The 60,948-nt window shown below is 33.3% G+C and overlaps 5 protein-coding genes across 7 annotated transcripts in view; all 5 read right to left on the reverse strand.

Annotated features, from left to right (window-relative positions):
- Positions 1-2,813, reverse strand: part of LOC147383322 (bifunctional 3-dehydroquinate dehydratase/shikimate dehydrogenase, chloroplastic-like) — a 9,268-nt gene extending 6,455 nt beyond the window's left edge. Inside the window, exon 1 of one of the 2 annotated variants that reach the window (XM_086427370.1) lies at positions 2,540-2,813. In XM_086427370.1, coding sequence (XP_086283496.1) covers positions 2,540-2,739 — 200 coding nt within the window. In that variant the 5' untranslated portion in view covers positions 2,740-2,813. The remainder of the gene's footprint in view (positions 1-2,539) is intronic. The other variant, XM_086427369.1, reaches the window with a different exon arrangement.
- Positions 2,814-10,795: 7,982 nt separating this feature from the next.
- Positions 10,796-16,168, reverse strand: LOC147383323 (auxin response factor 2-like). Its single transcript, XM_086428327.1, has 14 exons — positions 15,665-16,168; positions 14,812-14,924; positions 14,601-14,696; positions 14,409-14,465; positions 14,174-14,326; positions 13,530-13,614; positions 13,202-13,292; positions 12,947-13,111; positions 12,728-12,847; positions 12,564-12,639; positions 12,289-12,463; positions 11,570-12,165; positions 11,279-11,469; positions 10,796-11,193 (listed from the first exon to the last, which is right to left on the reverse strand). Exons 1-14 carry the CDS (start codon positions 15,765-15,767, stop codon positions 11,115-11,117), a joined length of 2,100 nt encoding a protein of 699 aa, XP_086284453.1. The 5' UTR covers positions 15,768-16,168; the 3' UTR covers positions 10,796-11,114.
- Positions 16,169-40,128: 23,960 nt separating this feature from the next.
- On the reverse strand, positions 40,129-41,306 carry LOC147383324 (uncharacterized). Its single transcript, XM_086428232.1, has one exon. It carries the CDS (start codon positions 40,777-40,779, stop codon positions 40,366-40,368), a length of 414 nt encoding a protein of 137 aa, XP_086284358.1. The 5' UTR covers positions 40,780-41,306; the 3' UTR covers positions 40,129-40,365.
- A 1,131-nt stretch (positions 41,307-42,437) lies between these two features.
- On the reverse strand, positions 42,438-45,524 carry LOC147383325 (acyl carrier protein 4, chloroplastic-like). The gene is made up of 4 exons (XM_086428231.1): positions 45,293-45,524; positions 43,716-43,826; positions 42,972-43,094; positions 42,438-42,791 (listed from the first exon to the last, which is right to left on the reverse strand). Exons 1-4 carry the CDS (start codon positions 45,347-45,349, stop codon positions 42,663-42,665), a joined length of 420 nt encoding a protein of 139 aa, XP_086284357.1. The 5' UTR covers positions 45,350-45,524; the 3' UTR covers positions 42,438-42,662.
- Positions 45,525-52,746: 7,222 nt separating this feature from the next.
- Positions 52,747-60,417, reverse strand: LOC147383326 (sodium/hydrogen exchanger 1-like). Of its 2 annotated transcripts, none has more exons than XM_086427874.1 (15): positions 60,190-60,417; positions 59,655-59,839; positions 59,447-59,565; positions 57,941-58,038; positions 57,507-57,566; positions 57,354-57,400; positions 57,036-57,230; positions 56,896-56,942; positions 56,033-56,099; positions 55,846-55,946; positions 55,652-55,753; positions 55,289-55,427; positions 55,146-55,208; positions 54,243-54,326; positions 52,747-53,552 (listed from the first exon to the last, which is right to left on the reverse strand). In XM_086427874.1, exons 2-15 carry the CDS (start codon positions 59,829-59,831, stop codon positions 53,223-53,225), a joined length of 1,629 nt encoding a protein of 542 aa, XP_086284000.1. In that variant the 5' UTR covers positions 59,832-59,839; positions 60,190-60,417; the 3' UTR covers positions 52,747-53,222. The 2 variants fall into 2 exon arrangements, with proteins under 2 accessions (XP_086284000.1, XP_086283999.1); XM_086427873.1 differs by having other exon boundaries at positions 59,655-59,959; positions 60,190-60,416.
- Positions 60,418-60,948: the final 531 nt, after the last annotated feature.

Genomic DNA, 60,948 nt, shown 5'->3' on the forward strand with positions numbered 1-60,948 from the left:
TTTGAGTTTCACCCAATCATAGAATCCAGAACATGTGCAACATCCGCACATCACACACACCAGGCAACTAAGGGTGTATCCTCGCAACTAATCCCTAAGGATTAATACTCATATTAGGTATCAAACTCATGACTTCCAAACATTAATCATTTATCAATTTGAAATTATCACTGAGTCAATCCCTTAGAATTCAATCGAGGATTGTTATTATATAACACCATTCAATAGAATTAAGAGTAAATTTTTATAACATAATAAAAATATTAAATATACTTTATGAAATTAAATATTAATCAGATAAGAAGTATCATGTTAATAAATTAAATGGGACATAAATAGATATGTATGGAATAAACATTTCTTCCGGACAATTAGGGGAAAGACATTTATAGAACCACGACAGCTGTCCCAATAGAAATAGAACTTTTAACTTAATAATTGCGCCATATGGGATCACGTTTTAAGGGTGGACAACTAGGTCTACACTTACCTAATAAAATAGATTTATGGGCCCATTATTTTATCAAGAACGTGGTTACAGACGATGAACGAGTACATGCGACAAGTCATTGATAGAGACACAAATCGAACTCATGATTGCTTGGGCTGATCTCTAGGAAACTCATATTTTTCCTCGCATCTCAACTGCACGTCTATGTAAATAAATGAACCCGACTCTGTGTTGCTTATCGTTAGATTACTATTCAACGTCATGTCAAAATCAGATGGGCCCACTTAAGTGTACGGCGCTCTTTCTTGTGGCTCAAGGAACGATAAAGATGAGAAGATAATTCCCTAGGATTCTTTCCTGCTAAATCTCTAGGAAAAATACAATTATCTTCGCATTTCGTCCACGTGTCAATTTCGTGGTAGTTAAAAAATAAAAATATCTTCAAAGTACATTCACCAGACCTCCCTAGAGCTTCAGCTTACTCTGAAGATTCTTTACGCATCATTTTTGTCACGTTTGTGTCTCCGTTTTATTCATTCCAAACATTTTCATATAGTTGTGCTGGGGTGACACAGTTTTTTTCATTCCAAACATTTTCATATTCAAGTTGTGCTGGGGTGACACAAACTGAAGCACAAAGGTGATAAAAATGATGTGGTGACGCACACATAATCGTAGATGTTTTTTTACTCATATCGATTATGTGTATACCACTACATCATTTTTATCATCTTTGTGTTCTCATTTGTATCATTCCAACATTTTCCTATTTTTCAAATGCACAATGCGAGGAAAGACCTATGAAAAATGCGAAAATGACTGGTTTGGTCACTACGTTCAACACTACACTAGCATGGTAGTGAGTAGATCCATAAATGTTTTTCGTCGAGATACAAATTAAAAAAAGAATAATGATGAATGCAGACAGTTGTGGTGACATGGTAAGGTCACGGAATCGCACATCTTTTTCATGTATATCCCAATGAAAAAGATTTATGATTCTTTGCCCTCACCACATTAGTCAAGTATCCGATCGCGCACCTTCATCATGACTCTTTAAAAAAATCAATGATCTTATACACAATGTTTAACATGGTGTCTAAGGAAGTTATACAATGGCTCTTCTTGATTACATTTTTACCACTTCACTCTTCAATTTTTATTTTTTTTTTCATGACGGTTCGAATTTACTTCCATCCACGGGAATTATTTTTTGCTTGTAGTGAAGTCAAATTGAAATTTTACAAAGAATAATGCCGAAGTAACCTCAAGATTGCACCTCATATCGCACATCTTGACACGAAAGTGTGTAGGAATCATATATGCTTTTTCATTGAGATACATGTCAAAAAAGTATTTGAGGTACAATCTTGAGGTCACTCCAAGACTACTCTTTTACAAAATCTAAGATTGACCAATAGCTAAAAAACACGTGTAGTGAACTTTCCCCTCTTTTTACAAAGTACTATCAAATATTTAATATGTCACTCATTCACATAGATAAATAAACGTTTAATTCCCCCATAAATCTTCAAAAATAAAAATAAATAAACGTTTAATTTTTTATTTAAAAAAAATGTAAAATAACAAAATAGAATCCAAACTTAACACGGCAGAACGTTAAGGGGTCGATGCCCAAAATCACCAAATCGAAGGGGTTAAAGTGTAATTTACCTAGACTTCAATTACAAAACTTAAAATTAAAATTAAAATAAATTATGCATGCAGCAAAGGCGCACCGCTCTCCATAAAACCAACAGTTGAGATGAGAGAATACTCTTAGAGATTCCCAAGGACATATCTCTAACAAAACAGAACAAATCTGTTGTTCTTCTCATCTCAGCCGTATATTTAATGGAGAATCTCAACCGTTGATTGGCATCAGAAAAGTCCTTAAAGAAAACAAATGTGGATGCGTACATTGCGCCTTCTCCACACAAAAACAAGTCTTTAAACTGAATTATTGTCGAATAAAGGACAAATAAACCACATATTCTCACCTCAGAATTTACAATTTAATAATAAAAATTGAATTTTTTTAAAGAAGATTAGTGAAATTAGGCGAAAATGTGAGAGAAGAAGAAGTACCTGAAAGAAACAATAATCGGCAAAATCGGCTTTTTTATGAGTTTTTCGATTTCGGAAATATCAGTGAAAGACAGAGAATCGATCTGAAGCTCAACAATATCTGCACCTTCGATCTTAGCTTTCTCTATTGAGGACATCATTTCCTCTACTGTTTCACACTGTAAGGTCGTGCAGATTAACAAGCTGTTCTTCACCGCCATTAATGCCCAGAAGAAGAACAGAGAGAGAGAGAGAGATAGAGAGAGACAGAGAGAGAGCTTTGGTTAGTAGAGAAAGAAAAACTTGATTGGTGTTATATATAGTAAAGATGTGACGTCTTTATAAGGGCACTTTTACCAATAGAAGACGAACTTCAAGGTATTAGTGGATGATCATCCTTGTTGTGCCAAAAATCTCGAGGATGATCTAACGGTGAAAGTCAAGAATTTAGTCTACCTACTACTCAACGTCGGTATAGACTATAGAGCTTGTTCGAGTGATTGGATCTAGAAAGTTTTTATTACCGCACCAACTTTTACTTATAACATACTAATTTATGAAATTACAAACTATACAAAAATAGGGATTTCTAGAAAATATTAAGAATCTACATGAAATTGTATGAAAAATAGGCACAAAAATTTGATTTTCCTTGAAAAATGTGATATTCAAATGTATAACTTTTGATTTTTCCTGAAAAATGAATTCCAATCCAAAATGATTTCCTAACTAAGCTGAAAATGTTGTTCAACCCATCTTCCAGGAAAATGATTTTCCTACTTAATGGTATTCTCTCACGAATGCTCCGACCCTCAAAATGAAAAATTATTCCTACTTTTTTTTTAAGAAATTCATTGTCCCATGAACATACATTTTCCCATGGAATTTACATTCTCTTGAAAATGAGTCCCTTGCGACTATATTACTTTCCTTGATCCTAAAGATGAAAAAAAAATTTAAAATTATTTTCCTTGACAAATTTGATTTTTGGACGTTTTGTATATTTTCCCTTACATTCAATTTCCTACCTTGCAAGGAATATTGATTCCATCTCATTCTAGGAAAAAGTATTTTCCTACTTCCTAATGCAATTCTCTCCCAATTACCTCTTAAAAAGTCGTAATAGTCTGACTCGAAAAAAATGTACGTGGTTGACATGGCAAGTGCATAAAATCATAGATTTTTTTCTTCAGGATACACAAGGAAAAATATCTCCGGTTCTGTGCATTTATCACGTCAACCATGTATAGACCGCACATGTTTTAATGAATCATTTTATAATTAGTCAACAAAAAAATTATAGTTTTAAAACTCAACTTTGACTTAGATGTCCATAGAGTCAAGTCAGGTTGACAACTCATGAATAGATTTGAATAATTCAAATAAACATATATAAAATAATTTTTTTTTAATTAATATTTATCATAAATAAAACATATATTTTTTATTCTCCACAAAAAAAAAAAAAAAATACATATATATACATCATCATGTTCTTACTTGACTTTATTCTTCTTTTTTTTTAATTTGTTGAGCTGACTCAACAAGTTGGTTCTATTGAATTTCGATACTTTATTAGGTTCAATCACATTTGGAATTCATTTTATCATGGCCATTTTCACAAGTAATTCATATTCCCAAGAACACAAATTTCTTGAAAACTAATTTCTCTTTTCCAAGCTTTTTAGAGGGAAAAATAAACTTTTTAGAAATTAAGAAGAAATGGGAAGAGCGAAAAATCATACATTATGGTTTTTATTTAGAACATTGGTGTGTTAGAGTTAAAATCTGACGTGCTAATAGAATTTATCAAAAGATAACCTTGAAAAAATAAGGGCCTGTGTGGATTGATTTTTCTAAATGCTTCTAACTCTGATGGGGAGTCAGAAGTACTTTAAAGTTGTTTGGATAAATAACTCATAGAGAGAACTACTTTACTTTGGATTCATTTTAGTGTTTTTTCACAAAGTACTGATGGTGCTACTTCCTTAAATTACTCTTGTGCGAAGCCACAAAACACTGTCAAAATAACGGGATTGGAATAAGTATGGCCCTCATAAATTTTGAAAATTACAAACCTTCCCTCAAAAAGGCAATTGAAATAATATTATATTACTATCTATTAATGTGGTGGTAGCCTTTTGGTGTAGTATGCTCCTCATAAATTTTGAAAATTACAAACCTTCCCTCAAAAAGGCAATTGAAATAATATTATATTATCATCTATTGATGTGGTGATAGCCTTTTGGTGTTGCATTTGAGACAAGTATATCCCTCATAAATTTTGAAAATTACAAGCATACCCTCAAAAATGCAATTGAATAATATTTTATTAATATCCATTGATGTGGTAGCAGCCTTTTAGTGTAGCATTTGAATTTGGAGTTCTAACTCCCCCAATTATTAACTTAATAATTTATCCATGAAGGTTCCAACCATAGTTGAAAGTTTCTTATTGAAAAATTGATGTGAACAATTACACACAAATTTACTATCCATTGATTTGGTGAAAGCTTCTTCATATTTTTTAGTAGTTGTATATATTTGCTTACAAAATCTTCCATTTGTTTATAATTGTTGGGTGTTTATATAAGTTTTTATAGATAAAAACAATAACTTTTATTTCTTTTGAAACATAATTTGTTGAGTTATAATGTTAAAAATAGTGACTGATATTTATAAGGACATTCTGATCATTTTAACATAATCCATAATAGTTTCCAAACACAAAACTCTATTAAAAGCACTTTTGACAATACTTCTCAAAACCTACATCCAAACACACAACAATTATACACCTACTCCAGATAGTATTTCAAAAAATACTTATGTTCTAAATATTTTTAGCTCTTGTATCCACACGAGCCCTTGTTAAATTGTACAGAAATATTTAAGTATTAAAGTTGAGACATCTATTCTGTTTGACTATTGGATAGATTTAAGTTTTTACGATAAAAGTAGAATATTGCTATTACCACACCAACTTTTACTAATGCCATATCGATTCCTAAGTAAAGCACTAAAGAATTGCTCACAGTTACTGTTAAAAGTTGGTGGGGGCAATAGTAACTCTGTAAAAGTAGAGAGATCTCCGACTTTGAAGCGACCAACCCGATTCAAATTTCGAAGGAACCCTCTTCATTATAAGACACATGGCATTTTCTATTTATTTTACATCTTTCATTTTTGCCAAATTTTAAATACCTCCTTTGAAATGCCACATAGAATCCAATGATGAGTGTTTCTTGAAAGAATTGTGAAAAACTTAATTGACTGCTTGACGTGATAAGTTCGAGAATTGTACATCTACTTTCCTCAAGATACACAATTCTATTGAGATACACTTTTTTATGGGGGAAGTAAAACCATGTATCTCAAGGAATGATGATCTACGGTTCCCAAACTCGTCATGTTAGGATAGTCGAGTAAGTTTGCCACGCGAGGTAGTTAGATTATCACAACTCTTCTTCAAAATTTTGAAGCGGGCTAACCGCTTCAAAGTTTTGTTTCCGTAGGAAGGCTTATATTAGGAGTTGGAGAGAGATTTACTTGGTAGACCTATCTGTTTTATTCTTATTGTAAAAAGGTTTGTTAGAGTTCTAACAATTCCAAGGGAACCTTATTTTATTAAATTTGTTATCAATCAAACCTTACGTCATAAAATTTATATTTATGCAGTTAATTTGTTACTTAACATACATTGAAATAGATTCTAACCGCATCAATTTGTGACATCTAAAAACATGATTTGATGTCACATAGTTAGAAAAAAATTCTAAGAACTTCAAAAAAAAATTTGCACAAAAGGTAACATAAAATAATTTTTCATGAAATTTAGAAGTCAGTTGTTGGATTGCTAATTTGATAATCCATGTGAGACCAATGAACCCTAGTAAGATTTAAAATCTTACTAAGTTAGTCATGGTAGCGTAATTCATAAAGTAGTGAACAAAACTTGATAAAGTTTTCTAATAAAATTACAACAGTCTGCCCGGTAAATCTCTCTATATTAAAATCATGAACAAGGCACGTGTACGATAAGCTGTGATGTGACTTGATTGGTCATCCATGTTTCAATTTTATAACTGTATCTGCGACAATTGGGACCCGATATTAAATCATGACCTCATAAGTTGCCAATATCATCATATAGAAAAAACTTTGTAGCAGATACGAAACTTCAAAAAATTTTAAAAACGCTAACCTCTACTTGACACGTGTCCATCCTTTTTTTTTTTTTTTTAAAATTATTTTGGTGACTATTTGAGATATCTCAATATTTTCAAAATGGTATGAGTCATGATAATATGACCTCCCTTTTATACACGTCCCCATCACACAACCGTAGATCATTTGCCTCGAGAAAGATAAAAATTTATGATTATGCATATCCCGATGCAAGTGAATTATGATTCTATAATGGGGTGTCAGAAAATTATTAGTGGTTGGTATCATGTCACTTTAGCCTTACTTTGCACATGTCTTGTATATTCTTGAAAAATGATTTTAAAAATTTATAATTTATCTTCTTCAAAATCAGTCATCTTCAATCTCTTGGAAGGGATAAGCACGAGGTCAGATAATAACAAGGAAAATGATGATTGTGAGGACAAGATAATTAAAATAAGAATCGTGTTCGAGTAACATTGAAATTGACATCGTTTCATACATCGGTGTGCATAGAACCATAGATGCTTCTCACACGTATCTTGATGAAAAGCATCTATAATTTTGTACACACATCCACGCCAGTAATGTGTGAAAATATGTCAATTTCAATGTTACTTTAGCATTTTTTTTTAAATAATTTCTTGTCCAATCATCAAAACAGATCGAATGAGGTCATTATCATATGTTGTTTGGGTTAAGGATGCAAATTGGCTCAGTTTGGAACTAAATTGGAGCGTCAGTTCCACTAAATAAGAACTAGAATCGAAAGAAAATGACAATTAAACCAAACCAAACTAAGGTCGATTTGGTGCGTTATGTTTTATGGGTTGCCAATATTCTATAGACTTGCTTAGAAGTGGCAAAAAATTTAATTGATGAAAAAATAAATATATGATAAACATAAAATTTTATATAATAAATCATTATCCAATCCATAAAAAATTAGTTAATTTATCCATAAAGGTCATTGATCCATGTCCTAACACCTAAAATAATTCATAATAACTTAATATATATTTATTCATTTCATGAGGATTCGTTTCTCAATTTAGTTTGATTCTATACAAGTCTTAAACCCAAGAACTAAATTAATAGGTTTTCCATGTTCTTAACCCAGAATCAAACGGCAACTTGTTCCAAACCGATCTAAAGCTATCAATTTGGTTTGGTTCTTGATTTGAATCAAACCAAGATGCAACCCTAGTTTTACATTCATTTATATTGGTAGACATATTAGTGTCGTAAAAAAATCAAGGGAAAATTACTTAGAAAGGACCCTCATGGTAGGGTTTCTTTCTAAATAGTCCCTAAATTTTGCACGATAGCTTGGTAGGATATTTAGTAAACTTTTTCTTTGTTAATGGTCCCTTGTTATGACGAATTCACCACTTTTTTATTTACTGTCGAGTTCACCACTTTTTACTATTGTCGAACTCGACGCTTTTTTATTTAGTGTCGAGTTCATTACTTTTTATTTACTGTTGAACTCGATGCTTTTTATTTATTGTTGAGTTCACCACTTTAAATAAGAAGTGGTAAACTTCAGACTAGTAAAATCCACCCATTTTTTATTTTTGAGTTTTTTCAAGTAAAATATAAGGAAAGAAAGACTAAAAACTTGAGATAACGATTTGTTTTGATGATTTCAACCCAAAAAAATCATTCTTAATTGATTTTCATCCAAAAACTAAGAAAAAAAGTGAAAAAATCTTAGTTTTTTACATACATCTTCAAAATATTTGAAAAATTCCTTATTAACCCGACATTGGTAAAACCCATCCATTTTCAATTTTTGGATTTTTTCAACTAAAATATATGGAAAAAATGACTAAAAACTTGAGATAACGACTTGTTTAGATGATTTCCACCTAAAGGAACTATTCTTAAATTTTCATCTAAAAACTATGAAAAAAAAAAAGTGAAAAAACCTTAGTTTTTACATACATCTTCAAATGTTTCAAAAAAATCCTTGAAAGTGATTTCTTCTACTTTTTTAAATTGATTCCGACGGCATTGAGTTTCCAAAACTCGATTTAAGTGCCAAAAATCCAATTTTTTGGATGAAAAAATTGAGTTTGAACGGTTAGAACATTCAAACATGAGAAATATGGGAGATGAGATCCAAAGACTACTAAGAAAGAGAAAAATTTACTAAATGAACATTAAGAAACCACCCAAAACTTATGAACCATGCAGAAAAAGTCCCCCACAAGGATCCTTTAAATAAATTTCCCAAAAATTAAGAATAGGACCTTGTACACTTTATGAACGTGTTAAAACAATTGTTAACAATGCGGCAGTAAGATAATATATGCCAAATCTAGTACTATTAGAAAATTTTGGTTCGAACTGTATTTTTCAATTAAGGGATAGGCTTGAAATTAGGAAATTTAAATTTAAAAGAACTCGAGGAAGGAAATTTATGGGATATGTAATATTTGTAATGTTATCGACAAAATGATAATTAATTTGATCGTCAAAGTATTTTCTTAAGGACCTCTTGTGGGAGCATTAGTAGAGAGATTATTGAAAGAATAGTCGAAGGATGATGAGAAATTTATTCCCACAATGATGATAATGCAGGCATTGAGATCATTTGTCATCGATCTATAAGAAGAGACTAAGGTCAAGGGACATGTCACTAGTTTGGAAACACAATGAGGTATCCTAAGGAATTAATACTCATACTAGGTATCAAACTCACAACCTACGGGCTTTAATTGCTTATCGGTCTAAAATTGCCATTGAATTGCCCTCGGGATTTCTAATATTGTCCTTATGATCAAAACTGGATGGTTAAAGTAGAGGTAAGCTTTTAGAGTGTTGTGTGATTTGCGCATACCAATTAAATTAGGGACCGACTAGTTGCACACCAACCTTAAGAAATCCTTTATTTTATTTTATTTTTATAACCTTTATTTTAACCCTAATTTATTTTATATCAATTAGGGTTTAACCATTATTTTAAGTTGTAGCTTTGTATTCTATCGTGATCTCTTTGGCTCCAACCTAATTAAAGTCCCGATTTTCTAATCTCTATTTAAAATTAATATAAACTTGTGTATTTTAAAAGAATGTAATTTTGTAAACATGATTCCGAAATGATAAAATATTTCTTGCAAAAATTACCAAACCAAGAGTAATTTTTTTAGGATGACAAAAAAAAAATAAATAATAAATAAAAAATAAATAAAGAGTAAAAGATTTTTTTAAATTATTTTTACTGTAATCAACCAAATGGAGTGCAAAGGGGAATTTTTAAGTCATGGAGTGCAATTGGTAATGTGTGGTGTAATCAACATTTCAATAATTTTGATTTATTTTGATAAACCTTAGGAGTATTTGTTTTATCCTGAATAGTTGCATATCCAACTTGTACACATGGTTCTGTCTTGATCCATCACAGCTAACCCTGTTCCCAAACAGCCCTTGTAGGTCTTCCCTCTTAAAAACCTCCCTCTACAGACTGGATTGGATATTTTTTGGGATCTAAAAATTATGATTCAAACCCACCCAATCAGATAAAAATTGGATCAGTCCAGAGCTGATCAAATCTGATTTTATATAAAATATACATAAACTACAATATTTGAACAAAATATATAACATAATTTACATGGTTAATCCAAAACCAATTTGATATATAATCAAATCAAATCAAATCGAACCCTTTTAGGAGCCCAAATCCTTGATCCAGTTCCAAAGTTAACAGATTGAAATGGATTGGATTTCAAAAATGCTCACAAACCCCATTAATAATTCCATCAACACGTATCTCGGGGATTTCCAATCCTAATATATTTTTGCCCTTAGTCCCACACATGGTTTCAAAACTCGTCCAAGACCGACACATATCACCCAAGTCATCTCAGTATAAGAGATGGACAAGACCGACGGACAAGTCAAATTTTCAGACGAGATATATAACCCCACGTTCATTTTTCATTGTTTTGAACGAGACGTTGTCTCAAACATTTCGGAAAACTCATCCGAGATGACTCGGTATCTGGCATGGACGAGAAAAGACGTGAAACCTAGTTTTAAAACCATTGTACCACAACAGCTAGCTGTAGTTAAAATTACCTCTTCACATAACATAAAGAGAAATGAGAAACATAAACCTGCATTATGGTTACTGTATATGACATACAACAAGCTTATGAACATAACCACCACCAATCATTGAAACTACACCTTAAATTTATACTTGAACAAGTATTCCACACCTATTTATCTCTAACTATATGTTGAGTATACCCTTTGATTCCTAAATCACGTACTATTGTATAATAGTACGTATTCTTCGGTACACCTATATATATTCATCCTTTGTAACTATTTATACCAATATATCTTCTATATATGATTCTTTCGCTAACTGTGAATTTGAAACAGAAACCACGACCCGTTCTATGAGATAGAACATTTACTGCGATGAAAGATTCAGCTTCTCGACTTCTTCCTTTGGGCAAATGTACATTTTTTGCACCATGGACCGAAATTCCCTGCATTTACGTCACAATAGCTAACTCAGTAAAGTGGGGTTGAAATTATTAGTTTAAACAATTTAATGATTTATTGATACGTAACTGCCACGGGTAATCTCCAATCAGCATTATGTCGCCTTCATTGTCGGTGTAAATGACATTCCAGCCATTGTTATGGTCCATCAATGCTCCACCAAAATCAAACATCCGATCAAGCTCGTTTATAAGTTCATCATACCCGCTGAATCTCGTGAGGTCCACAGATCTCCCCAGTGCCATTCCATACTTGTGGACCTAAAATCAAGTATATATTATAGTTGTGAAAATTAATTCAAACCCTTAAAAGATTATATTAATAAGCTAAGGCAGATTGGTGAAGTTGAGTGTTAGTTACCTTGGTGCAACTTCGGGTGGTGACCAAACAATTCTTGCATAGTTTCTCCGAACCGCTCTTGTATGGCTCTGAAAGTTTTTCAGACTCCATGGTGTCTGATGTGGGCTCTAGTGGGCTTTTGACTAAATCAACACCGAAGATCATGCACGTGCCACTACCTTTGGGTTGAGTTATCGGTGGTGCATCAACTACTTCCCTTGGTCCCGAAGCCCCCAACTCCATAAACCCTAAACTGTTGGAATCCACAGTTGGAATAGAGACATTTTCACTTAATCCGAAGTCGCCATTTGTGCCACAAGTCGAAATGGGTGGCAGGCAATAGTTGCTATGCCCCAAATCATTGGGGGTTACACTTGGCATAGGTATCATGTTTCGAGGACTGGGATACAAAGAAAATGGGTTGTGCATCTGAAATTGAAGATGATTCTCCGACCCCATTTGTGTCTGACCCCAATGAATGATCGATGGAGGAACCCAATGTGCCTTTGGTGCATTTCCCAACTCTTGAGCACTTGAGGCACTGATTTCTTGACCTTGCAAGACCCCTGACGGTCCCTGAGGAGGTGGTGCAGGCTCACTCAAACTGTATAATAAGCCTAAGGAGTGAAACCCATAAAGGTAGATTAGTCATAAAATTATAGGACAAATTTTGAAACTAATTTAATTTAATCTTTGAAGAACATTTTAGTCTTATAATGAGGTAGAATTTGATTACTGACCATCATTGACCATAGATGATTCTGGAGACGATGATGTCTGACGGGTACAGGCCTTCTTGCGTCGGGGTAGAAGCGAAGGCTGTCGTCTAGTGTTTGTGAGCTCAAGTAGTTCAATCGTCCATGGAGAAACTCTGTCCGGGCGTACAATGGGGGCAGAAGTTTCATCCCATTGAACCTACAATGGGTTATTAATTAATAAAATAAAACAGTATTAAAGTGTCATTCTTAGTAGGCATTTTAAAAAAAAAAAACATGGACAGAAATGATTTTGTTACCAGCAGACATCTCCATTTTGAACCGGGCCATCTAACTGGATCAGCATCGTCGATACCAACTATAGTCCCTCCAAGTCTGGTTTACAGGAAACACTGAGTTTCATTAAAAGAAACAAGAGGTATAAGATGCATTTAAAAGACCAACATCTCTTTGATTTATTTACCTTTGTTCCGGACATTCTTCACCCTCAAACTTCATTCTGAACCTTATGCCAACCGAATAGTGGTTTTCAACCAACTTCATATAACGATCATATGGAACTATGAACTCAGAAGGACTTGTCCTGTGAAAATACATACAAAAATATATATATTCTAAGTTACAAAAACATATAAAAATTTGGGTCCAAGAAAACTAATACACTATGGCATCACACCCTCACCTAGGCCGATAATACACGCTGAACATGGTTCCAGTAGATATTGCATGAGAGGCGGTGGCAAGTACACCAAGTTGCATGCTGTGACTCGATATGACAGATGCCGGGACATTCTTTTGTAGCTTTAGAGCACGGCGGACCCCAACACGAAGTTCTCCATCTTCTCCTCTGCAAAAAACAAGCAATTCTCAAATGTTACGAGCGTACCAATGAGAATCACTCATAAAATCAGAAGTACATAACTTTGGGAATGTGTACCTGAGGAAAATAAAAGCATCCCCTGCAACCAGCTTTTTCGAGCTCACAAATGTACTCCAACCACTAGTAAGCAAGTGCCGCTTCGGCTGACCTACGATTTAGGAAGGAAAAATATACATTTAGAGAACTACAAAAAGGTGGAAATATGGAATCAACAAGAGTAATAAATAATCCATCTAAGAATATAGTGAGAAAAAAATAAAATAAAAAATTCTTTTTGATTTTATGGTGCCATAAATTATTAATATTAAGACAAAAATAAGCTCTCAAGACAATTTGATTGTTTGATTCCTTAAGTAAAAAGAATGAAAAGTTAGCTAAAACTTGCCACGATATATGTGGCGGAAGCGCCATGATACCCCATGTAAGTCCTTCGCCACCAGTTCCTGTGATGGGGGTTGTTGAGACATGTCCTACAATAGCAAAAAAATAAGATGTTCCATCTTTTTGAATTAACAAGAAATAGATAATAGATAAAGAAAAAAAAATACGATGACCTAGGTTCAAAAGCCGCCTTCACCAACTATTATAAACCGCTAATTCACTCTCTTAACAACAACAAAAAATGCTCCTAAAAGGAGACAGTAGGTATGAGATCACACACCAAGATTAACCAATTATGTGTCATATAAAGGCAACTATATGGTATCTAGCTAAGTACAAGGCCAATAACCGCACCACACATCATGATTCATGCACCTTCTTGCATGAGGAATACTAGCATGCATATTGAAGGACGAGAGAATCAAACCTCTCTTCATCTGCCATACATGTGGCTTTGAAATACGAAAGGGGATTGGAATTGGAATTCCTTCCACATATACCCAACATGTGAACGGCATGAGCGTGATGGATGGTTTAATCCTAACCTGACGCAAGTAATCCTACCCTTGAGTAACTAAACTTCAACATAGATTATAAATTTTTACGAAATCCAAGCCATTTACTTAATAAAAAACTGTAAACACCAACCAGAGGTGGAAGGCATTCATCAGCATGTCGCTTAAGAACTGAAAATCCACCATGCGTATTTGTATCAGACGCTGTAAGTGTCTTGCAAAAGGAGTATACACGTGTCTTTTGAGTTGAACGAAAACCACTCTTCTCCACACTACTCTCCTCTTGCTGCAAGTATCCAAAGCATAAATAATTTTAATGACCAAAATAAGTTACATTTTAAACAATTTCAACAAGCCAAAGAGCAAACCTTCGTTTCTGGAAGCAACGTCACTTGTGCAAACACCTCATCGGTATCCAATTCGGCCTAAAGACCACATCCAAGCAACAACAACAACCATCAAAATTTTAAATTGATAACAAAATTCAAAGATCATACCCACCAAGAATTGTTAATTCCTAAACATAACTCTAGAATCTAGAAAGCGACGAATATGTATACCTGAAGTTGAACACATACAACCCTGCAGAGGATCTTAGAAGGTAAGTTGTACTTTGGAATTTGTAAATTGTTTTCTTGATTACTGTACGCCTCCACCTAAACAAACCCAATTCAGATAACCATTAATCTAAATATACTAACACAATCATGATCATTTGGTGTAAAATGTTTGAATTGTATTCAATTTTCCAAAACAAGAACAGAACAGAACCTGTTCCAAGTGACCTTGGGGGAAATAGAAGACCATCTCCCCAACGCAAGGAACCGAAACGAGGGGACCAGCGCAAGCATGCCAAAGTTCAGCATATATACCATCCTTCTCATCTGAAGCAAAGCAGAAAATAGTGTTCTTAGCAGACACAGATTACATATACATGTAAATGTTTTTTATTTTGACAAGTAAAATAAATGCAACCAGATTCATTGATGAAAATATTAAAGAAAAATACTATTCAAAAAAAAAAAAAAAATTAAAGAAAAACTGAAACAACCCAGAAGGTAAATTCAATGGGAAATCTTAATTTTTGCTTTTAATTTGAGAAACAGAAGAAAATCCAGATATAAAAAAATAAAAATAAAAAACCAATGCAAATGCAACATTTGGTTCCCACCAAAAAATTTGAAAAAATAAATAAGTATTAGTTGAAAAAAAATTAGATAAAAAGATCCATTCTTAAGCTTAGAGGCAACCATATTCAATGAACACTTTAAAATCATAATAAAACCACACAAAATAAAAACTGAAACCACCCATAAATGTAATTCAATCGTCTTTTTTTTTTTTTTTTCAGAGAAGAAGAAGAAGAAAATCCAGACAAAAAAGCCCAATGCAACATAAATGCCCCCACTGTTCCCACCCAAAATTTTGGAAAAAAATAAAAGACCCATCCTTAAGCTTAAGTTCTCCACTAAGAAAATATATATAATATAAATATAAAGGAAATACCCATTTGCCTCCTAGCACAGAACACCTTCAAGCTTTCAAATAGAGTTAAAAAAATAACAAGGAACAAATAACAAGAAGAATGAACAGATATACATAGAAATGTATTACAGAAGGTTACCTTGGTTTGCACAAATCAAATCCTCCTCTATACAGCTATTGCCCTTCAAGTCAGAGCAAATACCCTCCAAGTTCATCCCCTCTTCTCCTCCAACTGAACCCATCTCTCTCTTTCTCTTAGAAACCAAGAGAATAATAAAATAATATATAAAATAATTTTAAAACCAAGGCAAGAAGACAATGTAGCAGAACTTGCTCAGAAAACAACCCTCTCTCTCTCTCTCTCGCTCTCTCTCTCTTTTACTCTATATAACAAGAACAGCAGAGAGACAAACAGACCCTTATTTAATCAGGTGCTCTACGGACTACAGAACTCTCAATGTGTGACTATCAACCTTCCTCCACCTCTTCCCCTCCCCTTTCCTCTCTCTCTCTCTCTCTCTCTCTTTTGTAACGTTTAACGCTTGTACACCTGCAGTCCTACCGCTGCTCCTGTGTGTCCACCACCGTACACACGTCTCTCTTAAACCACGAGTTAGTTTTCGACAACGCGCGAGGACGCTCAGCAATGCTACTTCGCACAAACAACCCCCTCTCTTTTTCTCTCTCTTATTAACTTAGCTTAACTATGGTTAATTGTTTGTAGTCAAGGCCGGCGATTCTATGATTTTTTCGCGATATTATCGACGCCTTAAATATATTTTGCTTTTGTTTTGTAGTGTACATCGCCGATCTTTTTATTTTCCATTTATGAGTTTTTTTGCCATATGTGTAAGAAGTATTGCTTGATACTTTGTTAGACTTGTGTATAATATTGATGTGTCAAGTTATAGAGACCGTTTGATCTTGATCGAAATCAGATGGGTGATGGGGCTAGTTTAAACATTGATGTTACTCAGATTGAAATGTTTGTATTTAATCAATGTGATTAAAATCATAGTGATCAGAAAATTTAGAAAAAAAAGTCAAGATCAGGTAAGGTGTCCCACTCCTATTCAGTAGGAAAGATGCTTACATGGTACATTTTGGTTGGAATTTAAAACGCATTGAGTATCTAACCATTTTCTACGGAAGTGGATCCTCTGTAGCACATGGTTCCTATAGCATCTTGTAACACAAATCCAACAATTGAAAGAGTGTCATATCAGTTATACACTTAGATCTCATACTTAAAATATTGGGTGTTCAGTAGTCGTTCATTTTCAAAGGCATGAATCTAGAGGAAATAAAAAATTGTTTCTTAATTTTTCTTTCAAATCAAATTAAAATCATGATCACAAGAGCTGAGATGATAATCTTGTTTTCCAAGATAGCTCTCACTCTCTCTTTCATCCGTTGAATCTGTGTTATAGGGTGCTACAGGAACCGTGTACTAACGAAGATCCACTTTCATTTTCTACATGACACGTGGGGCCGATGTATTTAATCTCCAATAAAAAAATGTATCACGTAGTCACCCTTATGTTGTTTTAAGAACAGGACACAGTTCTCAATCGCGACTCTAGAAAAAAATCGTTGAAAAGAGGGTATGATCAAAAAATCGTTGATTAATTAGTTGTTCGATAATAAATGGTGGATAATTGTATGTAAAAAAAACTGATAAGTTATTACCAAAAAAAATGGTTTTCTAATTAATCATTTTTCTAAAAATTAAATATTTTTCCATTTATCCATCCCTAGATAATTTTTCCCCCAATTGCCACACATTTCCAATCGAATAATTGCCAAATTAAAACTTGATTACTATAATTGTAATTGTAAAGAGTACTAATTATATGATTATCCAGACCATATACGTGTCCACGTTGGTTAAGTGGTATCATGTGTGAGTCAGCATTCTCAACACTGCCTAGCAACAGGGCAAACCAAGGTAAAGGATGTCCAACCATAGTTAGCAATTCGGTGAATAGGGAAAAAATAGTACGAAAATAAATCGGGTACCATTTGGAACAGTGCATCGGTTCGCTTGAAAATTCGACGAAAAAATGTAGGACGATAAAAATATAATACAGAAATAGTTCGAGAATGATTTGAATCCAACAATTTTTAAAATTTTCAAAAATTTGGATATATATATATAACATATGATATGACCTAAAAACATCCATAGAGCCTGCATTACACTTAGAAAAACTCTTTCGAACACATAAAATAGTAAATTAAAATTAAATAAATTGTTTCGCCAACTCTTACCAAATATGACAAAATTACGAAAACCCCCCTCATAGGGTCCACGACTGTAGACACCCCATTTTTGCATTTGCTTGATTAATCAACTCGTCAACCCGATCGCAACGGTTCCCAATGATGGATGTTTATTCCAATACTTTATTTTGTTACCAGATATGTTTAAGAAATCCGGATGAGGTATCTCGAATTGACAAAACCTTAGAAACCCCGCTACGCTAGGAAAATACGACCCCAGAAACATAAAAATCATTATCTTGCAGACTAAAAAGAAGTTTCACGATAAAAATCACTAAAAATGATCAAATTACCAAAATACCCCTAACATCAAAACAACCCTAGAGCCTACGTTACGCTTAGGAAAACTCATTCAAACACATAAAATAATAAATCGAAATCAAATAAATCATTTCGGTAATTTTCACAGAATTTCGATAAAATTACGAAAATGCCCCTCATAAAGTTCACGACCATTTCATACAAAAAATTTCATAAATGACAAAAACCAACATTCCCATTTAATTTCTTACGAAAAATTGATTTTCAAAACATCCTGGAACATTGAAAAATAATTTAAAATGCAAAAAGTTCTCTCCGAGGGCAAAACGATAATTTCACAATTTTAATAATTAAAAATTTTGAAATTAATAAATAAAAAATTAAATAATGTAAAGTGAAATATTAATCAAATTAATTTAAAATTTTGAACCAAAAAATCGATCAATCAAACTTTCAGGCAAAATTGTTGATGGTTGCCAGGATATTTATTCAAGGACCCCTCCATCTGGGGGCCCAAAGAATTAAAGATATAATAAAGGGGGTTCTCCAAAAATTAAATTCAATCAAGTGAGACTAAAATCAATTTTAAAGTCAATCAAGTAAAGACTAAAAGTCAACCAAGAAAGACTAAAGTCAAAGTATTAAAGTCAATCTCATAAGACTAAAGTCAAAATCCTAATCTAAACTAATTAAGTCAATCTCATAAGACTAAAGTCAAAACCCTAATCTAAATTAATCAAGTCAATCTCATAAGACTAAAGTCAAAATCCTAAATTAAAACCCTAAAGACTAAGTCAATCTCATAAGACTAAAGTCAAAATCCTAATTAAAACTCTAAAAGAAATCCTAATTCTTCTAAAAAACTTTATAAATAGGAGTCTCCACACCCTATTTTCGTATCAAAGGAAAAATCCTAAGAGAAGTAGGTCAAAAAGCTTCCTTAGCCTCCCACAAACCCTAATTTTGAAGTCTCAACTCCTTACCTAACACCCATACTTCGATTTTAGCCTGAAAAACACCTAGAAGCCCTTCAAAAACACCTAGAAGTCCTTCAAAAGCACCCTAAAATCGATAATAAAATTTGAAGAATCCAGATCTAAGGAAGAGATACATTGCCTCGAAGATTCGAAATCAGATCCGGAGACAGAACGAAGTAAGAAGTACGATACAAATACCAGTTTTATCAAATCTGAGGGAATAAAATCGTTGCGTTCGAAGGTAAAATCTCTTTTATTTTTTCTATCTAGGTTTTTGTTAGCAATGTAGTCTTATTTGGGATAAGTAGAGAGCGGCATTGGCCGGGCGGGGTTGGTGCCTAACACCTTCCAACCCCATAACATGATCCCCAGATTCAATTTTTCTTTAGTAGATTAGTTTTTTTATCCGTTTAGAGTCAGTATTCGATTCCTAGACCGTAATAACTCGGTGGCGACTCCCAAACCTCAAAGGTCAAAAGCGGATCCGCACACCCCGCAGATCGAGGGCGCTTTGAACGACCATTTCACGTCAAAAATCCATAATTGATACAAACCAATACTCCTATTAGATTTCTTACGAAAAATCAATTCCAAAACATCCCAAAACATTGAAAAACAACCTCAAAACGTAAAAGTCCTCTTCGGGGGCAAAACGATAATTTTTCAACCCTAAAAATTCAAAACTTCAATTAATAATTAAAATATTAATTAACGTAAAATAAAATCTTAATAAATTTAATTAAAATTTTTAAACAATTAAAACCAATTAATTAAGTCCACGAGCCAAATTTTGAGTAGTGACTTATTTAAGTGGGGGTCCACCTGACATTTATTAACAGACCCCTCCATCTGGAGGCCCAAACAATTAAAGATATAATTAGGGGGGTTCTCCAAAAAAACTTAAAAATATTCATTGTACGTAAAAATTAAAATCCTAATTTAAAATCATAATCCAAACCCTAATTCAAAACCTTGATTAAACCCTAATTTATCTTATCTAAAAAAAACCTAGTCAAACTAAAAAGTTTCAAAAAAAAAATTCTATAAATAAGAGTCTCCACAACCCAATCTCGCAGGTCAAGAAAAATCTTAGGAAATAAAAGGTTAAAAACTCCCCCTAACCTTTCCAAAATCCTAAATCTGAAGTCCCAAGTCTTTATCTAACATTCAAACCTCAGTTTTTTCTCAAAAAACACCCAAAAAATAAAAAAATACTTAGATTTAGGAGGGGAATATCTCATCTTGGAGATTGGAAGCGAATCTATTAATGAAAAAATAGTAGGAAAACTCACACGAAGACGCTCTCCTCAAATTCTGAGGGAACCAATTGTTGTAATCACCGAGTAAGGTAGGTATTTATTTTATTTCATTTTTTTAGGTCGTTTTTAGCAATGTAATTTTTGGAAAAATTAAAAACCCACATTTGTTGGACGGGATTGGTGCCTAACACTTTCTAATCCTATAACATGATCCTCGGACCTGTAGTTTCTTTTCGTAGATTAGTGTTATTTATTTGTTTAGAGTCATGATTCAATTTTTAGACCGTAAAACTAGGTGACGACTCCTAAACACCAAAAAAATAGATCCACAACCTGCGAATCGATGGCACTTTCAGTAAGAACGGGGAAATACGATGTATTTTAATAAAATACTTACAGAATATATGTACAAATCACAATTTAGTCGTTGGGATTCAAAGATCTGCGAATTAATCTGAATCTTTGAATCCAACAACAGTTCTAATCGGGAAGAATATTATACATCTAATTCACGAATCAATTATGAATTTACTAACTATATGTCCAACCTGGCAGATAGAACATGGTAGCATTAGCTTAAGCCTGGTAAGATAAGTCTAGCTCGGGAAGTTCCAGAATCTTGACTTATGCTTGTCAAGTCCAGAGATCTCCCTAGAATTTTAGACTCAATCTCAAAAATCTCAATTCCGTTTAGGGTCCTGGTAATTAGGGAATTCTCTAGGATCATATCATGTCGGAGGGGGAAACCCTGATTCAATGGAAGGATCTATAAATAGAGGAATTGACAGAGGATGGAGGGATCTTTTGACTGATTGAAGAAGAACAAGATTCTGCAGTCGTTATTATTATTATTTCTTTTACAAACTCTAACTTGAGCGTCGGAGAATTCTTGGCAGGTATCATATCGGTGCTTTCAAGAAAAAGGAATGAACAACTTTGAATCAGTAAGGCGGAGCCCATCAACGCCTTGTTGAATTTCGTGTCTACAGTAGTATATAGGATCATTGCAGGTACATGAAATAATGGTCACTTAAAGATCAATTCCAACTAAGGCAACCCAATAATGATAGTATTAAAATGTGTAAAGTAGGCCCAATCCTTGGAAATGCGATAATACATCTAAAAAATTATTCTAACGAAAGTACTCGCCCCTGGATTAAGGTAAATTGGCATAAACTAAAGTCTTGTCCAAGCAAAGGAACTGGCTTTGAAAACTCTTGACAAATGATGATTAAAGTAAGATTCAGTGTTCTTAGACCATGAAACACTACCAATTTGGACTTAATAGAGGGATGATTCCAAACCTGATTTAAGCTTATTATTTTCTATCAAAGTAATCAACCATTTAGTTGGTCATATAAAGAAAATAAAAACTTTGAACATTTAAAAAAAACAAGGTGTTTGTACCTCCTATTATTTTCATTCACATTTTAAGAGGCTTTCACTTGCTCTTTTTGAACCTTCAACTTTAATATTTATATACATATATTACAACTACTTTACATTTTTTTTAAATCGTTATTTTCTAATTATAGCTTAGTCTTTCTATTCTATCACAACATTCTCATCATGATACTTCTTAACCATCCAAATTTAGTTCCATGAAATCTAGTGAATTTTTTCTTTTAATGTTGTCCATAAGTGTCTATCTTAGTCCTACATTTATCAGCATGTGGCATGACCCTGATGATTAAACCGAGTTAAGGATCGGGGTTCATCAAAATTGTGAGGAATCATAATCGTCACCGACAACAAGAACAATTGTAATACAAAATTCAATATTTTTCCTTTTTTCTCCATTTGTTTAAAGTTTTGTTCTTGTCCTTCTCTTTTTGGTCTTTGATCAACAGGGTTTCTACACCAATGCAATAATTTGACTAGCGCAAAAGATTCTTAAGCATAATCTGCAACTTGTTCATAGCACGAGGAGATCAATCCCAATACGATTCTAGTATGATTTAACTCTTTGAAGAGGTATTTCCTTATTTAACTATGTTTCATTTATAACCATCTTTCATTAGAAGGTTTCATAGATCATGGGGAATGATATTCCCATATGCCATGAATCACGAGGGAATGTCCTTTTTTGGTATGTGAGGAATTATATAAAAGGGGAGATGACCTTTTATAAGACTTTTTATTTTTATTTTTTTTGGTGGGAGGTAATGAGGTCTATCACCTCAACTGGAGTATTAACAGAAGCGAACCCCAAGGGGTTGGCCTAGTGATAAGATGATCCCTGATAAGCTCTTTAGGAAAGGTAGGTCAAATGTTTGAAACTCCACGAAGCAGTGAATTTCTTGGGACCACCCTCTAGGGTTTGGTAGACCCTCGACTCAACTAGCTGCATGTAGGACTCTCTGAAAAGGTAGTGCATGTGATCATGGGATTAGTTTCACCAAAAAGGTGGGGATACCCATGAGGAAAAAAATAAAATACTAACTGAAGCATCAAAGAACTTTTGCAGGTACTACACTGATGCCTTAGTTCAGACAAACTGTAGAGAATCACCATTATTAAAACTTCAAGTTTTAGATGAATACAATCAACCAAAATAGACCCCTACAATAAATCTTATTGAACAATCCACGTTTTAAAATCAAATCATTCAAACATTGATAGTCATGTGAAAATATCAATTCAAATTCAATTACTTTTATGAGAATTACACTTTTATGAGGTCTATCTCCTCAACTAGGGTATTAACATAGGTGAACCCCAAGGGGTTGGCCTAGTGGAAAGATAAGCCTTGATAAGCTCCTTACGAAGGGTAGTTCAAGTGTTTGAAACCCCACGAAGCGATGAATTTCTTGGGACCACCCTCTAGGGTCCAATTGACCATTGACTCAATCAATTGCACGTAAGGCTTTCTAAAGGGACTGTTCTTGTGACCATGGGATTAGTCTTACCCAGAAGGTGGGGATACACTTTAGAAGAAAGAAATAAAAAAAATAGAATACTAACTGAGATATCGAAAAACTTTTACAAATACTACACTGATGTCCATCTCAAAGAAAGTGTGAAGGATCACCATTAAAGCTTCAAGTTTGAGATGAAATAGACCTCTGTAGTAAATCTTATAAAAAAATCCATGTTTTAAAATCAAATCATTCAAACATTGATAATCATAGAAAAAAACAATTAAATTTGAATTACTTTTATGTGAATTACACTTTCTAATTAGTTGCAAACAGTTCTATCTTAGACTTTCTAAATTCAAAAATAAATAAATATAGCTCAAATTACAAAAATTCCCTAGTGGGACGAGTTATTGAAGTATTTACTATAATCCGGCGATTAAATGAGGCGATTAGAGTTCATAAGCGACAAACTTCTGCGGTAAATAAGTACGAAGAAAAGGACACGTCATGAAACGTGCCGAAGCATTGATGGAAAAGGCGGCTACTCCGTTGTGGCTCAGCGTCGTTAAATCCGCCTTGCAAAACAAACAGCGACTGTAGAAGCGTCAGAGTAACGCCGTTACTTATCAACTGTCATCCGTTAGACTGGCAGATTGTTTGAAGAGACGTTTTCTTAGAATGCCACGTATGCAAAAGTATGGGCACGTGTCGTTAAGGGAGGTTTAGGAGTTTAAAAGAGAGCGGTTACGATTCCCGCTTGGACTGCTTTCTATAAGCCCACGCGAGGGTTGCTCTCCCTTCTTGTTTTCTTCTTCTAACTCGAGTGGATATCCGTTACAATTACAAACCGACGTTTTGTAACTCGTTTAAGCGGCTGAGTCAACTCAATTAAATTAAATTTAAAGTTAAATTTTATCTGAATCAACTCATCAATAGAATCAATCATAGTTTCAAAAATGGGCTTTTTTTTTTTTTTTTGAAATAAAAAGTTGTGATTAAATCATGATTTTAAGCATTGCCAATTAAATATAGTTTTTTTTTTTCAAAAAATGGTCAAGTTAAAAAAAATAATTCAAAAAATCATAATTAATTGTGATCTAATTGACGATATTTCTTAGAAAAATTACCAAGTATTTTTTTATTTTAACATTTTTAAGTATTATTTACGACAAGATGCCCGTACCCCATTTTGTATAATGGATCACTCCTTCCTATTTTGTTCATTTGAAATATGGATGCATTGCAGTTCCAGAGGGTTCAATTCTAACCAACATGTGTGGTGGGATGGGCGTCATATAGGTCTTCTATTTGCTTAATACATAAAATACATATTTTAACATTTTTATATTTATCTAATATTTTTTGACTTTATTAATTTTTTCCAAAGCTTTTTCTAGTCAAATTATTCTTAAACCCTAATTTTGTCACTATAGAATTAACTCAGAGATGTACTTGATTAGATAATAAGAAGACCTGAGTTATGCGATATTACTTTTTATGATAAAATTGATCATAAATTTAATTTTAAATTATTAGAAAAATTGATATTAAATAATTCAACCCCTATGGATTAAGTCAAAAATACCAAAACTTTGGGAAATAGTCTGTTGATGATGATGAATAAATTCGATAATTAATAATCTGACTTGCTTGAGTCGACTTTGAGTTATCAAGTTGAGTCAGAGTTTTTAGGTTGACTCGTTCTATGATTTAAGGATTATTTTGTAAAACTAAATAAATAAATAAAGCCTTTTTATTTTGGGGGAAAGTACTTATAACTATATAAGGATAAGGACGAATGACATATTGGGTGTATACACTTTTAGCATTTAATGATTATTATTTTTTTGAAAGGTAATTTAATTATTATTTTTTTTTTCCAAAATGAGTACTCATCATCTTGCTTTTTTATGAATTTTTTTTATAAAAATTTAATAAAATATAAATACAATAAACATTCTTTTTTTTTTTAAAATTAATACCAAAATGAAGGAGAATCGTGTTGGAATGACTTAAAATTGTACCTCGTATCACACATTGTGACGTGAAAGTGTGTATGAACCATAAATATTTTTGCTCATATCTCGAGAAAAAGTATTTATAATTTCTACACACTTTCACGTTAGGATGTTTGATATAAAATATTTTAGATAAAATTATTATAGAAATTCTCTAATAAATTTCTAACCATCTTTTTTTAGTACCTAAAAGCAACATAATTATTAAAGATGTTAAGGTATAATATATAGAAAAAATTTAAATTAAATATTACAACAATATCCATTTGTAGCTCTCTTTTGATTTTAATGAAAGATGATGCCTTAAAACCCTAGTTAAGCCTTTAAAAAGAAAATTTTTAATAAAACAACTTTTAAGAGATGATGGAAAGAAGATACACCATATGTATGGTTAGCTGAAGTAAGTCAACTCAATGATGGATATTTTAGAATCATTAAATTAGTGTTGATTCTTTTTGCACCCACCATTTCCATTCAGTGCCCCCCTTTGCCATTGGATATTCAACCCAAAAACATGTGCTCAAGTGGGTGCACTGAGGACAAAGCCAAAGGTATACCATCCACTGAAACACAGGGGGTATCTCAAATATTCACCAAAACCCAAAGGGGTAAGTCTAGATCATCCTAATTTACATCAAGCCCCTTAAACAAAACCTAAGTTTCCCATTTATTTCCCTACACAACCCAATCCTATCTGCTCTCTCCCCACCCCAGAAGGAGGTGTAGCTTTTCACAAGGTCTCCATTAGGGGTGCAACTTGGTTTGGTTTGGGCCAAATTGAAACCGAATTGACATAGGTCAATTCCACTAAATAAGAGTCATAATCAAATCAAATTGCCTATTGAACAAAATCAAACCAAATCAATTTGATTTTATGGGTTACCAATATACTATAAACCTACTTGGAAGCAACATCTTTATTAATATAATGAGAGAGGCGGAGTAGAAATAGTTCGACACCAAAATTTGGATTAAAAAAATGCCTATCTTAACATTAAGTTTGAGATAATCAAGGTCATTTTGACTAGAACAAATAAAATTGCAATCCCATGATCGTATAATCATGTTTGTTAATTTTTTAAAATTATAAAAATATCATTTTTTTTCTATATAATCTTGAAAACACCCTTTAATTAATATTTTAAATTTAAATTATAAATAAACCCTTCTGATACATGTGCATTTGCACATGCCACCTTCTAGCGTTAGATAAATCATTTGACTTTGTTTATATAACTATTTATATATATGGGTCAGGTTATTTTAACAAAATCCTAGACAACATTTTAGATAAAATTTTATCTTATATGACTAAAAAGTTTTGGAATGGATTGATTTTTTTTTTGTGAGGATGATCTCTATAGTGAGTAAATTATCCTCACAAAAAATCAGTCAATTCTGAAACTTCTAACCCCATGAAAAGTGGTTACAAACTAATTGTTTACAATTTTTCAACTTATAAATTAGGGTTAGAAATTTTAGAATTTGCTGATTTTTTTGTAGAATGATTTTTTCATCATAGAGATCATCCTCACAAAAAAATAACTCATTCCAAAACTTTTAGTCTATATAGGACAAAATACTTTTTCTAGAATTTTGTCAAGAGAACGCTAACCTATATATATATATATATGGTTAAATGATTATAAATTTTTAATATAAAAGAAGGTGGATTAAAATATGTTAAGTCAGATAATCATATTTTTATTTCGATTATAAATACTTAAATCATCAAAAACTTATAATAATAAAAAATACCAAAGACCAGTTTAATCTGCCAATGTTTGAATCATATCGACCTTGGACAAATCAATGTGAATGAAGATTCACATTGAAAATCTCATATTTTTAATGAAAAAAAGAAAAAGAGAACAGCAAATGATGAACATGAAATTACATATAATAAGTCATTAATCTACATCATAACTCTTAAAACATGATAAGTCATTAATGGTTTGATTCTCAATTTAGTTCGGTTTTATCTCAACGAAAAGCTTTTATGGTTCGTACACATCTCCACATCAGCTAAGTGTGAAATGAGGTTAATCTTTGAGGTCTCCTGATAGTTATTCTTTAGGATTTTCCCTTCGTAGACAAGAAAATCATTTTTTTGGGGGAGTGGTCGAGTTGAAAAAATATTTTTCATAAAACATAGGAAAATAAAATATTTTTTTCATACAGAAGATAATTTTCTCGTGAAATGCACGATCACACACCTGAAAATCAAATTTTCCTGAAAAGATCATTTACTTACCAATTTTCCGACTCATTCATTCATACCCCAAGAAAAACAGGTGAAACTCAATTCAATTAGATTTCAAGATGACTTGGTCAAACCCAAAGCTCGAGTCAAAACTTGAACAAGTTATTCGATTATATAAAACATTTTTGTAGAAAAAAAAAATTATTTTCCATTTTTTTATTTATAATATATTTTTATTTTACAATCCAATTTGACTTGTGATTTTTCAATTAGACTCGACTCAAGGCAGATCTAGTGGTTAGAAATCACCAATGCCACCAAATGTTTAAGTCAAGTGGTGATCCAAAAATGTGCCACGTGGATTTTTGTGGAAGTTATTCATGTAAAATATATGATTGTGATGGATCCACTCTTCTGTCCTATATAACTTAGATCAAAGGAGTTGTTTATTTCTTTGTTTGGAAATTAGTTTGGTCCCCCCCTATGGTCCCCTTCTCTTGCTTCCCATATTGTAGGCAAAGGTGGGGGCTCTTAATTGAATTTCTCTCTCTCCCTCTCCTTTTTGTAAGCTTGACTTGTATTCTTCTTTTTGGAGAAGCATCTTGATATGTATTTAAAATGGGGATCAGAGGATATAAATTAAATTTTAGAGTTGGGTCCAAATTTACTCCATCTTTATATCCCTACTTGATGGCCAACATAAATATCATATTAAATGATTAGGTCTTGTAGACTCTTTAAAATTTAATCCATTCTAACATTCTTAACTTTAAAATTTAAAATTTTAATTATTAATTTAGACAAATTCTTAACATGGTCCACGATTTAGCTTGACTTGGGGGAGTCGTGGTTTAGTAGCAGTAGGCGACAAAGTAGCTTTGTTATCTATTCCATTAGGAATCGTAGATATTTTTGGTATATCACATACATGCATTTATGATCCATGTGATGGTATTTCTTCCATGTTTCAACAGTAGCATATTGTTTCATGGAACTAAGGTCCACAATATAGAAGAAACAAGTGTTTCCACGACTCTACTGCTCGGTCAATTCTGTTCCACTTAATTGGACTTTGAAGGACGATATTGACTGTTCACTTTCTCAAAATTGACTTCGTATAGTTTGTACTGGAGTGATTCATCATTAAAAGAACTTTTTTTGGTTGTTGCATTTCAATTCATGTGATGTAAAAGATGGATTTCTCGTCTTGTTGGCAAGGGTGAGCTTTCTCATTATACAATTACCATTACGAACGAAGGACCAATAAAAGATCTTGGAGGAGGAGCTAATTCTCGGGGGATAGGAGATGGCCATCTCGAGGCACATCACAACCTACAGGCAAGACCGGTGAGACTTGAGAAGGCAATATTATTATACATGTCAATTATGTATAGGATTGGGATACAAAAATTTCAATTGTTAAATCAAGTGATCCAACTAGTGAATGCATATCTATAGAGGCATTTATTCACCATCTACCTCGAGATCTTGATTTAGATCAAGATCCAACAAATAAATCACATAAAAATAATAAAAGAAAGGGAAAAGAGAAGAAAAACACCAAATTTTTCGTGATTTACAAACATGTCTACATCCATAGTATTAGGGAGTCATTCCATTATTATAAATCTCTCTATTACACGATTTCTCTCATCTTTCTTCCTCTCTTCTTTCCTTCCTCCCAGGGGCAGAGCTAGGATTTTGCCCATGTGGGGGCAACCAACAGTAGAATTTTTTGTGTGAGACAGTTAATAGTGGAATTTCTTTCTTTTTTTTGTGGGGGCAATACTAATAGATTTTTTTTATCCACCGCTAAAATCTGTCGCTATAGCTCAGTAGTCCATAGATTTTGAAAATTCTTGTAACTCCACCCTTGCTTTCTCTTTTTTACAGTGGCCTTAATCCCCTTTAAATAGAAAATTTCTAATCTTAATTCTAATTAGATTAAAAATATCATTTTTACCCTTATCAAATAAATCAATTATATAAAAGGGGATAATCCTTCCTAATAACGTCGTGTTTCCACCTTGAGATGCGGGCCAAGTGAATGGTCCAAAAGAGATGTCGATTTTATCCTCTCACAATATACATAGTGATTTTTAATTTAATGGAATTTTATATTTTATGACATCTTTAATGAACCAACAAATCCCAATTCACATGTATGTTGTATATACAAAAATATATCGTAAAATGTAAACCATTTTTTTTTCTTACATTAATAATCTCATGAATTGACTTAAAATTAAAAAAAAAATCAAATATGTCCAACTCCAATATTAATTTAGATATTTTTTGTTGTTCAAAATTGACATAATTTTTATACAGCGAAGGTTGAACATCATATTTGTAGGTCTTTATTAGTGAAATAAGTTATTTATATGGGCTCCACAATGATTACAGATCTTTAGTATTATATAATAGAATCGTCATAATCTGACTAACCAACGTGACATACTCAATTAACTACCTGACATGACAAGTTGGGGGACCATAGATCTGCGTTCCTCAGGATACATGATTCTCTTAAGATAATTTTTTTATAAGGGAAGTGAAGCCTTGTATCTCGAGGAATGCAAATCTACGGTTCCCCAACTTGTCATATCAGGATAATCGATTGAGTTTGCCATGTGGGATAGTTAGATTTTCCTGAATTTATGACTCATATAATAAGAGAAGGGAGAGGTGCAAAGTAAGTAAAGTTCGACACCAAAATTTGAAAGGCCAAAAATGCCTCCATTAATACATTTAAACTAGACATAGTCAGGGTTATTTTCGTAAAAAAAAAAAATACAATTACAATTACAATTACAAGCCCGCCTCGTCCTAATTACATTAGGTAAGTTTTGAAATTATAAAAATATCAATTTTTTCATGTTATCTTCAAAATTCCTTTAGTCAATATTTTAAATTACAAAAAAATCCTTAACGTGTTCGTCTGCACATGATAGGTAGACAATAAGAGTAGTTAATTCTGTATCAAAATAGGGATTTAAAAAAAAACCGAAACAACGAGTCTCCAAAAGTTGATTAGCTTGCCAAAATATATATTATGGATTTGTATGATTGTAAAGGAAAAATAATTTTGCAGTAAATATGTGATTTGGAGGTGCAAGTTTAGCACATTTATTATAAATAATCATTTTTTTTTTGGAAAATTTGTTTGTAGGAAAAAATTCTCAATCCCAACTTCTAGGAAAAATGAAGTTTCTGTTGGGAACAAAAATTGTAATGCTGTTCTCTCACGAGTCACGACTCTCATAAAGCCCAAAACTAAAAGGCAACTCTCCTTTTTTTTAACTCCAAAACTAAAAGGCAACTCTTTTCTCTTTTTCAACACTTTCTAATAAAAGGAAACACTTAATTTAGCATTTTTCGCGCACTCTTTCCCACTTTTCTAAATAATTGATTTTTCCAGAATATGTTTTCTCCACAGTCATATCCCCTAAGATGTGCAGTTAATGACAATATAAACATTAATTCAGGCCACCCAAGAGGGCACCCTCACTTACCTGGGGTGTGTGCGGTGTACGTTCCCTAAGACTAGTCCTTGGACAAGACTATGGTCTATGGACTGGGCCAAGCCCAGATTCAGGCCCGGTCCTTTTATAGGAATACCCAGTTATCCAAAAAATAAATGAATAATTGTGACCATCTATTGGTTCTTGGACCAAATAATTTATTTAAATATCCGAAACTTAGGACACATTGAAGAGATGAACAAAATAATTAGATTAAAAGAACCACACCACTAGAAATGATTTTTATATCTGGATTCTATCCCAAGCCCAATATCTCAAATGTGGAAATAGGGTCTTACCAATTTATTTGGGCCTGAACTTGCATGAAACTAATTCTAATTTATACTTTGATTCGAATTATAGTCCATTTAATTTGGGTTTCAGGTTTTGCCTCATCAATTGTCATTAAACCAAGGCACTTAGAATCAAGGTGGTTCTAAGACTTAAGAGGGAAGTTCTTGAGGATTCAAAAATGATTTGATCATTAGTAGAATGCAAGCAACGATCGACGACGAAGGTATGTGAAGTGAAAAAGCACAAATCTATTAAACAAACCATACTACTTATGATATTAACATAGATTACTATTGTTCATTTGTTCTAAAAGAGTTGGCGACCATACCATGTGAAGCAAATTCATGATAGCAGATCATTCCTTCAAGCTAATAATGCCTGCGAAAATATAAAATTAATAAATAAAAATGAACAAATGTAAAGCACATTTGTGGCAAGACTGACTGGGTTTGCCCACCAGGTCATGACTTTGAAGCTTTATACGCCCCTCCACCAAAATGAAAACTATTTAATGTTGTACACGTACTGGGTAGGATGATATGTGCAGTCCACCAAAGTAAAAAAAAATTAAAAAAAAAAATTGCTTACCACAAGCAACCCTATCACCAGCATTTCCGGTGGTCTTGCTTAGTTCATGCCCCCCTATAAAAAAATCATTAAGTTCATTTTCAAACATTCTCATCATCAAAAATCATTTTCCAACAAAGCCAAACTAAGGTCGGTTTGGTTCTATGGGTTGTCAAAATATATATTATGAGTATGGTTGGAAGCAACATATATTTTAATGAAGAAAAAAAAAACATGAAATATTTCATAAAATAAGTTGTTAATTTATATCCCAACTCCTAAGCATAAAGCATGATAAAAAGAAAAGAAAAAAACAATCATTCTCTACCTTCCTTCATGCTCCAATTCGTAATAAATTAATATATATTTACTAATTTTATAAGATTTCAGTCCTTGGTTTGGTTCTAAACAAGCCTTGAACCCGGAACCGAATCGAATGGATTGGTTCTACATTTTCTTAACCCAGAACCGAACTGCAACTTGGTCCCAACCAAACCAATCCAAAGCTATCGGTTTGGTTCAGTTCTCAGTTGAATCAGACCAAGTTGCACCCCTATCTTAACAAGTACGATTGAAGTTTGAAAAATACATCTAATTAAATCATAGAAACTTTAAGATTACCCCTTCCAAGATCATTAGGATCAGCATGGACAACAATAGCTCTTCCAACAATGGAATGAGGTCCAAACAAAGGAATCTGCAAACATTGATCAGAATATTTAAATAAATGTGTCCCAAGTAGCACAAAAATCTACAATTTGTGCATTATATGTCAAAAAGGAGAAAACAAAAGACAAGAATTAGACATAAACTAATTACACCTCCCACTTGAATAAATCCATTCCACTCGCATTCCTCAGTGTTGTGAGATGTCTAGTATTCTTGATTAATTGGGCTTCATGAGGTTAAATCAAGAAAGAGACTGGTCTTTTCTGTGAAAAAAAATTTACTCATAGAAAAGTCAATCCGGTATTTAACAGAATTAAATTACAAAAAATACCCTCATTAGAATTTGTGCGATTGGTCATTGGGATTCTATGAAATCCCTAATTGACTTTTCTACAAGGAAAAAAATCTCTCATTTTCTGTGGATTTAAGCACACTGTTGAATCACATAAATCCTTGTGTTTTATGCGATTGTGTTATCTTTGCTATTTTGATTTTTTCAGAAACTAATAATTAAGAAACGTGAAGAAGCAACAAAAAAAGAATGTAGACCATCTTCACTAGGTGTAAGATTTCCGAGATCGCCAACATGACGGTTCTCATCTTAGGGAGTACCATGTTCTTTGCCAGTAGGATTAAAATGTGGTCCTGCATTTTAAAAGATCAATAATTATACCTAAAACTTTTCACACATTTTTTTTTTTAATAAGCCGTTTTTCACATATTTCTCTCCCATATTTCACTCCGAGGTTGGTTGAGTGATGCACAGTACCAGTTGATATACAACCATTTGTGGTGTCACCAAAAGAATGGACATGGAATCCATGAAGCCCAGGTTTAAGACTAGAGACGATCCTCGATACTATTGTGGGTCCTAAAACAAATGCAAAACCAATATAACGTGATTTGAAGTTAGAGAAAAAAAGTGATATTTTTTATTGAATCCATACCTCAATACATGCCACATAAACCACAATTCAAGAAAATTTTAAGAAGGAGATATTTTAGACATGAATTCCTCAGATTGTGGTTTACGTGGCATGTGTTGAGGTATGGGAGGAGAGTCTCCATCCTCCACTGTGGGTGCATCCAGACACAATTTTATTAAGCAAACGAGTTAGTGATTGGTAATTAGTCAGTGAAGGTGGGTTTTGAACCAATGTCGTGGTATAAATACTCATAGACTTTAAACAACTTAGCAAGTTGACACCTTCTTCTTATTTTGCTTTGTATAACAATTAAAGGGTAGAATAAGAGTTTAATGGACTTAGTAGCCTGGAAAGTACTGTTGGTGGCATTTTTGAAAGTTAAAACTCAAAATCTTGTAAGTTATAACTGATATAATTCTCAATTTTGCTTATATTTTTATAGATAAAAAAATGGTTCTAATATGTCCTTAAAACGGTAAATGAATCCACGATCGATCGATGTGGCAACAAACCTAGAAGCACGTGGAAGGATCGCCCGCTTTCTTTCAATCGGACCTTATTGAACTAAGTTTCTTTACGAAATCTGCAAATTTGTTTTTCCATTTTCATGATTTATTTTTCAAATTTATTGATCATCTCTTATTGCGTTTTTCATGAAAAAAGGTTATGGAGGCAACAAATTAAATACTTTGATGGCAGCATCAAATGGTGAAAGTTTTAGGTATCACTTAGGAGATTAAAATATATTAACATTAATATTAATATATGAAAATTAAATGCATATCAATTGAATCGTGATAATCTGACTACACCACACTCAATTGACTCTCCTGAGGTGACAAGCTTGGGAACCATAGATTTGTATACCTTGGGATACACTATTTTATGGTGAAGTGCAGTGGCATATCTCAAGGCGTACAGATCTGCAATTCCCGAACTTGTCACCAGGGCGTAGCTAGTAAGGAATTGGTGAGGGCAATTGCACACATAAAACTTTAAGACATCCAAATATTTTCAACTAATTACGTGTCTCATTTATCCCCACTCCCTCACCTCTCTCCCCATTTGCCCCCACACCCTCCCCTCCCTCCAATTCCCTCCCCCCCCCCCCCCCCTCTAATATTTTGCCGATGACATTGCCTCTTGACCAGGCCTTCTCATATTTAATTGGAAATGACCTAAATATCTTTTTCTTTAACTTCTAACAAAAAACCTATGAATTTCTCCTTAAAACCATTCATCTTCAAGTTCTTCAATTATACAACTAACAAGAAAATCCTGGCTCCACCCTTGTTTGTCACCTCAAGAGAGTCGATTGAGTGTGCCACATGGGATAGATTATCATGACTCGTATCGATTTTATATTGTGGGCAATTTAAAATCAATGAATGGTCGTGGTGGTGAATGATTATTGAATATTGATTCAATTGGATTTAAAGAAAAAGTAAATATTCGGTTTCCCAAATAATGGGCGAATATCATACTTGATTTTTCTATTTTTATTTAGAAGAAATGTATATGTTGTTTAAAATAAAACTATAAAGGGCAAGTAAATATTTGATTTCCCAGATAATGGGCAAATATCAAACTCGATTTCCCGATTTTAAAATAGATTTTTATTTTTTTTTTCTTTTAGGCCTTTTGGAGATTGGGTGCGAAAGAAGATGACCGATCGTGCAGAAGATCGTCACGAGCGATTGAATGACAAATTTCAGAAATCAGTTTGGTTTTATGAGTTGAAAATCAAATCAGTGAATCAAAGTTATCAGTTTTAAATATGATGAGGTACGTCAATCCCATTACAAATCATAACTAAAAGCCCAAACAATATAAAATTGATATATATTTATTAAATACTCGTGATCCAGTGTCCCATTCCTATAGCAAAATACAGTTTCTACATGATTAAATCACGATTAATTGTGATTTTTGAAATCAGAAACTTTGTGACTTATTAAAAAAAATAAAAAATAAAAAATAAATGCTTTATAGTTCTCGAGTTAACGAGTGACAAGATTCAATATCATTGTTTTCAGTCCGTTGAAGTTAACTACATTCCAAACGATCAGAAAATCAAGAAACGGAGATTAATATTGGTAAAACTCAGTTGAAAATCCAAATAGATTAATATTTAGTAAAAATTACTTAAAGGACCTTGGCAGACGGATTTCTTTTATTTTTTTCTAAATAATCCCTAAGTTTTGGGTAGTTTCTTGGTAGTTCATTTGGTAAAATTTTCTTTTTCTTAACAGTCCCTGGATCTCATCTCCCACATTTCACACTATTGTAAGAATGAGAGGGATGGGAGAAAGGGACATTAAAGATATAGGAAGTAAGAGGAAAGGGAGATTTGAAAATTTAAGAGTAGTATTTTTCAATTTTGAATTTTTTTCGAGTCAAAGACTTCCAATTAAGGAGCAAGACCTAAAATTGATTAGAAGGCAACAACGTGCTTACAAATGTTTGATACCGACAATTTTGTGGGTAGATAAGAAGAAGATATAAGATGAAATACACGATATAATAAAAAGAATGATTATAATTTGACGCTCTTTGACTTGGTCCTTTATAGAATCATAAATCTTTGTCCTATGTATCTTGAAGCAATGGATTTGCAGTTCTGTGAAGAGAGTGTACAAAAAAGGACGTCAAATTTTCACGACTCAAATAAAAATTATCCATTTTAGTAAACTATATCTCTCTTTCCTTTTTTGGGAAAAGAGAGTTTATATTGGCACTACAACTTTTACTTATTACATCCCAATTATTAGAATTACTTATCACATCTCAAATAAAGATTAAAGCACACCATCTAAATTGATAATTAATAACATTTTGCTCGAGGCGTGAATTTGTTATTTTTTTTTATAAATACAAAACATTTGATGCATTTCCTCTCGAATGCTTTGTTGCACACTTAATTGGGTCAAATTATCTCTTCTTAGAGTTATTATATTATAAGTAAATAAAAAGTCCATATCGAATATATACAACAAGAATCGTGATAATCTGACACCCCCCCTCCCACTCTAACATACGGGCTATGCCCCCATCATAGAATAGTAGATCATTTGTCTCGAGATAAATAAGAAAAAGAATTATGATTTTGTGTATCCCGAGACAAATGATCTATCGTTCTATGATTGGGTGTATGTTAGAGGGGGCATCGAAAATCATTATTCATACAATAATTAAGAATCAACAATGAATGGTTAGATCCATTTATAGGATTAGTGGGCCCAACATCTATTGTTCAAGAAATTGTAACTTCAAGCTTTTTTGTGACGCAAACTAACTTCGTTCTCCTCCCTTTCATATGAAAGCCACTCAATATGGGTAAAGTAACATGACACAGTAGACACAAACAATCTTGAAAATGACAGGACTATCCCTCGTTGTCGCAAATCACGGGTGAGATAAGAGTCGAATAAATGGGGAATCACGGGACAGAATAATTTATTACCGATCTTTAATTTATAATTATTCGGTGTAAAGGTTGGGCCCACCCCATGTGAACTTGCAAAGCCACTGATTGGTGATTGCTACGAAGAATATGAAATTATTCAGAAAACATCAAATCCATTGGTTAGAGATTGATTTAAAATGATTGAATCCAACGGCTAGAAGTGATTTTTATTGAATTATTATCTTTCCAAGCTGATTGCTAGCTATAAATAAGGCTTTCGATGGGTAGGTCCTTGGTTGAACCCTAACCCGACCCTAAAGAGATGGGTTGTACCTTTGATTAGTCATATGTGACTAACCCTTATTGGGTCTAAATTGGCTAAGGGGCCATTTGCACTCCAAAAAGAAAATAAAGTTGCACTCCTTTAAGCCTTCTTCTTCTTCTTCCCTTCGACAAAAAAGGAGAGAGAGAGAGAAAGAGAAAGAGAGTGTTTCTACTTTTTCTTTGTGTTCTTTATTCTTCAAGAGAGTAGGGTGCAATTAGGAGGAATTTGAAAATGCTTGAAAACATAATATTTATGATTGGAGTGTAAGTGGTAACTTGTGATATGCAAGTAATGGTACCCTTTGTAACACACATACTAAAAATACTCTATCTACTCATCTGATAATAAAATGTATATAAAAAGTATATAAAAATAAAATTATATTTTTACCCTTTTCTAAAATTCTCAATGTAGACACCCTAACATATTGAACACTTCTTCTTCTTAATCTTCCCTATCGTGACCAGCACTGTCATCGTCAATTGCCGCCATCAGTCACCTACCCTACTCTCTCTTTCTCTCTCTCTTCGTATTCATCACCATTTGAGTTTTGAGAAAGATTAAATCAATGGAGGTTAGACTTTAAGGTTTCTTTTTCAAGTTATCTTATTTTTTTGAAATTTATTTTATTTTTGACATTTAATCATAAAGAAAGATGAAAAAACCACTAATAAAACCTTCAAAACGATGATTTTAGATCAAAGTATTCAGAGATTTTTTCAGTAAGATCATATTGAACTTGTTTTAAAAAATTTGGTACATATTACTAAACAGATTAGGTAAATACCTAACAAACATTAAAAAACAAATTCGATGGATACCTACAGAACAAAACTTTCTCATGTAAATGACTTCGACTCTCGATCAGAGGTGTTAGGGTACAAAAAAACAAATAAGATCAAAACATAAAATTATCCTTAAAATATTTTTAGATGTAAAGAAGAAGAAATGAGAGAGATTGATTTAGTGAGTGTGTGCATCCAGAATAACTTTTATTTCATTCGGTAGTTCAATGGGTGTGTGTACTGAGTAAGTGGATACGTATAGTACTTTTGGTGTACGCAAATAGAAGCCCCTATGCTCCCTACTTAGATACTGTTGTTAAGTGAGGGTATCAATCTGTTAAGATCTCAAGCTTGTACCTCGTATCGCTCGTCCCTGACGGGGAAATGTGAGAGCCATAAATGCTTTTCATCGAGATACGAGTAGAAAGTATCTATGATTCCTGTACGCTTCTCCGTCAGGGATGTGGGATGTGAGGCATATTCCTGAGGTAACTATAGTACGACTCATCCGTTAAATCAACAGGTATTACATCAACGGAAAGCTGCCACGTGTCTATCAAAAAATAAAGCTGGAAACGTGAGGAAATAATGTGAAGACGTGTCAGATTGTTGTCGAATGAACAGCTCAATGTCCTTGTTTGTAAATAGCAAATCGCTACTCCCAAAATCAACATTTATTCCAAAATTCACATCTGTTTTCAACCACTGATCGCTGCGGTTCCCACCCTCACATGCAAATGGACATAAATATGATGAATTGACAAAAAGGTCCATTGACTTCATGCACCCCATGATTTGCGTGAGGACATTAATGTCATTTTAAACTCGAGAAAGACGAATGGTTTCATTTGTGGCTGTCAGATCACTATTAAACAGCAATGATATGTGGGTGCTTTTAGACTTATGTCATTGGTCTTGAACATTGTTAGATTATGATTTTAGATTGTTAGAATTAGATTATGAAAATTAATTTTCTTGATCTAGAATTTAATATTCCTTGACACTTTTGTACGGAAACACTCAATTATCGTAAATAAGATTCAATCACACAAGCATCCATGGACGAGATAATTAATGATTTCTATTGATGAAGAGTCACCAAGTAATTATATAATTTTAGGATTTTTCAAAAAAGAAATATAAATAGTGCTTAAGGTTTTCAATGCATTTTTACCATCGAAAATACTCCCAACAGTTGTATCAGAACCTTGGCCCCCATAAACATATCCAGGTCTAACGCACCTCTAAAGATATAATCCAAAGTTAGGATCGTAAATAACAAATAATACATTTCGTATCCCAAACTTGTGTAAAAGAGGAGGGTTATGTCGTACGAGTCATAGGTGAAGAAATTCACCATCTCCAACAAGGTGGCTGATTATCTTGCATCTTTTTTTTTTTTTTTTTTGTTCGGAGATTGTTTGTGGATCTTCACCTTTTCTTGTTTCTTTTCTTTTCCAGGATAAAAGGGGTTGTCCTTTCCTGAGGTTGTAGCTAGTCTGAGTCTGCCTTAACCCTGTTGACCTTTCAAATATATATTGGATAAAAAAAAAGAGGAAGATTTAAAATAAAAAAAGTGAATGAAAATATAAAACAAGAGTCATGATTCTCATATTCAATTTTTTTTCATTGGGTCTATCCTTGATTGACATGGCAATGGCACAAAATCATAGATCATTTTCTTCGAGATACACTGAGAAAAGATCTATGATTCTGTGGCCTGGCCATGTCAATCAAGTAAAAAAAATCGAATCCAAAAATCATTAACCTAAAAACAAATGCGAACTTACTTTCAATAACAAAATACTTGACTCTGAAAAAAGTAGAAATAAAGAACAAGAATATTTAAGAGGATCACAAATCTTTTAGATAAGGATTTGTTATGGTGGTTGTGTTTTTGAGAATCCAAAATCTTGTTTAACTATAATAATATTTGGAAAATCAACTTAATAAGAATGTAGAATCAAAATCTCATACCTCATTTTTGTTTTTAAATTAATCTATGATAATGAAAGAATCACCTTTTGTGATCAAAGACAAACGTAGCGTCGGATCATTGTTTGGATTATTAGAACATAAGATTCCACAATCCTAGCAGAATGAAGGGTTAGGATCATTCAATCATTCTGATATTATTGTCCATTCAATCTATTGGGTGGTTCAGATTAACTCACAATAACCAAACAGAAGCACCATATAATAATCTTTTCCCTTAAAAAATAAAATACCCAAAATACCCCTATTCATTACCTTTCTGTCTAATAAACTAGACTTGTGATCCCACCAAAAACAACTCACGGATGGATGAAACAAATAGAAGCTACCCCAAAAAAATTAAAAATTAAAAACAAATATCAATCTTGTCTCCTAGCCAAACAAACCAAGCTGTATCCTCTCACACCTACCCAATAATGACTCTCCACGTGGCACCTGACCGTACAATAAACCCCTCATCACAGCTTTATAGCTCCTCATCATATGCCCATCAAAACCCACTCATTCCTCGCTCTTTCTCTTTCTCTGTCTCTGGGGAATTCTTAGAAACACATTTAATACAGTAAGAGATACTTTCATCATTAATGGACTCCTTTACCTTCTTCTTTGTACTAATGGCTTTCATGTACTCCTCACCTTCACTTACTCTATCTTCTCCGCTAAATTTAGCAACCTCAACTATTTCAGCGGCGCCAGCATTTCTTCCAAATCCCCCATTATCTTCACCAACCCCAAATTTATCTCCAGATATTACTCCTCTGTTTCCTTCACCAGGAGGTGTGGGTCTTTCTCCAACTGGTTCATCTTCATCTATGCCCACAATTCCTTCAAACCCCAGCCCACCAAATCCAGATGAGATGGTCTCTCCTGAGCCGAATTCGGCAGTTTCTCCATCTGGGTCCATGGAACCTATGTCTTCGGCTCCGCTAAATTTAGTTGGGTCTCTAAATTTAGGTGGGTTTGTTGGTTTGGTGGTGGTTTGGTTGTGGCAGCTTTTGGGAAAGTGAAGTGTGAGTGTTTGGTTTTGGATGGATGGATGAGTGCTTCAATTATTGGGTATTTGATTCCTCTTTCTGTTCATCTTTGTTGGTTTTTTTCTTGGGAGGTTTAAGTTTTTAGTGTAAGATAAATCTAATGTTATTAGTGGTATTTGGTAAGTGAGGTGTAAGGCATTGGTATTATTATAAGTAATTCTTTGTTTATTTTTGGTTGGGAATGCTAAATGCTTGTATATGTGGGGAGGTGTTCTTTTTATTTATTATTTATAGGTAAGATGCTTATATTTCCACTCCAACTTTCTCTTATAAACCCCAAATAATTAATTAAATATTGTTTGGAGAGGGAGGTGCAAATAATCATTCTATTTTATTTTAATGGTAGTACACCTTTCCATTTGTTCTCCTAAAAAGTTTCTGATTTCTGTATCTGCTCGGGTAATAAAGGCTCTTCAAATTTTTTTGAGAGAGAAAGAGGGACCGTGTTGTTGAATTGCTATCATGAGAATAGATTGCTATAATGCAGTTGTTCCTTTTCTTTCTTCTTCTTCTTCTTCTTTTTTTTTTTTTTTTTTTTTTTTTTTTTTTAAGTTCTTGACTTGATTTTTTTTATTATATATAATTTTTTAATAATGAGGGTTTCCAGACTTGCGTCTGATTAGGTGGACGGGATGAACCAAGGTCAGGAATCAAGGCACATGGAACCATCCCCTGGTCACCTGCATATCACACAAACCAAGTAAGTGACGAAACACCCTCACAGGTAGTCCCAAGGAAATATTGCTTGTACTAGGCATGAAACAAATAACTTACTGACTCTCACGGCTTATTGGCTTCGAAATTGCCATTGAGCCACCTCCTCAGGTTAGTTCTTGACTTGATTAAAGTCATTGAATTGAAGTGCTCTTAGTAAAAGTTGGTGTGGTAATAGAAGCACTTTTTTTATTTTAGAATTTTTTTTATTCTGTTGTTTTTTTTATTCTGTTGTTATTGATTTTTCTATATTCTTATTTGGGTGTTTATATATAAAACAACCACAAACAGCAAACACCCCCCCCCCCCCCTCACAACGAAAATAAAAAAAAACAAAAAAACTTATCCAAAGGATTCAGTACCATAAATTTCTCTCATATTCAACCTGAAGATTTTATTTCCTTAAACAAGATAAGATTTTGGGGGAACTAGAGGACTATAAATTTTTGTGTTAGACGATTTTCCTCATGAGGTAGAGGATGAGGTTGAATAGATTAAAAATATTTTATTTAAGGGTTCAAGAACTTGAAGATTGCATCTCATCAAATGAAAAATCAATTGGATTTGGCTACAGCTTGAAGATAAGGGCATTTAAGTCATTTTCTATTAATCTTTCCATGTACACCGAGGTGAATTAACGTTAATCATCAGACAAAAGTACAAGTCAGGCTATTTGCACCCATCATTTGTGTTTACTGCACCTATCTAAAGCACATTTGGGGGTGGGAATGGGATGTATAGAAGAAAGTGGGTGCAGTGAGTATAAAGGTGGATGCAAAAAAGAACAGCCCCAAAATGTGTAACATTCACCATAGGTCAAAAATAAAAAATCCCAACCTTGAGAACCCGAGAAATATCCAAACAAAAATTAAGACATTATAACCTAACGGAGGGGATAATATTATCATGAGCGGGTACGGTGGAAATTTCTGATATAAAAGACTAACGATGAACATGAGCTAAAGTGAAACAAAAAGAAGTTGTAGGGTGGCAGAGACATTAAACCTACTACTACATCCACAAATTTTCTTTCTTCTCTTCATTCACCTTTGTTCTCAATGATCTTCTCGATCATATCCGCTGCATCTTGAACAGTTTCTATAGTCTGGGCACTGTCTTCGTCCACGCAGATCCCAAATTCCTCTTCAAGCCCCATCACTATCTCAACCTACAAAGCAAGGCCATACATGTCATACAAATACAAACAACAAGTACACTCAATAAGCAACTCTAAGTGAGGACACAGTGATATAATGACATTCCAAGGCTAGAAAAATCCACAAATAGCCAGACAAAACAGTGAGGACACAGTGACACGGGAAAGAAAATGCTGAGGTTGTCAAAGTACCGTATCAAGGGAATCCGCTCCAAGTGCAGCGAATTTGGATTCACCAGTGACGGTAGAATTTGGTGGTAATGCCAACTGTTTCTTCACTATCTCACAGACCTTCTCCACTGTACCCAGTTTGGCCTGCACAAAGCCAATAGTTATATTTGTTATCAAAATTAGGGAGGCTTTTACACATGGTTTCAAAACTTGTACAAGACCGAGATGTATTGCCCGAATTATCTCGGTATCAAGCATGGATGAGATGGACAGACAAGTCAATTTATCAGATGAGATTTAAAACCCCACGTTCTTTTTTTTTTCATTTTTGAACGAGATGTCTCAAACGTATAGGAAAACTTGTCCGAGATGACTCGGTGTCAGGCATGGATGAGACGAGACGCTAAACTGAGTTTTAAAACCGTGCTTTTACAACTATGATCTTCGGTGACAAGTTCCCATTCTATCCTCCAAGAATTCTGAGGATTTGTACAATAGTGAAGCCCATTACAGTCCATGATTTATTCACATTTACATTTATTAGTACGTATTCTGCATCATAATCGGCGAAACTGCACTATTTGATACAAATTTGTATATTTATTGAACTAAAGAAGCAAAAGGGCATTAAACCAGAAGGCGAGTATCCGCACCTCAAAATTTAAAAACTTGGAAAGTTATTTTGGGTAATTATCAGTCAGGTAATGCAGCTAAACGACAAGGAGAAAAATTTGTAAAAAAGAAAATGTGGTTAGATAAACATACAGCACAGGAAACCCGAAATCGAGATGGCCCTTGATGCGACCTAAGTGAAAGAAAGTTTTTCCTCTGTGTGGAAAGAGAAACCGATTTGAGACTAGAAATCTTGGTTGTTGCCTGCAAGACATGTCCATTACATTAATCATTACATGAAGCTAAAATTAGAAACTCAGATGATTCGTTAAGCTAGCATAGTTTAGTACCATAACGAAGTTGAGACTGCAAACAACTTTAGTATGAATATGAATTGTTATTGACACCTTTCCTTCGTTAAATATATCTTCTCAGGTGGGGTTAAAGGGAAATTCAAGATTCTCCCAAGATCTCACCCATCTTAGCAACATTATAGTAGAGCTCAATAACAAAATGGGACAGATGTCGCTTTCCTCTGTCAAATAACAAGTTTGTTTCGTTATATTATTGGTCTAATTATGGATATTGGGCTGTTAAGTGCACAAGTTATTTTTTATTTTTTATGGGTAAGTTGGACTTGAACCCCACGGCCTCAAAGTTGTTTTGCAATGTGGCAAACAAACTGAGGTATGGGTCTAAGCCCGCCCATGTATTTTCACTATAGAAATCACCGTTATATTCAAAGATCATCATCATAACAATCATCAAAACCTTATACGATAACCATTGGTATTGTATATCCTCAGGTTTTGAAGTTTTTCAAGTTTATGGTTCATTAGTCCTCAGATCTGATGCTGCTCAAGAACAACTTGCTTTTTTTTTTACCTATCGTTAATAATAATTAACAAAATAAAATAAAATAAACTAACTTAGGTTGCTTCTTAAGGCTTTCCAAATGCCGGCAGGAATGGGATTATCAATAAAGTCCGTAAAAAAAAGCTTGATCTGCTCACATTAGGGCATTCCCCAACAAGATGAAATTGAATGATTTGACACTAAATAATTTCTTTAAGTTCAGTTCAAAATTCAACTACAATAGTATCAATATATCAAATGAAGGTAAATTTTCTTATAGTGACTATTTCTATCAATTCATGTTGATACAACATTTTATTAGTACTGATTATCGATTATCATACTTTACGTGGTCTTGAAACGTGCATCAATCAACTTTCAGAACAGATCAAATAACATTTTGCTTCTACAAGATTAAAACTAGATAAAAAAAACCTTAACAAAAAATATGCCACTAAACATACAAAAAAGCAAATCAATAACAAATTTCACAGATCAAATCAATCAGATTCGGAGCTTAAATCAATAAAAAAAATAGCTACACATTCCACAAATCATTCAACAAGATCAATATTAAATCAAAAGAGAACGATGATCACCATAACAAACTTCTCAGACCAAATCAATCCTTTTCGGAGATTAAATCAAGAAGAAAGGGCTACACATAGTCACATACCACGAAATCATTCAACAAGATCCATATAAATCAAAAGAAAACGATGATCACCATAAGATCAACATTAAACAATTCGAGAAATAATTCGAATCACTCAACAAGAACTCCAGATCTACAATAGAATAATAAAAAACAACAAATGATCGAAATTATAAAACCTAAATCATTATCGAAGAATAACAGAACAAGATGATTATACCTGATTCACACACGAACGAGACGGAACAAAAATTGAAGATCCTGCGATGGTCGCCATCGATCGATCCGACAGAGAGATCTTAAAATAATTAGAGATAAAAACGAGAAGAGAGATTCGAGATTACTCGAAACCCTAGAAAAAGGTATTAGAGAGGAGAGATCTGAGAGACAATGAGAGAGGCGGAGAACACGAAGAACGTGACAGCGAATGAGAGTTATAAAAATATACTCTTTTTGCGATCGTACATTTATATGGGCTTGTCGTGTTCGCTTCGTTTATATCGAAACGTTGGTTTCGGCGGGAGAAGGAAACGTTTCCGTTCCGAACCAAATGGGTTTCGATTTTTTTTTTTTAATGGTTTTTGGCCCACTTTTAGTGGACCCATAACCCATCCATTGAGGAGATTTCTATTGATTGTTATTTATTTTACATATTTTTTTAAGTGCTTGAAATCCTAATCTTTTTCATGTCCTTTCTAATGAAAATATTAGCATCAAGTGGTCTTGAATCATCAGACCCAAAATCCAACCCAATTTGATAACTTCAAAATTGGATCAAAGATTTGGGTTACAATAAAACTTTCAATTCGGTAAAGATCCAATTTGATAATCTATTTGATCGATTCAAGATAAATCGTATCCCAATCTGAATGGGCAATGGCCCAATAAAATGTGAATCTAAATCATATTATGCACTTTGTTTTTAGGGCAACGTTCAATAGCTAAAGTTATGGACAAAATTTTCTTATATGACTAAGAAATTATAATATTAGTTAATTTTTTATGAGGGATTTTTATGATGAGGAGATCATCATCACAAAAAATTAGTCAATTTTAAAACTTCTAATCTCATGAAAAGTGATTTACAAATTAACGATAAAAATTGACGATCCGTAATTCTTCAATTTATAAATTGAGGTTAGAAATTTCAGAATGAACTCATTTCTTATTTAAAAAAATAAAAAATAATCATTATTTAAATATATAGAAATTTATTTATATTTTATACATCAAATCAGATTTCATCCCATCCAAATCACAAACAACATTACATCTGATATTGAGGTCAATAAAAAAAATAAAAAATCGATCCAATCCTTATTGGATTAGTCCCAAATCCACCTTGATCTAATTTAAACTTAATCCATTGGCACTACTACCAAACATCATGGTGATTTCTATTACTACAATTTGAATTTTTTATTTTATTTTTTAACTTTTCTTTTTCTTTCCTTTTCTAGAGGGTTGAAGCCTAATCTTTTTCTTTACTTTACTTTTTCTTACCTTTTTGGAGAAGGGTCCAATCCTAAGCCAAACAGAATGTGCCACTTTACATCACTGAGTTGTGCACAGTGTCGAAGTCAGTTTGGCACTGCACGTTGGGGTGCACATGGTTCCGTATGATTCGGGTTGGGGCCAAAATTAGAATAGAGTCAAACATGACCGGTTCTACGAATCTAGAACTGAAATTAAACCAATCACATTATAAAATTGAACCAATCCAAATCGACCTTGATTCAGTTCAGTTCGGTTAGATTCTCAATTCTCCTTACTTGCATTGGGACTTCGATCTTCATCCTTAAATCCTCTAAATTAATGTGCGATGTGAGTCATTTTATTCTTTAATTTGATGAAGTGTTAGTTAATATTATAAAAGAGAGATTGAGAAAGAGAACCAGAGTGAGGAATCACTTAAACAAAGCTCTTTAAGGTCAATTGCTTATTAAATAATAATAAAATTGGGAGTATGGAAGAACATTGAAATTGTTATCAATCTTTATAATATGATCATGAGTGATGCAAAATGCATGTTATTTTTGGTTGATGTCCTTTTCTCTCTCCTACCTATAATGAAAAAAAAAAAAAACAAACTTCCTGATTTGATAATCTTGTGACATTCAAAAACATGATCCGATGCAATGGAATTATAGAAGACAAAATTATATGAAATTAAAAAAAATTAAATTAAATAGTTATTTTTCAGTCCAATTTTATTTTTAAATTTGGGAGCACGGTGATCTATTATTTTCAATACCTTGGATCCAGCTCAAAAAATAATATTTTTTTCGTTGAATATGAATATTTTCATGAAATTTAAAAGGATGCCTTATTTGATTGTTAATGTGATAATCAATATGGGCCCAATGACCTTTTTTAAGATTTGAAATCTAAAAAAATAAATAAGTGGGCAATATGCAAGAGAGAGAAGCTCTCTATTGTTGATGTCATTGTGCCACATGTCAAACGTCTTTTGGGCTATGAGCCAACATGTCATAGGGTGTCTGGGGTGTTGGCCACAAACGACATCAATTTAGCATTTTCTCTATAATTATAGTAAAAATCAGATATAATATAATATAATTATATATAGTTTCAATTCTCGATTTGGTTTGATTATATATACCCTTGAACTAAGAATCGAAGCAAATCAATCAGTTTTTTATAAAGAACTCATAACCGAACCAAAGCATTTTAAAATCGAACCAACCCAATCCAAAATACTTGGTTCGGTTCGATTCTCGGTTTGAACCGAACCAATGTGCATCGTACCCCTATTAGCACAGGTCTAAAAGGAGAGACGTGTTCTTTTTTTTTTCTAGTAAATTACATTTGACCTTTGTGGTTTGGCATAATTCTATTATGACTCCCTAACACGATTATTAAATAGACTAGGTTTGGGTTAAGGGTTTCATTCCGCTTAACCCATTTTGACACGTTTAGTTATTCTATCATTAACGTATAGTTTAAAATATATCAACACTTATTTTAGAATTTTTTAAATTACCTATTTTTTGGCTATAATTTCCTAGAACTTTTTTATAATACATTTTTTAAAATTCTATAAAATAAAGAGGGGGTATTAAGATATTTTTCTAATAATTAAGTTAAGTTTTTAGTTTGAAAATTAAAAAACACTTTCTTTACTAAGTGATTTATTTATTTATATTTACATTTTTTTTAATCTACTTTTTTCACTAAAATCTAGAGGTGTGTAGTGTTTGATTTCTAATATGGTGATCCATGTGGGCAAAACAACTCTTAGTCAGATTTATGATCTTACTAAGTAAGGCTAGTATGTCTCATGTGATAATGAAATACACTTTGCTTAGCCAATAATAATAATGAAAAATACATTTTTTTGACCACTCACCTTATGTCATCTAAAAACATGATCAAATGCCACATAGTTGTAAAGGACAAAATTTTATTAACTTTGAATTTTATTTTTTCAAAAAAAAAATATTTTTTATCATTGAATTTAGTTAATGGTTGTGTGACTTTAGTTTTAGTAATGGTATTTTATTTTTAGTGGTGGGAATGAAACTTATTTTTTCTAATAAAGATTAGAATTTTCTTAAATAGGTTATATATGGGTTGAGTCACATATACCTATTTATAAATGGGTTGGGTTTGGGTTTAAATTTTGACATGATTATTAAATAGGTCAGGTTTGGGTTTGGTAACTTTTAATAATACCCTTACTGAACACGACACAAACTACACCACCCGGTCCGACCCATTGTTCGCCACCCCTACCTAGAATACCTGCCTAATTTGCAAACCAAAATCTGGAATCTAACACATAAGATCTCGTTTTAAGAAAATCTTCAAAAGACAATACCCAAGTTTTAAAATCTTCAAAAGATACCCAAGTTTTTGAATCATAGTTTTAAGACTCGGAGATTCAATTGCAATGTACATTGAGAATGGAATGCAACTACAGACGCTCTCGCGAAGACTCTCACTGCCAAATATTCGAGTTGTAAACCAAAGGGATATCTCTTACTGTATATTCTCCATAATCTAAAAAAAAATTTGCTTGCTTAGCCCAAAAAAATTTAAAGAAAGAATTATATAGGAATTTTTAGTGTCTCCAATGTTGCATCTCAGCTAGTTAATCAGGTGAGAGCCAAATGATACCAGTTGGCTTTTACTATTATGATCTTTACAACAATGTTAAAGTTATAGAGTTTGGGACTCACATTTCATTTTGAAAATTCTCAACAAGTTTATTTGAACTTGTATCAGGGTTTCAAATCTGAAATCATTACAAATATTTATTGATTCTTTGATAAATATCTATATTTAATTTAATTTATTTATTTCATTCTTCTGCTTGTATACGTTTTTCAACTCATATTTTTTGGTTCCTCTTATTTTACATAAGCACATTTTACCATCTATGTAAGATAGATAATGCTGAAGTGACTGTTCACGACACTGTATTTGACACTATACTCTATACTGGCGTGGAGGCATAGTTCTACTGTTTCCTCGAGATACGTGCACAACTCTTCTCTATGAGGATTTTGTTTTGTTTTTTGTTTTTTAAAGAAATGCTTTCAGAAAAGACGTATGTATAGAAAATTATCTATTGATTTTAAATCTCATTTTGGGTAACATTTATGTAATTTTAATAAAATATAAAAAAGAATTTATATTGTTAAATTGAACATGTTTTAATCGAGATCGACTCAACTCAATAGATATCTGAGTTGAGTTAATCCGAATTATCAAGCATTCAATTTGTGAAACATTATTGATTAATAGTTCTTCATTGTGGTAGGCAAACATATCTTCTTCTTCTTCTTCTTCTTCTTCTTCTTTAGAAACATTATTGATTAATAGTTCTTCTCGTCTTTCAGAATCATAATCTTCGAAGAAAACCACATCTTGTCTTTCAGTAGGATTAAAGCCTTGTTCTTCATTGGGGTAGACAATTGCACCTTCTTCTTTTTCTCTTTCACAAGCATTAATGCTTGGTTCTTCATTGTGGAAGAAGATCTTGTTTATATCTTGCCCGTGATAATCGTAATTAATCTTGTCTTTCAAAAGCATCAAACCTTGATTCTTCGTTATAGTAGACGACAACACCTTCTTCTACTTCTTCTTCTTCTTCTTCTACTTGATCAGAACCATTAATGGTTTGTTCTTCATTGTTGTTAGCATTTAATGCAAGTCTGTACTCATGAATGATCTAGTTTGTCTTCACTTCTTTTTTTTCTATTAAATTTATTATTATTTTTGTCCAACTTAAAGAAGTTTAGGGTTTTCATGAGACCAACAACATTTCCATGTGCATCAAGAATGTTCTTATCTCCGCACGAAGTTTTTCATCGACCACCTCAATCACTTAGTTCTCTATTGGCTCGAGATCCTCCATTTTTACATTTCTTTTCTCTTAAAGCAAAGTAGTATCGTTTTACAATACCTCTTTTGTTAGACTAAAACCTATGATCTGAAGTATAAATCAAGCAAGAGCACAAGAATCTCACATGACACAAAATATACGTGGTTCGATCAAAGAATTGACTTACGTCCACGGGCGAAAATGGTGATTTCACTACAACCCTCCACATACAAGAATAGAAGACATAACCAACATTCTTTAATAATTGGAAGGTTCCATGGTGTGGTCAGGTAAACATTAAACTCCATGATCACAACTCCATGTGATGGTGGAAGGTTTCCCATTGATTTCTGAAGTAGATAATAAATCACTAACTCTTGATTGCTTGTAATGAATAGATATCCTCCTTCTCTCTCTTTTTTCTCACTCTCGCTTTCTCTCTCTTTTTTTTTAAGATTTAGACGAGTTTATGACTTTATATATAATAGGCCGGGACTACATTCAAAACCTAAAACTGACCCTATAAGTAAGCAAGTTTCGCTTGACCCAATAACTAAATGGCCTTAATAACTAAATCCAAACCTGATCTATAATGGACTTGGCTGGATCTTGCATACCCGGCCCATTGACAACCCCTACTCCTCTGTGATCCTAATATTAAACCATTGTAAAGTTCATTCAATTTGTGAACTCGATGTCTAATGAGTCAATTCGTGCCGCTTACTAAATAAATGCTATGTTATAAAAATTTGAATTTGAATCTTATAGTTATTTATTTTTGTATTTTTTTTCAAAAAAAATATATAAACGTAGACAATTGAATCAAGCTATTCTAACAAAAGGTGGCATGCACAATGTCTCTAAAAAGGCTTATGTGTAATTTAAAATATTAATTAAAAAATGATTTTGAAGATTATATATATAGGATAGCGTTCAATGGCTAACTTTTTGGCAAAACATTTTTCAAAACATGAGTTAGAAGTTTTGGAATGGGCTGATTTTTGGTGAGGATGATCTCTACGGTGAGGAGATCATCCTCATCAAAAATCAGCCCATTCCAAACCTTTTAACCCATGTTTACAAGTTGAAAAATCGTGGACCGTCCATTTTTTGTAAACTATTTTTGATGGGGTTAGAAGTTTTGGAATGGTCTGATTTTTGGTGAGGACATCCTCACCAAAAATCAGACCAGTCCAAAACTTCTAACTCATGTTTTGAAAAATGTTTTGCCAAAAAGTTAGCCATTGAACGGGACCCATATATATATATATATTTGTAATTTTGAAAATTAACCAACTTAACTTAAAAGATGCGGGATTGCAATTTTATTTGTTTTTACCAAAATGACCATAATTATATTAAATTTAAATATAAAAATGTGAGCATTTATGGTCATTCAAATTTCTAATCTGCCTTCTCTCATTATAATAGTAGTAAAGTAGCTTTTAGCATGAGTCGTGATAAATCGACTCAAAGCAGATTTTGATATGTGCATATTCAACGTCAGGTGAGTAGGTTTGAGTATCTTTTTTTTGAGTCCGTTTAGTATTATTCTTTCATCAAATAGAAGATATAAATTCTACGTACTACTAATCAAACTGTTATCTCAAAAATCTTGGCAGGTCAATTGAACCATTTTTGTCCCTCCATTCAATTCTATCTATAATCTCTTCTTATTTTAATTAAAATGTTATAATGGAAGCAGAAAATCACTCTTGGAAAAGTAAGTTTATAAATCTATGGTTCTGTGCATACTACCACAAAATTCTGTCAGAAGTACTCCAGACAATATTTCTGGGAGTACTTATGTTCTAAGTACTTCTGACTCCTGTATCCACATGGGCCTATAGTTACTTTTCATGGACATACGAGGACTGTGTGCACCTCCACACCAACAATGCGAGAATCAATGTCAATTTTAATGTTACACGAGCAGCCTCAAAACAAAAATATGTGAGTGAAACAATGAGTTCAATGAATGCCTAGTTGGGCATTTTAATTATTGCTTTAAAATTTATTTTTTTAACAAAAAATAACATAATTAAGATGGTAAAATAGTAATAAATAAATAAATAAATAAGAGCAATTGTCAAAATGTTAGGGAGTCAAAATGAAATTATGCCAAATTATAGGTCTGTTTTTATGAGTTTTGTAATTCGGTGCGGACAAGGTTTGAACCCAGGTCTCTAGTCTCGCCCAAAGACTTTATCAACTAAACCAGCTGACCATGCAAACATGATGACCCTCAAAACAAATGAGCAAAGAAAATGTTTCTGGTTCATTGTGTAAATCAAATTAATAGTTATTCGACCATTATCCCAAACTCGACCAAAAATAAAAATTTCTTCTGAAATGGCATAAAGCTTTGAATCATGGTTAGTACATCCACGAAGGCCGGTGTACATGAACTAACCGTGGATATATACATATTTGCAACCAAAACTAAAGATTTCAACGCAATGTGAATGAGAACTGCAGATGTATTATGCTGAAGTAGTTTGAGTATTTGTTCAAGGTCATGATTTCAATCATAATCTGTGGAAACGCTTCCCATGCCTCTTGAGTCTTCAGCTAAACATTGAGAAATACTTCAAATTTGGGCCGTGGTCTCGTGACTGATGAAAGAACCACAATCCCGACGAAAAATAATAATAATAATATAATGATAAAAATAAATTACAAGCAACTCAAATAGTGTGGACTGCACAACCATTCACACTAAAACGCACGTTAAAACCAAAACCCTATACCAGTTCTTCTTCAAGATCTGTAGACTAACTTGTGTAAGTTGGCTTTCCTATCACTGAGATTGATGGATACTCTGTTCTGTTGGTGAGCCTGGAACAAAGGGAACAAAACCACGTCCACCGAAAACGGGGCGCATAAAGGCATTATCGAACTTACGCCAGTAATGATGGACCGTGTGAGATGGAGTGGCAAGAAGCATACGTAGGCTGGTCGGACGAGGAATGTGGTGGCCAACCATGTCGGCTTCGGAGTCCTGCTCATTCCCAAGAAGTGGGACGATGAAGGATTTTGGACTTGATGGCTCTGAGGATGTCATGCTACTGAAGTGTTTTGGTGGTGGCAGTAAGAGCCTCACAAGAGGCTTTGTCATTATGCCAAATACCTGAGTAGCAAATAACCCAAAAATAAAACATATTATTATCAACTCCAATAATCTATAAAGCGAAAAAAATTATATGACCCCTAGGGGTTGTGCGGGAAGGAAAAAAAATAACCCTGATATCAAATATTATATTTGGCCATCATTTGCTGGACATACACACCAAAGATCAACCTTATTTGCGATTTCTAGCTGTTGGATTTAAGTATCAGACTTCTATAGTCGTGTCAATGAAACCTAGAGTGACAAGTGGCATGTAGAGAAGTCTTGGAGTTAGGTAACAACCAAACTCCTGGAGCACGAGATTCCCAATGCTATCATATACTTGATGATAAATATACATCATATATCTAAACAAAATATATGAAATAATTTATATATATATTCTCACATATCAGGGTATCAGGACAAAGTCGATCCAACACTGGTCTGTTATGATGTTAAATTGGATCTTTATCCGCTGAAATCCAAACCCTCAATCAGACCCTAAGTTATCGAATTGAAAGGGATCGGATTTCTGGTATGATCCAATCCATTTATAGCCTTACTGATGATTCAACATATGGACTAAAAGACGTAGAGAGGCCCTCATTAGAGTATGAATGCCCAAAATAACATTATATGGGTCAAGAAAAACTTCCAAAAACCACTACTTCACGAGGCACAATCATATGTAAGCAAGAGACATCTTACCACTGTGCTGAAAAGAACAACAGTGATGGTGCTGGTTATCATGATGGCGTTGCCCTGTAGATGAGTATGGCCTGACCTTGTAAACTGCATAAATATTGAAAGCAAAGTCCAGATTACACGATTACAACCCCAGTTTAAAGGAATATGCAACTTGAAGGTCTTATAACAGTTAGGAAGACCCAAAAAGAAAATGGATTAAGGTAGTGAAAGAGGGTGAAAGTGAACACACTTTCAATAACAAAAGACGTGGAATTTGGACATAAGGAAATGTAGGAACAGAATATTTTCAGCCAACCCCAAATCTTTGGGATAAGGCTCTGCTGACAATGATGACGGTCCACGTTTCGGGCACAATACAAAACTGTAGAACTGGATATGTAGTTCATATGTACTAAGTGAAACTTGAAATGATTTTCAACAAATAAGATTGAAGACATGTTAGTCCCTTGAAAACAATGTTTTAAAATAAGTTACTGGGTTGGGTTGGCAGGGGCCATTACTCCAATCTTCAAAATAAAGGAAATACAACGGCATTAGTTCATTACACAAAGGTGGGCCCCACCAAAAATTATATTGTTCCTTGGAAAAACTTGTTTCAAAATGAAATTTAAATTTGAAGTATTACAGTAAAATTTGAAAATTATGAACTTAAAATAACAGTAAATAATGCCCATTTTTTTAGATTGAAACCTGTTTGTTCCATTTTTCCAAAAAAGGAAAAGCTTATAATAACACCGTTATGTAACATCGTGACTACTGTTACTTGCAAAAGAAAATGAAAAAAAAAAGACCATTATGAACAGTGAAATGACCCATAAAAGAAACAGCGTCAACTTAGTTGTTTTACCGATTTGGAACGTTATTTAAAAACATGACTGAAAATAATATTGCTCAATTTTTTACCTGATTATAAGCAAGTGCAACAGATACAGCACCTCGCATAAGACCAGCCCACCATATGGTTATCTGCAAGATCATACTTGTTAGTATCATTCACTGTATCAGTAGATTGAGGAACTCAAAATCACAATAGACAAAGCCCATACTTGCTGATTGAAGCTGATTTTATCACTCGTAGACTTCTTAGTTAAGTTAGATAAAAATGATAAAGGGAAAACAAAAGCCGCTCTTCCAACCAGAACCAGGCCTAGCATTATCGAACTCACTCCAACTGATTTCCCAGGACTGCAAAAAGAGGAATTCAGGGCATTTAGCTACTCCAGGTACAAAAATAATAACTCAGGGCATTTACCTACATATATGACAGGATCATAGGGTTAACACTTTGATACCCTTAACATTCAAAATATCTAAGAAGATTCGTTTCAGGGCAGATACACATTTTTCTGGCAATGGAATATAAGTTTAGCACGAGTCATGCAGCTTCAAATGGGATATATAGACCATACCTACTTTTTACAAATCTCCACTTCTCAATGTCCAATGCGTCCATACCAACATAAAGGAAGATGAATATCTCAGCAATGAATGACAATGTGGCAAACACATGCCTGAATTTATTAGAAAACAGCAGTAAAATAAGTAGCTTGACACAGGTTCTGGAAACAGAAAATAAGTTAAATAAAACTGGGATTTTACATACTTGGTAGTGACTCTTGAACTCTCGGTTACATTATGCCAGGTGTAGTGCGACATGACAATCCCACAAAAGAACACTGTGAGAATAGCACTTAAATTGAATAACTGCAATACAAATCGAAGTTACGGATATTAGGGGTAAAGTACTGAAGGGCCGGGAGGTTGCCATAAATGGAGAAAAAAATCCTTACTTCAGACAGCATATAGGAGAGGTAAGCCATAAGTATCATAATTGCAACCTCACGATCAGTAGAGTGCCTGGAATTTGTGAGAACTTCAGCTATTAAATTTTTCCCGAGAAATGAATTAAACATGCCTCACATTTTACTTCCATCAATTCAATTACATGGGATAATACAAAACTGATATTCATGAGCTTGAAAACTAATATTTAGACAAATAGAAAATCTATGGTTCCGTTGGTTAGACAACAAGGATGCCGTGACAATGGCACAGTAGCAAATGTTGGATCCTACTGCCCTGCACGTGCACCACAAGTGCTACTATGAGGTAGGGAGATAGTCCACAGGATTAAGTATTTCAAATTTTCTCACATAAAAATCCAGGTCTTTTATTTTACATAAACCAGATAGACAAGAAAAAAATGATCGCACACGTGGCATTATGAAACAAGGTGGATAAAGAACAGTAGTTGATTAGGTATTCATAAAAAGAAAATTTTCCAATAAAGAAAGCATTACAACACATATCTATATAATAAAACACAATGGTGGACCCCACTCTCTTTATAACCCTCATAAAACTGTAGCTCAAACCTCGAGGTTGAGCTACAATTTTGTGGAGTATAAAGATTGAGACAAAAGAGTAGAGTCCACACAATCCCAGTTTATTACCTTTCCTCTTCTCCCCACTTCAACTTTATTGTTTTTCCTCTTCTCCCCCTTCCAATAATACCCCTCTAACTTTACCATCCTTCCTCTTTTACCCCTTCAACCCCAAAGAGGATGGCACAGGCAAGCTCTATTGACCATTAAGAAGAAACTTTTTCTTCAACAAATTCTAGGAAATTATAAGATAAATTTCATTTACAAACCTGCCAAAATACAACTTTTTGATAATATACGCACTGAGTAGACCAACCTGCAAGAAAAAGAGAACATGGTCATGGAATAATAAACACACATACATTCATCACACATGCACAAAGACGGATAGATATAGTAAGAGACTCACAAACACTCCCAGCACTGTGCTTATGATAAATAAATAGAAGAAGTTGCCAACAAACTGCAAAGCTATGCTGGAGTCAATGTGAGTGAGATCAAAATTCTGGATCGCATTAAAGAGCACCACTGATGTGGCATCGTTAACAACACCTTCCCCGAATACCAAGCTGTAAAGTAGAGGTGTCTCATCTTGATTAAGCACCTGTATCAGAAACACACAATTAACTTCTTTTTGGGAAAAGCAACACACAATTAACTTTAGAAGCACCGTGATGTTATTCTTATTAGTAGAAACAGAGATGCAACTTTGAAAAACTTTCTGTACCTGTAAGGTGCAAACAGAATCTGTCGCAGAAAAGATAGCTCCAATTGCTGGATGTAACGAAGTGGAATACAAATAAGAGAAAACATAGAAAAAATATGCAACAGATCACAGCTTAATATATTTAAAAGATAGAAAGTGATATAGAAAGAGCACCAAGATAATCTCCTATCGTCAAGGGAACTATGTCCAATTTCTTGAATATTAGTGTAACACCTGTGTTCAGAACCAGAGAAAATCATGAGTTAGAAATCATACATAATTTAATTGAGTATTAAGTCAACCCAAATATCGAAGCTCGGACCCACAAGAGGTCCATGAAATTCATTTGTCAGTCATTTGAGATTAGAATGAAGCTAATTTGAGAACCCCGTTGCCCAAATACATACATCAAATCCTTGATTCTGCCCCAAAACATCTATGAAACCCAACTCAATTCTACGCATCATACAGAAGCTTCAGCAGAAAAGTTTGACCAGGCCATCAGACTTTGCTTCGATTAGAATATCCATGTTCAATTTTTTTGGGTATTCTAAAGTAGCAACTATATTACCTAAATAAACAAATGTGCATAAAGTTGAAGAATCTACCTAAGGAAATGATGCCAAAGGATATCAATGAACCAACAGCACCAAAAAGAATGATTGTGCTGAAGTTGCGAAAAAATTGCTTCTTTTTCACCTGAAACCTAGAGCCCAATAAAGAAGAAGAGATCGATAAGCTCATAACTAAGAAAAATAAAAAATATAACAAACAAAACAAAACATAAAAAAGTCAAGAACAATCTGAAAATCTAAACATTAATCCCCATAACTACTAAAAGAAAACATCACCTGAAGCAAAGAACAGCTATGAAACACACTAATATAATCGTGATAAAAAAAAATCGAAGCTTAACCACGCCACAAGGTAGAGAAAGGCGATTGTGAATTATCACGCATGAAGTCCAAGAAAAATTAGTATGATACCAAAGAACATGGATTGGTATTTTTTTCACCGGGTTTGACTAATTTAAGTCAAGAACAATCTAATATAAGTCTCACCAGATTTGACTTTTTCACTTATGTAGTGACCTTCATTTGGCAGCAATATGAATGGCTGCTTGGTCACAATACATCTCCATAGGTATCCAGGTACAGAACCATGAACTATCTAAGCCAGGTTAACTCACAAGCGGTGAGAGCCATGGCTCGATATCCATCTTAGGCATTGGACCTACCCACAACTGGTTGTTTCAGCGAGGTTATCCCCAACAAGTGATCATATGCAAATCTTTTGTTCATTGATGAGAAGATTGGGGTTAGGCAAGAGCCCAACCATAATAAATTAGTCACTAAATTATTGACAAGTGTATTTATGAGTTGTATGGACACTTGTAAACAAGAAAAGAAACTAAGGCCCTCTGAATCCCTCTTGCGGTCATTTTTATTTTTATTGTCCACATCTTAACTTCTTGTTAATTAATGCAGTTTTTGTCATCGTATCATATAGCTCTAAATGAAGTTGACCGCTAACAAGATTCATATTGAAGATCAAAATATTTGAGATAAGGTGTAGAAGATGACGCAGTTTTCTTTCCTGGTACGATCACAAGTTTTTTTTTTTTTCCTTATCTGCAAGATTGCAACAAAAGAACAAAAAGTAATAACTTGAACCTAGTCAATATCTTTAGGTTAGTTTCACTTTTAGCAAATCCAAATTCTATTCATTCTACAAAAAAAAATCGAGAGAGTCGTCTATAACATGGGAAATGCCGGAAAAAAATGAAAATAATTGCAAGAAATGACGGAGGCACTCATGATGAAGTTCTATATTGATGAAGCATTGATCAAATTTGGTTTCAATTTCTAAACTACTTCTCATATTCTATGTTCAATAATCCTTATTTACAATATCCCTACATCCATATTCAATTCATATGAAACTTAACCATTCGATTTTTCTTTCCTTCTTGAAATTTCACTATATTTAAAATTATAAAAATTGAATCACTATACATGCACAAATATACAAAGAAATAATAACATTGAAATTGAAACTATTACAAAAATTGAATCTAACTAAAAAAACAGAAACAATCGGAAGATCCAACATACCCAGCATTGAAGATAATTGGTGGAAGAAGATATATAAAGAAAAGATCTTCACTGAAGACTAAAATGTGAGAACTTTTTCCTTTAGTAGTTAGTAGAATTACAATTCCAGTACACAAACCCTGCCATCAAACATATAAAATCAGACACAATTCAACATATAATAACAACAATACTTACAAACAATATGAAATAAATACTCAAAACTCACAATAGCTATGGCTGTAATCGACTCATTCATCCATCGATTCTCCTCCAACAAATGACCGATCACAATACACGCACAAATTAGAGCAACACAAAGATTAATCGAAACCACTTTCATGTGATCGGAGTTCGATACTATCCCCAACTTATTCAAAAGTACAGAACCAAATTCAAAATCCATTGCAACACCTCGATCAAAAAACCAAACAACAACTTAGAATTACACACAGAGATTCTGTATCTCAAGTTTCCTTTTTTACAGCAAAATTTACGTCTCGGAACTGTCCATTACAGACACTTCTTCAAACTCTGCATCAAAACATTCAAAAAATAAAAGTAATATTTCAGATCAAACAAGTGCAAAATCAGAGCTCCTCATTTCAAAATTCAAATCCAACACTTCCAAGTTCCAAAAGTTCGAAATCATGAAAAAAGACACCATGAATATCACTTGACTTTCAAAATGATTAAACACACAAATAACCATTAATCAATGGAGTTGCAGATTTAAAAGTTCAAGAAACCTCATAAACACTCACCTTCTTGTTTTCAACTTCGAACCAGAAGAATAACAGATTCTGATTCTAGTTTTGAAATTAAAATCCTCTAATACAGTCTCTTTTGTAGGAAAAATCGAAATCTGGATCGTAATTGTGTGAGAGAGAGATCGAGAAGATTCTCGAATGCACTAATGAGACAGCTCAGCAGAAACACAGAGAGAGAGAGAGAGTTAAACGGAAGCTAAGAAGTATGGTACTTATATACAGAAGAGTCGAAGAGATGCGTAGAAAAGTAGAAACTGTGACTTGCGCCTGTGAAACTGTGATTGCGAGGGTAAATTTGTTCAATTTTTCGAATCCAATCTGCAATTTCTAGTATTTAGCATTAACCCTTACTTTTGTGGAAATTACAATTCTTACTTACCTATTATTTGCCACGATAACCCTTTTTAGATTTTTTTAGATATTAAGCCCTCTATGTTGTCTTAAATATTTGAAATACCCCTGGTGCTTTAAACCTGAAACCTGAAACCTGATGGAATGAAAGATCAATGAAAATGACGTAAAGCAAATAATACCTAATTTTTTTTTGAGAGATTCTATTGTGACATTCACTTTTACTTGCAACACTCCATTCTTTTGAAATTAAACAATTATTTACACATCGATATAGAATGATGAGTTATTGTTTGCTCACAGACCAACGCCATTTTGCCATATGGCGTTGATGACGTAATTAATACTAAAAAACTTTCTCTCTCCTATCCCCACATTCACTGTCGTCCAGACATCTTTATT

Source organism: Akebia trifoliata, chromosome 16, assembly GCF_017979445.1.
Source record: "Akebia trifoliata isolate Shusen 1 chromosome 16, ASM1797944v1, whole genome shotgun sequence".
NCBI classification, from domain to species: domain Eukaryota; kingdom Viridiplantae; phylum Streptophyta; class Magnoliopsida; order Ranunculales; family Lardizabalaceae; genus Akebia; species Akebia trifoliata.

Coding starts and splice junctions, on each gene's coding strand:
- LOC147383323 (XM_086428327.1), bottom strand. CDS start 15,767: ATGGGTTCAGTTGGAGGAGAAGAGGGGATGAACTTGGAGGGTATTTGC. Junction 14,925..15,664: donor TTTGATTTGTGCAAACCAAG/GTAACCTTCTGT, acceptor GCTTTGCTTCAG/ATGAGAAGGATGGTATATAT. Junction 14,327..14,408: donor CGTTGCTTCCAGAAACGAAG/GTTTGCTCTTTG, acceptor GGATACTTGCAG/CAAGAGGAGAGTAGTGTGGA.
- LOC147383324 (XM_086428232.1), bottom strand. CDS start 40,779: ATGGACCCAGATGGAGAAACTGCCGAATTCGGCTCAGGAGAGACCATC.
- LOC147383325 (XM_086428231.1), bottom strand. CDS start 45,349: ATGGCGACCATCGCAGGATCTTCAATTTTTGTTCCGTCTCGTTCGTGT. Junction 43,095..43,715: donor GATTTCGGGTTTCCTGTGCT/GTATGTTTATCT, acceptor GGCTTTGTGCAG/GCCAAACTGGGTACAGTGGA. Junction 42,792..42,971: donor GAGCGGATTCCCTTGATACG/GTACTTTGACAA, acceptor CTTGCTTTGTAG/GTTGAGATAGTGATGGGGCT.
- LOC147383326 (XM_086427874.1), bottom strand. CDS start 59,831: ATGGATTTTGAATTTGGTTCTGTACTTTTGAATAAGTTGGGGATAGTA. Junction 55,947..56,032: donor TCTCCTATATGCTGTCTGAA/GTAAGGATTTTT, acceptor TTTGTATTGCAG/TTATTCAATTTAAGTGCTAT. Junction 55,754..55,845: donor AGTTCAAGAGTCACTACCAA/GTATGTAAAATC, acceptor TAATAAATTCAG/GCATGTGTTTGCCACATTGT.